The following is a 72,089-nucleotide window of genomic DNA, read 5'->3' on the forward strand; positions in this document are numbered from 1 at the left end:
GCTATCTAGCTCAGAATGTAGCTTGTTTACATTAAAAATATTCAGCTCAATAGTCATATTACCAAAAGATAGATTCATAATACCATTTCGACAGTTTATGATCGCATTAGACGTAGCTAAGAATGGGCGACCTAAAATCACAGGTATTTGGTTCTCTGGGTCGGGGACAGGTTGGGTATCTAGGACCACGAAATCCACTGGATAAATAAACTTGTCGACCTCAATAAGAACATCCTCGATCACACCACGAGGGATTTTAACGGACCTATCAGCTAACTGGAGTGTTATCTGGGTAGGTTTCATCTCACCAAGTCCTAGCTTAAGGTACACATGGTATGGCAGTAAGTTCACACTGGCTCCTAAGTCAAGCAACGCTTTCTCAACACGGTACTTACCTATTGTACAAGAAATGGTAGGGGACCCTGGGTCTTTATACTTAGGAGTAGTGGTATTCTGAATAATAGAACTCACATGACTAGCTATGAAGGCTTTCTTCTGGACACTGAGCTTACGCTTTCGCGTACACAAGTCCTTAAGGAACTTGGCATAAGAGGGAATCTGCCTAATTGCATCTAATAATGGAAGGTTGATATTAACCTGCTTAAAAACCTCCAATATATCATTAAAGTTGGACTCCCTCTTAGTCGGAACTAGCAGCTGGGGAAACGGGGCTCTGGGAACAAAGTGAGGCTCAACAGGACCCTCATTGGTCTCTTTGGAGACTCTATCAGTCTCCTCATTTTCTGGCTCAGCAGGGTGAACTACAGCATGTTCACTATCAGGCATGGCGACCTTGTTGTCAACTTTCTTTCCACTTCTTAGGGTTGTGACAGCATTCACATGATTGTACGATTTCTCTCCTTTGGGTTAGGATCAGTATGACTAGGGAACCTTCCATCTCTCTCACTTATAAACTTAGCTATTTGTCCTACTTGAAGTTCTAATTTGGCAAGACTCTGGGAATTATTCTTCAATTCTTGCCTAGTTTCTTGTTGAAAGCTCATGTGGTTCTTTGATAGCATGTCATGGTTACTTACTAACATAGTGATAGCTTCCTCTAAGGTAGAGATCTTTTTCTCGGAAGTGTTCTGAAACTGGGTTTGACCTGAAGAGTTCTTAAAACCAAAACCTGGGGGAGGCTGAGAATTGCTAGACTGGCCTTGACTCTGGCCCTTAGACCAAGAGAAATTAGGATGGTTTCTCCAACCAGGGTTGTAGGTTTCTGAGTATGGGTCAAACTTCTGACGGTTCTCAAACCTAGATTGTTATAGACAGCATGGGCTTGTTCTTCACTAACCTGACCTTCCCAAAATGAATTATCGGGCTCTATTCCACAACTAGAGACTTGAGAGGCTCTATTAGGTTCAACAAGGGACCTATTTTTAGACTGACCCATTTCTAAAGCTTCTAACCTTCTGGACAAAGCAGCAAACTTAGCATCTGACGCAAAACTCGTATCTACCATATTGGTGCTACTTCTATTGACCAAGAGTCTTTTAGGGGGTTCAACACAAGATTCCCACTGTTGGGATTTTTCAGCGATAGCTCCTAAGAAGGTAAAAGCATCATCAGCATTTTTACTAGTGAACTCACCAGCGCACATAGACTCAACCATGGCTTTGGTCGAATAGTCTAAACCATCATAAATAATCTGTACAAGTTTCATATTATCAAATCCATGGTGAGGACACTGAGATAGGAGATCATTGAATCGCTCTAAAAACCTATAAAGAGACTCTCCCTCTTGTTGCACACTAGCACTAATTTTCTGCCTAACAGCTGCAGTTTTATGCTTAGGGTAGAATTTCATATAGAAGGCAGCGATAAGTTCCTGCCATGTTTCAATGGATTCAGACGGTAGGTTGTTCAGCCAGGTCTTGGCTTGTCTCTCAAAGAAAAGGGAAACATCTTAAGTTTCAAGACTTCATCGGTAAGGTCCTTTATCCTAATTGTCCCACAGATTTCCTCAAAGTCCCTAATATGAAAATAAGGGTTCTCATCATCTTTTCCTAAGAATATAGGGATCATTTGAAGAATACTAGGTTTTATCTCGAAATTAGCCGTAGTGGCTGGCAATTTAATGCATGAAGCTCGGTTGGTCCTAGTTGGGAACATGTAATCTTTCAAAGTTGCCATCGCTGGCACAACAGAAGTACTAGGGGTACTATCCTCACAAAGAGACAGATTCTCAAAACAGAAGTTTCCAAAAACAGGGCTCTCCAAAGAAAAGTCTTCGAGCTCCCTGCTTAAATCAGAAGAACTACTAGGTTTTTCGCTAATCAATCGACCTAGAGTATCTCTTTTCCAAGCCCTAACAAAATCGGGCATACACTAAAAAAATTCAAAAAGAAATAAAAATCCTAACAGAAGGTTCTAGCAATCACACAGCAGGCTGACTCGACTTTACCACAGCAAACCTAAAGATTTCTAGCAAACAACAAGCATGATGGCTCCACTTAGATTGTTTCTAGACCAGCTTCTAATCCTTCGAAAGGGAATTCGTTACAATTTGAGCAAACCCCTCTGGAATCAATCCGAGTTAAAGCAAGTTGAATCGAGGCGAGGGAAGCTCAGTGGAGCTTTGATACCCAAAACCTCACCGATCCAATGCGGCGCAGTCACGCATTCAACTCGCAGAAACCGTCAAGAACTTCGAGGTGTGCTTAAAAGAGTAACCAATATTTTTCGAATGATTGTCCTGTTAAGCTCGATACCCTATAGGTCTCTTTCTAGTCCAAATTTTAGGCTTAGGTTCGCTTTAGGTTTCGTTTTCCTAAGGCGGGCAAGAAGGGAGCGGTGATGAAATCCGAACCCTTATCTTATATGGTCCAGTCCTTGCCCTTTACTAGGAATTTAAAAACAGTCCATATTCAAGTCCTCAGCATATATTCACCTTAAGGAGTCCAGTAACCCGCTTGCAGGAGATTCGCGGGTGTTTAGAATTTTACCTCCCGTACCAGACGGGCGAAGAACCGCTGAAGTCGACTCGGGCCACGACTCCTATGCCGTGTGCGAACCCGAGGGGCCGAGACGATATCGTAATCGTCGTCCTTCCCTGCAAACAGTTTATATTTAAGGGTACCCTTCCGTAGGGTTTAAAAATAAAAATAAAAATGTCCCAAAATTAATGTCCAAAGTCCATAAAAAAAATACAAAAGAAAAGAAAGTCTAAAAAAAAATTACAAAAAAAAATGTCTCTCTTTTTTTTTCTCTCTTTTTATAAAAATAAAAAAATTCTTCTTCTTTCGCTCCTTTAGCTTTTTTTCGCTCCCAAACTTTAAGTAAATCACCACAAGCTTTGGCAAAATTGTCTTTCGCTCCAATCTTCAAAAATCTGCAAGGAAACAAAAAAAAACCAAAAACGTAAAGAAGAACAAAAATAATAAAAAAAAAAATCTAAAAAAAAATGCTAACTAAACACAGGTCCGCGTCGGCGGCGCCAAAAATTTGATTGTTTCAAAAGTGATTGTAGTAGTAAAAACTGGGTCTTTTCAGACTTGTGAAGAAAACAATTTTTATAGATTTAAATTAAACAGGCAACTAAATAAAATAATTCAAAGTTTTAGAGAAAAACACCAAGACTAGGATTCCACCATGACCATTAATAGTAAACTCTAAATATTCTTATGCAATTTATCTTTAAAATAATTCTAATATTTGCCTCAAATAGTTTTTGAAGTAATAATTGTAATAAAAAGTATAAAACATCAAAAGTTACTAAAACCCAGCATGCTTCATCAAGTCAATTCACAATTACTCAATAAAAACTATTAATTCAATTAATTCGTGCAAATAATCAAATAATAATATTGCAAATAAATATAAAAATTAGAATTATACCAATAAATTACCAATGGCTTCCTCCGTCGTCTCGGCTAATGGGTTTAGCTCCTCATCCCAAAAACACACTCACAAGATAAATTCATGGCTAAAATAGTGTTTTTATTGATGATTATATGATGAAATAGGAATTAGCAACGCTGTGTGGTGTTACAGCGCCACTGTTACAAAGAGTATGGTAATTTAAGACTGCTGTAAACGATAACTATCTACTGCTGTGAAACAACGACAGTGGTATGAAAATAAGTCTGCTGAAGAACGACTGACTCTGCGAGTCTGTTCTTCGTGTTCTTCAGAAGCTTTAATGGCAGCAGCAGCAGCAGCGTTGTCTCCTCTATAATTGCTTCTCCTAGGCTCTCATCGACTCTAAACTCTCTCCTAAGGTTTCTAACCCTTCTATGACTTGAACCAACTCTTATATAGTCTTTTAATCCCCAAAAATCTCTACTGAATCCGACTTTTTCTTTTCTTTTTTCTTCTCTGCGCTGTTGAGAGAATATCTCTCTCTGATCTCCCTGTACGCGTTTATGATCTATTCTGTTGCCCCAAAACTCTCCCAAGACTTTAACATGACCAAGTAGAGTTTTCTTTAGCGTAAAACTCTCCCAGAATCTCCTCAAAAAATCTTTGAAACGTAAACAGAACCATGCGTGTCCTATTTGGACTCTGATTTCTTCTCCCGGCTATTCCAGCCCAATCTGATCGATAAAACACATGTACCATCTCTGTTTAGTCCATTCACATCCAGCCCAACTGATTTTAGGGGTTGAATCTCTTTAGAAACCGTCCATTAATCGAATCCAACTCTGCCAGTAAACATGCATGAAGTTTCCCGCCAAAACATTAATTTGAAAACGTGAAGAAATGTGATCTCCCCCTATCCAGTTCTGGTGTCCCTTTAGCAGCTGCCTGGAAATGGGTCACCCCTTATTAATTAGGTTACCCCTTATCCAAAATCAAGGGTCCGTATAGCAAGTGTCCTCTGGGGCATTTTCCGCACTTTTTTCGGGGTTCCTCCGGGGTATTTCTGGGATACTTCCGGTACACTTCTGAGGCTCTTCCGGTACGTTATCAACGGAGGTCCAAATGCCACATTTTTAGCCAAATTCGCCGCAAGAGATTATTTTCCAAAAACACCTACAAATACATAAAATAACCAAATAAGTACAATATCGAGTACTAACAATATATACAAATGAGCTATATTAGACACATAAATGCGTCTATCAAAGAGTTTGGACCCAATATGAGCAATTGAGCAAATTAGGTCAAAATTATAAAGATGTGTGGGACCGGCTCCTTGCAAGCCTTATGGATGGCCTTGGTCGATCAAGAAAGCATGTCCGTGTCACCATAATGTCCGTGTCTCAGTCCTGAGAGGTTTGGTATTTTCTAGTGTGCATTTGAACAATATTTTGGATTTTCAGAAGAGTTTGATCTATGACTGGAATTCTTGATTTTGCTCGAATGAGCAAGTATAACTTTGCCCATTTGATCAATAATTTGAGAATATTAAAATAATAATATTTTAATATTTTTCGTGAGTAGCCTAGTCGGTGTGACCATTTGACTTTTTGACTTTTTTTACCGTTTGAGCAATATTCGAGAAAATATGGAAAAACCAAGGTTTTGCTCAAACGGAGAAGTTTCATGAAATGAGGGAAATAATAATTATGAAAATAAGGGATTGCAAGGTGTGGGACCGGCCATGGCTAGGTCATGGATGGCCGGCTAGGTAGCCCGATCCCGTGACACCTTCCCCTACTTTTATTACTTTTCATTTTTGAAGGAAAATATGGAGAAACCGTGAGTTTTGCTCAAACAAGGAAAGTTGCTCAAATGAAGAGTCTTCATGAGATCATGAAAATAATAAAATAAAAAAAAATTAAAGGAAGAGGCGCAGGGGACCGGCCGGCCGGTGGGCCCGGTCCCTAGGCGCCTCTTTTATTTTTTATTATTATTTTCTCTCTCCTATTTGTGTGGGTTTCCTCGTTTGTCCTTATTTGTGAATGCTCGTTCGTTCATTTGGGTGCTCGTTTGTGTATCATCGTTGAGTACACTACACTATTTTCTTGGGGCTTACTCGGTGATAGTCCAGAGCCCGATTGTTGGATATTTATTACTAATTCATGAAATTCAGTGGGAAATGATATATGAAACGGAGTAATAAAAATGAATTGAGTCTCTATTACTAATCCATGGAATCCAGTCGGGGGAATTCAAGGAACGGAGTAATGAGATGAAATGGTTATCTATTACTGATCCGTGAAATCCAGTCGGGGAATTCAGGGAACGGAGTAATGAGATATAATAGATTATTTTCTAGGAATTCAGTTGGCGAATGACACTAGAACTAATTTATTTGCAGAATCGAGATGCGAGATAGTTGAAGCATCATATTCGTTCTGAGGGGTGTATAGTCAGGGAACAACGAACGACATGATGTCCTGAAGGCATTCATCTCTCTAACAAACAATTATGTCTAGAGAACCGCACAATCATCAAGATTCTATACACGGTCTCTCTACATAGTCAGGGAACAACATGAAGCGTGACGTCCTGAAGGCGTTCAGCTCTCTAACAAACAATTATGTCTAGAGAACCGCCCAATCATTAAGATTCTATGTAGACGTGGGTCTCTCTATGAAGTCAGGGAACAACAAACGGCGTGACGTCCTGAAGGCATTCAGATCTCTAACAAACAATTATGTTTAGAGAACCGCCCAATCATTAAGATTCTATATAGATATGATGATGAAATGTGTGAAGCATCGAACGCTCATCTGGGGAGGCCTTTCAAGAAACATATTCATCATAGCTCTCTGAGAGGAACGCTCACTCATTCAAAGATCGTGAAACGGTTCACGAATCGTAAAATATGAATCGTCACGTGCGTTCCTGAAGCCGGGTCAGAAACATGCAGTATCCTGATTTTACGATTTTGTCCTTTGTCGAAAATCCACCATCAACATTAAGTCCCCTGCTTAGTGAGGGTCATGTTCCGCAGTAAGCATTAGATGGTGATTTTCCAGTTGACGAGACAAGTAGTTGAACTCAGTCGTACAAAGGTATTTTCAGAATCCTCGATTTTCTCCAATGGTGTCATGTACGAGCAAATGCCCAGGTAAGGACCCTACCAGTACGAGAGCACGGTGAGATGAAGCATTGCTGATTTGGGCGGTCGGACGTCCAGTTTTGGTCGGTTTAGCGTTTACGGGCCCGACCCAAAAAAGGAAATCCTTGTTTTATTAGGTGTTTGGAAATAAAATTGATATAAAAGGGAAGAAGCCCTAAAAAAAATTACTTCTCTTCGATTGACCGACCAGATCTCTTCATCACTTCCACACCCGAGCAGAAGGAGGAGAAGAATTTCGCTGGAAACAGCCGTCGCCGGTGACACCGACCATCGTCCGACCAAGTTCCATCCAGCGGTGACTAGGTAAGTTCAAAACTTTTTTTTTTTGCTGTGTGTTATTCATGTGTTGTTCATAATACAAAACTTCCTATGTGTATATGCATGCATAAGTTTTATGAAAATTTGTTTTAGAAAACACACGCCCATATGTTTGTTAGTTTAAGAACGAGCAATCCTAATATGAAAGAGATATATAAATTCTTAAATAAACATGGTCTAATTGCAGTAGAGAAAATTTTGTCTATGAGGTTTTATGAAAACAAAATTTTATTTCCAATACGAAGATTTTCACAAAAGTAGAAAAGGTCGTCGTTTCGTTGATAAATGCTCATATGAACAAAATGAATCTTTTTTTTTTACAACTCACGTAATCTTTTTTTTTTTTTGTAAATTTACATGAGTTAGCATTTTGTAAAAATTAAATTTTGAGTTTGAGTAATTGTTGAAAGCAAACAATGTTTCCATGAATTCGTGATTTTATAGTGTGTACATACAGTAGAAAATCAGTGATTGTTCGCACGGTGAGATTATGTAAATTGCTCACGCGATGAAAATTATTCAAAATTTGGTGAAAAGCCAAGTGCTGACTTTAAATAATGGATTTTGCTCGTCTTTGCAGGTTTGAAGGAGCGAGCAAGATTTTCGAAGTTTTATGTTATTACCATCACAGCTCGTGAAACCGTAAATAGGTAAGAGTTGAGGATTACCATTTTGTTGCGAATTTGATATTATCATATCCATGACTCTTATGTTTCTGGCTCCAGATAATGGTAATTTCCAGCAGTGACCATTCTTCTAGCTCTTCTGAGGAGGACTCCAAGATTCCTGGGCCAAAGATGAAGATTTCTGCAGCATAGGCACGTGCCAAAATGGATCGGTCACTGAAGAATGCTAAGGAGATAATAAATGGTATGCCTCTCGATCGTATGAAAGTTGTTCGTGATGGATTTCTGAAGAGAGAAGTCGAGGATGAGAAGTTAGCCACTTATCAACAAAAGAGGCGTCGACTTCAGCAGAAAAGGCTAGAAGCTGGGGATGCAATTTGATCTCGTGCCGATGGTGTAGCTTCGAATTCAGATGCGGAGGAAATTGAATCTGCTTGGGAGCTTGTCGAACGCAAAGTTAAGCCACACCCGCCTAGTATAAGGGTTGAACGGTTGGCTAGAGCTGATTTCAAAGACGAATGTGAAGAAGACGATTACTTGGATGCAATGTACAACGACCTTGAAGATCATCTATAAAAAGTTCTTGATTCTGAAAATAGCTCTGAAGGGGAGTCCGATGAAGACTCCACAGAAGATGGTGATTGCAGAGAAGGTGACGAGTCTGACGAATCTGAATCTGAATCTGATGATTAAGTTTGCTTGAAAATCCTCTTGAGATCATTTATTTTCTGTTGAAGTAGATACTATTCTGATCATTTGAGTAACTTGACTATAGAGACGTTGCATTAGGATTTACTTTTGAATAATAATCCCTTATTATGTCTTATGTTCAATTTTTCCCATGCTTTCAATTGAATGAGATGGACCTACGTCCATGCGTGTGAAAGTTAATCACAATCTTCAGAAGTATGATTGCACGAGAAAATTAAGAAAGCACGATTTGCACAGATGATCAATTCCTAGTCAAAATATTGACCGCACCTGGTTGAATTGTCAGTCCCAGTATTGTCGCTTTTCTTCCACATCACCAATACAATCTAGTTTGAGATCTAAAGTCTCAGTAGAAATCGCAACTGATTTGACCATTCGTGGAAGATAAGTATTCACCATCTTGTGTTTTGACCTTCAAAACTTAGGGTTTTCTATTTATATAACTCATCTTCTCCTGCTCCTATATATTATCAGAAGAAATTTTTATCACGATAATACCTCTCATCGTCATGCTTGGTAGCAGTGCTTCTTCTCAAAATGAATCCCTGACAAAGCATGGCTTTGGAGCATCCATCTCGGTAAGTTGTACGTTTTTTTTTTGCGTGTAATCAGAATTAACCAAAGAAAGTGATTTGTTACAGGGAAATCATGGTATTCGACTTTCTTCTTCCTCGTACAGTTTAAGGCCTAAGCGGACTGTTGAAGCTGGAATATCCGTGAGTTCTTGACTGAATATCTCCGTCGATCAAACATTTGTCCAATTTTACTAAAATTGAATATTTTGTCATAGCAGGTTGACGTTCATGTTGTTGTCGACGCTAGAAAGAGGAAGAATGAAAATTTTGTAGTTGTGGCTGATGGTGACGGTGGCAACGGTGTTGACGAAAACTCAACCAACTCTGTAGGTGCTGATTCCAGGGTTTATGTTTGTGAGTTCCCAGTGGCTGGACTCCCATTCGATACTCCCATGGCCAACGCTTTCCCAGACAATCAACTAGTCGGTGGTTTCATCGTCCCCAAGTGTTATGCATCCCTTTACACCAAGATCTGGAAGAGGTACGGGCACGTTTCTACTACTGAAGTATGGAGAGGTTTTATGCCAACTTTATTGACTACAGTCGCTGGATTATTGCCCATCACTGATTAAATGAATAAGATAAACCTGCGAGACGTCAAAAGCGAAGAGTTGCATAGGTGGGATGATATGATCTCGAACTGTGAGACCCTGCGGTTCAATATAAGCTGGCTCCGTCGTCGATTCGATATTATCAAGATTGATAGGGCGGGTGCTGCTGCAGATATGATTTCTGCTACAACTTCCATCATATAAGAGGAAAAGGCACTCGTTCTGGAATCGAAAAGGGTTGAGAAAGCTATCCAGGCTTGCGAGTGAAGAATGAACACTTTCAAAAGAGGATTGGTATGGCCTTCAATAAGAACTATTTGTTGTTGGATGGTTTGCTCTGAGTGAGCGTTTGAGGGAGAATTTTTTTGTGTGTAGGTTTGAGACCTATTTTTGAATAAAGTTGGATGATTGGAAGAATTTTGTGAGATTCATGAAATATATTTTGAATTCCGATCGAATGAGCATATTGTATACTCTTTGGAGGAATAGAAATTACATTTTGAAATTTAACATATAATTGTTTATTGACCGTTCAAGCATAATATGGCTTGAGCCACTGGTCATTGATGATGTTTCCTTCCATCCCTCCATTAATAGCTAAGATTTTGTAATATCCGCTGGATACTGCCTTGATGATTACATAAGGCCCTTCCCATTTCGGAGAGAACTTGGGAGCGGACATGTCTTGTTGAATATGCTTTGTTTTTTTAAAAACCAAATCTCCTACTTGAAATGTTCGAGGTCTTACCATTTTGTTGTATGCCCTGGAAATCCTTTGTTTGTAAGTTTCCACGTATTTTTCTACTTTGGCCCTTCTTGACTCGAGCATGTCCAATTCAGCAATCCTTGAATTAGACACTTCAGCTTCATCCCACTGCACTCCACTGGCTGCTGCAATTCTTGCAAAAGGAATCTTGATCTCAGCTGGGAGAACAGCATCAGCGCCATAGACGATAGAATACGGTGAAGTACTAATTGAGCTTCTTGGTGCGGTGCGGTAGGCCCATAAATCCATGGGCAGTTCTTCATGCCATGTTCGTGGATTGTCATGAACTATTCGACTGAGAATCCAGATCAAGGTTTTGTTGGTGCTCTCCGCTTGTCCGTTTCCTTGGGGATAGTATGGTGTGGAGAAAACATGTTTGATACCTTACTCCTCGAGCAATTCTTCAACATGTTTGTTGGCGAAAGGATTTCCATTATCTGTGATGATATGTTTAGGAACGCCGAATCTACATATGATGTATTCCTTGATGAAGGCTGCAATCGTGACTCCAGTGGTGCTTCAAAGAGGAATAGCTTCAACCCATTTGGTGAAATACTCAGTTGTTGTGATGATGTATTCATGATGCTTCGAAGACGCTGGATTAATTTTTCCGATGGTATCCAGTCCCCAGTTGTAGAAGGTCTATGGACTGCTCACAGAATGTAATGGGAGACAAGGAGTATGAACGAGGTTACCATGACTTTGACACTAATGACATCTCTGAACATAGGTAGCTGCATCGTCTTTCATGGTCGGCCAATAATATTTCTCATGGATCTGGAGAAATAATTTCTTTTTCCTTGGTGTTCACCTCCGTGCATCTCTTTCAAGATTGTGGGAATTTCATGCCAAGCCAAGCATCTCAGCAGGCTTCCACCAAAGCTTTTGCGAAACAAAATCCCTTCCAAGTAGACAAACCGTTTGGCCCTCTGGGTTAGTTTGATTGCCTCTTTCTTCTCTGATGGTAAATTGTTGTCACGAAAGTATTTGACGTAAGGTTCTCTCCAGTCCCCAGTATGGTAGATTGTTAGAAATTCCAGATGATGAGGTGGTGTCTGACAATTGGGACAGGACCCTTGTAACATTCTCGACTGAGCCTCCATGGAAGGCCAATAGTACCCGAGCCTTTGAAGCCTTCTGTAAAGCGTGACCACTAGGGTTTTTCCGCATATTTCCTCATGTATGCGTTTGAGTTGCTCGCTCGCTTCCTCGTCTCCAAGGCATCGTGACAAGGATCCATCAGGATTGCGATAATATAATGCTTCATGTAGCAGAAAAAAAAAATTCAACTCCTTGAGTCTGATTTTCCCCTCCGTAAGAGAACTGCTCAATTCATGAATGATGGGCACTCGCCAGTCGTTTTATTGAGCGTCTTCAACTTGAGCAAGCCATGTAGATGATACAAAACATCTTTGGACAGTGATGGATTTCTCCGACCCCTCAAATTGTAGTTTGGATCCATAAGTCACTAGATAGTCAGCATGTTTATTGTTGGTACGACCGGTATGGATAATAATCACATCAGAAAAATGAGCCAATAGTCGTTATGCTTCGGCCATGAATGGAGCAAGTGTTACTTTTTAGAGAGAGTACACTCCATTCATTTGATTGACCATCAACTTTGAGTCTCATCTTATCTCCAGGTGCATTGCTCCCGCTTGCTTGTCCAAGGATGACCCTAGGAGGAAGACTTCATATTCTGCTGAATTGTTGGTGCAATGAAAGTCCAACTTGAATGAATGTGAGAAGACTTCACCGGACGGAAATACTACTACAATGCCCGCTCCACCCATATCATTTCTAGGAGTGGTGGATCCATCAAAGTACAATAGCCATGTTTCCTCTTGAATGATTGAGATCTCTGGAAACTCAGCGGGCACTTCTTCATGCAGCATTGTGATGTCTTCTCCAGGAAATGCAGCAAGTAAGTCTACAACTTCTTAACCTTTGATTGCTTTAGGCGGGACATTTGTTATGTCAAACTCTGACATCTGAAGTAACTATTCTGCCGGTCTTCTAATCAGAGCAGGTTTCGACAGTAAGAACTTTATGGGATCAGGCTTAGACACCGTCAAAACTCTGTTTGATAGTAGATAGTGCTTGAATTTATGGATCGCGTGAACCAATGATAGACACGCTCTTTTGGCTTTTGGGTATCGGAGCTGAGCATCCCTCATCGTACGACTGAAGTAATAGATTGGACGTTTGATGCCTTCTTCATCTTCTTGAGCGAGAAGTGCTCCGATAGCGACATCACTGGAAGCCGTGTAAAGTATTAATGGTCGTCCTTGCACTGGAGATTTCATGACAGCAGGTGATAGTAATATCTTCTCTATCTTATGGAATGCTTCTTGTTGGACAGTCATCCATGTAAAAGTTGCCCCTTTCTTCAATAGAGGAGTGAACGAAGTAATGAGTTGAGCCAACCCGGGAATAAAACACCGAATATAATTTACCTTGCCCATAAATCTCTGAAGCTCTTTCACAGTACGTGGAGGAGGCATGGTAGTGATGGCTTTCATCTTGTCTGGGTGAACCTTGATTCCTTCTGCGGTGACTAGGAATCCCAGAAATTTTCCAGAAGAAACACCAAAAGCGCATTTCAAAGGATCCATCTTTAACTTGTATTCCCTGCATCTTTCGAAGACTTGTCTCAGAATGTCTAAGTGGGATGCTCGAGTCTTCGATTTCACCACTACATCATCAACGTAGTCTTTTACTTTCTTGTGCATCATGTCATGGAATATCACAGTCATGGCTCGTTGATAAGTGGCTCCTGCATTCTTCAGGCCGAAAGGCATCACCGTGTAATGAAAATTTCCAATGAAAGTTCGGAATGCGGTCTTATTAGCATAATGTTCGTACATCTTGATTTGGTTGTATCCACTGTAACCATCCATGAATGAGAACATGTCGTGACCACTGGTTGCATCGACGAGCATATCAATGTTGGGCAAGGGAAAATCATCCTTCGGGCAACATTTGTTCAGGTTCCTGAAGTCCACACAGCATCGGATTTGACCATTTTTATTTTTGACCGGGACAATGTTCGCCAGCCATGTTGGATGTTGAATGGGTCTGATGAATCCTGTTGTTAGTAGTTTCTGGATCTCGACTTTGATTTGTTCCTCAACATCATGTCTGAACTGCCTGGGAGGTTGCTTGACAGGTTTAGAGCCGGGAGTAATCTGCAGATGATGAGTGACTAATTTGTCATCTAAACCGAGCATCTCTTCATATGTCCAAGAAAATATATCTTGATACTCTTTAAATAGACCTATCAATCCTTCTCGTTCTTCTGATGATAGAGCATAACTGATTAAGATTGGTCTCGGGTTCTCATATGTTCCATTGTTGATAGTCAAGATCATCAGTGGTGGAATCCGTGCCATATTGCAGCTGTCGTGGTGCATATTAAATTTCTTCATCAGGCGATTTCTCATTCTGAAATGATTCTTCAGGGAGGGGAGACTTTTCATCGACCTCCCCTGTTAATTAGTAATCTTTATGTCAGAGATAAGTGACCCTTCCTTCTGCATCATAACTAGTAATAAAGTTTGATTTCTTATGAGTCGTACCTTGACCCTGACGACGCTTGAGTGGTGTAGCAGATGGTTTGATCGATTTAGCATCTGACATTGATGGTTTGTCGGTTTTCTCAACAGATTTCCAACCTGGGAGTAGAGTACTGTAGATCTTGCTTGGAGGTTTGGGGATGCTTTTTGGTGGTTCCAGGAACTCAGCATCATAAACCGAAGCATAAGAAGGCATTGAATCTGCAATGCGGACAATTTTGTTGTTGAGAAAAGCATTCATACATTGATGGTATGTCGAAGGGACAACCATATTGTCATGGAGCCATGGTCGTCCGAGTATCATGTGATAATCAGGGTTTTTCTCGATCACATGAAACTTGACAGTGGATTGAATTGGCCCTACTTTCAGATCCACATGGACGTATTCGTATGTGTGACTCTGGCTTCCTTCAAAACCCGTCATTAATATGGGATGATGAACAATTTTTATTTGTGGAACTTTGGATTCTTTGAGAGTCTTCATAGTGATGATATTTGTAGAAGCGCATGTATCGACAAGAGCTCTCTTGGATTCAGAGTCTTTGATAAAATCGGTTACATACAAGGCCCGGTTATGTCCCTCTTCTACCATTCTATCTTCTTCGGTTAAGGTGATGTTGTTGATCGAATTTTCAGATGCCATGGACACTTCCTCAACTACTAGGGATGATGGAACTATCCGCACATCGGAAGATGTCTGGTTGAGTGCAGCAAATGTGTTTGTACGCTTCTCCTTGGAGAAGTGAAAGAGTTCCCACAAATTTTCGACCAGATGTGCAACTTCTTGATCCACCGGATTCTCATAAGTAGTGAAACTGTTGGCTTGGGGATGATCATCATTTGAAGAGTTATCCCTTAGTGTCAGATTTTCTCGAGAAGGAGCGTTGTTCAAATCTGATGTCAACCTCATGAGAAAATTAAGTATGTTGTTTATTGTTACTTTCATTAGGTCCATGTTTCTCATGTGGATCTCATGTACCCGTGCTAACTCGATCAAGGTTGGGATTTCTCCATCGACCGTGCCATTAGATAGAGTGTTGGAAGGAGGAACATTACCATTTGAAAGATTCTGGTTGGAATTTGAAGTAGTTGAGTTAGATCTAATACCAACCATCTTTGTGAAAATGTGATATTGCAACCGAGAGATTAATCTCCCATTGTGGTCGCCAATCTGTAGATGGGGAAAAACGATTTGCTGGTTTTTTAGGAAAGTGAAGAGACGGGCGTTTGGACGAGACTCCTCAACCGAGCAAACTGCTTAACCTCACACAGATGCACTTACGGGAGTGATTTGAGTTTGAGAGATCAATCTGTAGGACTCCGGCCTAAACCAAGTCAATGGATGTTCCATAGTCAATTCGATCACAAAGAGGGAGATAGGTTGATATGTAGGAGGGAAGCTGAGAATTGTGGGATCAATGATGATCAAGGATTGTGGATGTGTTAAATGTTTCTGCAAATATATGAACTGTAGAGTTCTGCAAATAAGTCTTGATCTAGAGAATTGTGTGTTTCAGTCATCGATTTTGGACTTATTTATATTGTCAAAATAGTAAACACGTTGATCCCATTAAGTGTGACGGTTTCTTGAGTGAAAGAATGGGAAAGTGGGAAATCGTGGTAAAACCAGTTCCGTGTCGTGTGGAGACTTGGTTGATCGTCCACCCATTACTTTGCTAACTCCCTCAACCGCGTGCACAACTTACTCACGTTTCTCATTGTGGATGAACACACGTGTTGTAGGCCGTCAGAGCAAAAGCCTAATTGATATCCCCCATGTGACGTGATTGATGTCTCACTAACGTGGAGTCTGCAAAGCAGACGGGTATTTGATTAGTCAGTCGTTGACTTGATTAGACAGTGAGTCTAAGTTTTGTTGAATCGATCATGATAGACGAATGCTCAGTGATTCATGGATTGAACATGTCTGTTGAGACGTATAGTTCTTGAATCAACATGATGATAGTTTGAGAAAACATTGCTCGTCTGAACAAATATTGCTTGTATGATAAATCGTTGAATATTGATGGTTGAATCAATATTACCACTCTGAGCACCGTTGCTCGCGTCTGAGTAAAATTATTGAATATTGATGGTCAAATCAATATTCCTTGTTTGAGCAAATATTGCTCGTCTGAGCGAATATTGCTCGTTTGATGAATTATTGGCAGCATGGCCAAATAAAATATTAATTAAATAATTGGTAACTATACCGAATATTACATAATTAATTAAGATGTTGATTTATGAAGCAAAATAAAATTATTAGTGTTTAAACTTGCTCAAAATTATGTTTTGTAGAGCATTCAGTTCGAAACCCTAATTTTGATCGATTGCTGATCAGTTGGTCATTTATTGAAGATCAATCAGTAAAAGAGAGACAGTCTACATGGGATGATGGACGACCATGTAGTGCCCAGGTGCTCGTGTGAGCATACACCAAAGTCTTTCGTTGACCGGTTGGTGAAAGGATGATTAAATGCTGGTCTAATCATTTATTAAAATAGTACTCGTATGAGCATTAGGTAATACAACCTAATTATAGAGAAGTGAGGGACCGAACAAGAGAGCATAGAACCTTCCCTTGGTGGTGTGGGACCAGCTGACGGTCGATTGAGAAAATTCCAAGTTGGTTGGAAAGAGTTTGGACCCAATATGACCAATTGAGCAAATTAGGTCAAAATTATGAAGATGTGTGGGACCGGAGCCTTGCAAGCCTTAGGGCCGGCCTTGGTTGATCAAGGAAGCATGACCTTGTCATCATAATGTCTCTGTCCTAAGAGTTTTGGTATTTTCTGGTGTGCGTTTTAGCAATATTTTGAATTTTCAGAAAAATTTGATCTTTGACTGAAAATCTTGATTTTGCTCGAATGGGCAAGTATAACTTTGCTCACTTGATCAATACTTTGAGAATATTAAAATAATAATATTTTAATATTTTTCGAGAGTATCCTAGTCGGTCATGTGACCATTTGAGTTTTTGACTTTTTTACCGTTTGAGTAATATTCGAGAAAATATGGAAAAACCAAGGTTTTGCTCAAAATGGAGGAGTTTCATGAGATGAGGGAAATAATAATTATGAAAACAAGGGATTGCAAGGTGTGGGAACAGCCATGGATAGGGCATGGCTAGGTATCCCGGTCCCGTGATACCTTCCCTTATTTTTATTATTTTTCATCTTTGAAGGAAAATATGGAGAAACCGTGAGTTTTTCTCAAACAAGGAAAGTTGCTCGAACGAAGATTCTTCATGAGATCATGAAAATAATAAAATAAAATAAAGGAAGAGGAGTGGGGGACCGGCCGGCCAGTGGGCGCGGTCCCTAGGCGCCTGTTTTATTTATTTTTTATTTTCTCTCTCTTATTTTGCGTGGCTTTCCTCGTTTGTCCATATTTTAGAATACTCGTTCGTGCATTTGGGTGCTCGTTCGTGCATCATCGTTGAGTACACTGCACTATTTTCTTGAGGCTTACTCGGTGATAGTCCAGACGTCCGATTGTTGGATATTTATTACTAATTCATGAAATTCAGCGGAGAATGATTCATGAAACAGAGTAATAAAAATGAATTGAGTCTCTATTACTAATCCATGGAATCCAGTCGGGGAATTCAAGGAACGGAGTAATGAGATGAAATGGTTATATATTATTGATCCGTGAAATCTAGTCGGGAAATTCAGGGAACGGAGTAATGAAATATAATATATTGTTTTCTAGGAATTCAGTTGGCGAATGAAACTAGAACTAATCTATTTGCAGAATCAAGATACGAGATAGTTGAAGCATCATATTCATTCTGAGGGGTGTATAGTCAAGGAACAATGAACGGCTTGACGTCCTGAAGGCGTTCAGCTCTCTAACAAACTATTATGTCTAGAGAACCACCCAATCATCAAGATTCTATACACGGTCTCTCTACATAGTCAGGAAAAAACATGCAACGTGACGTCATGAAGGCGTTCATCTCTCTAACAAACAATTATGTCTAGAGAACCGCCCAATCATTAAGATTCTATGTAGAGGTCTCTATGTAGTCAGGGAACAACGAATGACGTGACGTCTTGAAGGCGTTCAGCTCTCTAACAAACAATTATGTCTAGAGAACCGCCCAATCATTAAGATTCTACATAGAGGTGATGATGAAATGTGTGAAGAATCGAAAGACGGGGATGCCTTTCGAGAAACATATTTATCATAGATCTCTGAGAAGAACGCTCACCCAGTCAGAGATCGTGAAACGGTTCACGGATCGTAAAATATGAATCGTCACATGCGTTCCTGAAGCCGGGTCAGAAACATGCAGTATCATGATTTTACGATTTTCTCCTTTGTCGAAAATCCACCATCAACAACCGGTCATACCATGCTCCCCGAGATATGTTGTGACCGGTTACACCATGCCTCCCAATGTAGCTTGTGATCGGTTACACCTTAGTTCCTAAAGTAGCTTGTGATTGGTTCCACCTTGCTTCCCAACATAGCTTGTGACCGATTACACCTTACTTCACGATGTAGCTTGTGACCGATTACATTTTTCTTTCCGAATTAGCTTGTGACCGATTACAACTTGCTACACACTATAGGATATGACCGGTTATACCTTGATTCTCAACATAAGTCAAGATAGATTCTACCTTGTCATCTTGTATTGGTCATCCAAATGATATTCAATAAAGAATCCGACCAACACACTAATGATTTCCCCTTCGATTATGAAACAAGTTCATACATATACTATCTTAAACCAATGTAATAATACATTTATAGTTTCCTAGGATGAAATTACACATATATCCTACACATAATCAAGTAACTAAATACATAGATTATGTTGATGTCGTATTTACCAAATCCAAAAGATAAATACTACCTCCGTACCACTATTAGTTTACCTACTTTATAACTAAATTTAGTTATAAAGTAGGACAAATGATAGTGGGATGGAGGGAGTATTGTACTTCGTAATATAATTTCTTGATACTTTGATCATGATGCTATGACCAAGTCTAATCACTAGAGTGTTATATATACAGCTTCGCATGTTATGTTTTCAATATAAAGCTACTTGAAAGATATGTTAGGAATGGAAACAAGATCAAGTCAATATTACTAACCTCAACAGGAAGGATGATGTCTTCGTTGCAGTCGTTACTTCTTCACATTCTTCAGGTCTTCATAGTAATACTTGTACGTGTCAACATTCCTAGACTTTCTAGTCTATCCAAAACGAAGTTGACTCTAGTAAATAATCAAGCGACACTAGATGAGTTTTGGTACTAAAATATGACAACCAAACTTGACATACCAACGCTTGATGGGTTCAACCGAGCTATGCTCTAACACTTTCACCATTCCTTGATGTCCTTGATGTCGACCTCTCTCCATTATTGAGGTATTTTCTTTCTTACGGATCCAAATTTTCCACATAAGGATGGGAACGCTCTTGATACCATTCCATGTAACTCACATCAGCATCGGAAGTGCCATGAGAAGCTTCAAGCCCTCTTGTACTCATTTCGGAGCGAGCATTCCAACGATCGATCAACGGTGCTGGTTCTTAGGCCAATTTGACATCCTTCTCAGTAAAATAGGAGTTTCGTGCGCTCAGTTTAAAATGAGAGGTTTCAGGTACACTTTTCTGGATAATACCAATTTGACGGAACGCTCTACGAGGATCTAAAATAAAGAACCCGGTTAGATGAAACAAAGGTCCAAGATAGGCCGCCACATCAGAAAATACTCTATCACCAACTTCTCCATCTTCATCAAGTCTCAAATATAGATCAAAAACCACATCATCGATTGTCAAAGCATCTAATTTTTTTCTCATTTCGACTATATTTATGTCTCTTTAGCCTTATGTTGGTTCCCTCCAAAGGGAAATCTTCCTCTTCTAGGTTTCTCTAGAGACCATTTCTTATTATGAGAAAGCCTCGAGCATTTAAAATGGTCGTAAGCCCATGACTACGGGAAAAAAAATTATAAATAAGATATTACACACAAACTAGTGGAAAAGTAAACAAACATTTGTATATGGATACAAAAAGATACCTGGATAAGAGAAACACATCCAATAATTTGTGTTTTATTCCACCTAGAAGCTTTGCAAAGACTGTCCATCACACTATAAAGGAGGGCGGTCCCCCACGAGTACCTAGGTACCATGTTTGTTTCCGAATCGAGACTGGGAGACTTCAACCACTGGAAATATCAAACATGCACCTTATTTCCCGAGAAATCGGGGGAAAAAACGGTGCCAAGATAATGCAACAAGTAAGTTATAGTTGTATGTTTATCTCTTGCTTCGTCCATCACAACCTTTCCACTATCAGTCTCGGGCTAAGAATCCTCAAACTTTTCATAAGAAGAACCAAGTTAATTTTCCTTGCAATACGCACTGATTCATGATGTTCACCCGCTACTTTGTATTCCCTTTTAGCTCTAGGAAAGGCTCCACCACCTATCTCAAACTCTTGTTCCACTTCATCTTTGCCCCACCGAAGATAGTCTTTCTCCAAGACATAAAGATCTTCAAAAGAAATAGAATTTTTGAAACCCTCAAATACCGTTTTTTCTTCCAAAGCAAGACCGGTAATTTGCCTTGCATCATCCGGAATGATAGTCATCTCGCCGAACCGGAGTAGAAAAGTTATGGTTTCAGGTCAGAATGTTTTTCTAAACCCACAAAAAAGTGCAACATCATAGGTCTTCTGCAAAGCCTCGATTCCATACCATAACCCTGAAGATTTTATGAAAGCTACCACATCTGGATACTCTCTATCCAACGGCCAAAATTTTCCTTGTTGGTGCTTTAATTTAGGGGCCGTTTTTTCGGGAAACTACAAACAATAAAAAAAATTCCGTTGTTTTAATTAACAATCTATAATAAAATTAGAATAACATATATTAAATTTGATTTATTACCTTTACGGCACAAACCCTAGTAACCCATGAAGACTGGTAACCAAACAAGACGGATCTATCTCTTGGCTCACCCCACGGTCTCCCGTTCTTCTTGGAAAATAAAAACTCCATAGCATCAATGATTTGTATTGCTGTATCTTTTGGTGGATACTTATTCTTCTCCTCCTCCACTACGGTTTTACCCTTATCAATAGCAATAACACTTTTTTCGGACAAGTTTTCTTCCTGGATCTCTAGATTTGCTTTTTCAACAACCACAATTGCACTTCCTCCACCAGTGCCAACTCCACTTTCACTTCCTCCACCAGTGGCAACTCCACCTTCATTTCCTATACCAGTGGCAACTCCACCTTCACTTCCTCACCCTTTATTTCCTCCACCAGGGACAACTCCACTTGCATTTGCACACAATGATTTTGTGTGACGAGGTTACGGATTTGGGACATTAGAAGGTGTTACTTTTTCTGATTTATTCTTCCTCCTTTCTCCTCTGGTCAAAGAAAAAAGGAAAATACGGTTAAGAAACTGGACACAATCAAGTCATAACACGAATAAACGTCCAGGAAAAGTTGACATTGCCAGCTACAACAAGTTTACGGATGGGACCTTGGGCAATCGACCAAGCCGTAACACAAAAAATGACCAAGAAAAGTTGACATTCCCAGAGGTAGCAAGTTTACGGATGGGACATTGATCAATTGACCAAGCCGTAACACATATAGCGGCTAGGAAATAAAATATACGGCTTGGTTATTCAAATTACGGATAGGAACAACCTAGCATACACAATATCGTTGGATTATATTTCAAACACACAAGAAGATACGGCTATGAATAACCTAGCCTTATACAACTTATTGCATTTAGGATTTATCAGTTCCCATCTGTGTCGACTACATTATGGCTCGCAGTTCTTAGTATTCCCGACCGTAAACAGTATTTACGGCTGGGAAAACAAGAACTCAAAGCCGTAAACAATTTTAAAAATTGTTTTTCCACACCTAATTTTTTTCGAAATCAACTGAATAATCATTCAAATGCTTAAATAAAGAATGGGTTTTTCAATTCATACCTTATTGCAGTCATATCAGGAGGCTTATCTCCTTCATTCGTTTCTTCTTGATCTTCAGTTTCATCTTCACTTGATGAATTTGATTTCTTTTGTTCAGGAGGTTGTTTCGGATTCAACGATTTCCCTGGATTTTCTTTTGTCCTCACCATGGTTTTATACAATAAATTTAATCGACGATAAAAAAAAATGAATCGTTGATTAATCGTTTCAAAACGAAGAAAAGAAGAAGAAGATGAAAAGAAAGAAAGAAAGAAAGAAAGGAGAAGAGGAGAAAAAGTGCAACTGACTATTCGTGTTTTTTTTTCTAATTAAGTTTTAATTATTTCTAATTAAGTTTTAATTAGTTAATGGAAGGTCAATAGGGGAATTAGTAAAATGTTTTGGGGGAATTTTTGAACTTTTACTTAGAAGAGGTCCCTCCATATCCACATTTTGGTTATCATTATCATATTAATCCTCCAAAAACCAAGCCCAGTGTATCCCCAATAATAGGATTCTTCAGCTAAGGAAATCAAGTGTGTAGAACCTTGCGAGGTTCAAGAGACGGAAGGAGCGCGGCTGTAACTGAATCACTTGGAGGGTGGATTCGGTCTCAACTACATTCCATTCCGAAGTCTGATAGTAGGATAGTGTATATACAGTATGGTGTTCAATCTAGACGAGGTCCCTGGGTTTTTCCGCTATTTTGGTTTCCTCGTTAACAAAATTTCTTGTATCTTGTGTTTTCCCTTTTTCGCATTATATTGTTTATCGTTATAATTGGATTTACACAGGTTTGTACGTATTTAATCTAAGTAGATACGTCCGCTTAATTGTAATCGATTAAGAGACTTGTTTCTTGTAGAATTCGTATCTTGAAAGATAGATAACAATTTTAATCAATTGCAGAAATCTGATTAGATTATTTGGATACGACTAGATTGATTTTGGATATTGATTTTTGAGATCGTCTAGGTAATCTGCTTAACAATCAGGTTCACGGACCTTGTGTCTATATACATACTGATTGAGTAGAGGTTGAGATATAAACTCTATATACATATGCTCAAGGATCATTTAGTTGGTTAAATTTCAGTTTTATCAAGTTTTGTCTATACAAGTTGTCGAACGAAAAGTTAGGTGTATTTGGTATCCCGCGCATTTTCAGATTCTCTTTTGTAAGTACTCCAAAGATTCTTTGGCCTCATCACCTTCAAGATATGGATTATCCTCGTAAACAAGGTTTTTAAAGCGTGAAGCAGAACGTGACTCGTTTTTCATTTTTAAGAATTGACGTGATCGTAAATCAGATTCATGATTGATGATTGAATAGGATATTTTCCTATTTTCCTATAAATAACATTACTTGTTATTAGTGAGTTATAAAATTTAAATGTAACTAAGAAGGTAATATTTATATAAATTTAATATCAGTCCAATTATTATCGAACACAACGTTGTGGCACAGTGGTTTGAGCTACTCTAGCTGAGTGGGGGTGGGAGGTTCAAAGCGAATTGACTTAGTCGAGAATCGCATGATTAAGGGAATCTAGTCTAAAAACCATGCTCATAGGGATGAGCAACAAGATTCAGTACTTATGCATTTGATGATGCTGATGTACAAAGGCGAATATAATTTCATTGTCAGATTGTTCATTTGCCAAATTGCTCTCATGGTACTTTTCTATGATAGAAACCCTGTTTTCGGTGTTTACCAGAATTTGTGAACATACTGAAAGTGAGTACACCACAGTACTGAATTTAAATTCATACATTTAGTATATGATCTTTTTTTTTTTTTGTGATGCAAAAGCATAAAACCATATTTAAAAAAATATATATACTCAATGGAGATAGATGAATTATGATATTTACCTTTATGGTGCCAAAGACCTCGTTGAAGCTCGACTTTGATAGGGTTGATGCACCGAGTGTTAAGTAGAGCTCCGTTGAACTTGTGGACCCGATCATAATATTGGGCGATGTGCATATCTTGTAACTCTTCAAGCCAACCAATCTTTGAAGCTTTTCTTGTATTGGGAAAAAATAATTGAACGAGCATCCATAACATAAACACCTTTTCGAGTTCATTTTCTTCATCAGGATCTGTTGATTCCTTCTTGCGATGTAAGAACTCCTCTAACAGAAAATATCGTAATCCACTGGAGTGCAATTGTAGATATTTTAGTCGCACGACTTATGTTTCCATAAACACTGGAAAAGTCGTTTACATTTGTCATTTGACGCCCATTTAATTTGGTTAAAAGATGACACATGGTTGACGCCCATTCAATTTGGTTGAAAGATGACACGTCTCCCAAGACCATTCAGTTGGAAGAACTATAACAATAAGTATGAATTTATACGGAAGAAAATGGTAGTGGACAGTAGAAAGAGGTGATAAAATAGAATTGTGTGCGGTAAGAATGACCATTGAGTGTGAATTTAAATGTGTGATAAAATAGAATTGTTTGCAATATAGTCGTTGGCGACATGAGAATCGACGCGTGACAGTGCCTTTCTCGTGCGCCAATTATCCTACTGTTCCAAGTCTTTTTTTCAGGTTTCACCATAAAAATAACTAGGGGCAGAGTTAGCCCACGGCAGGGGCTCCAAGGCCCATTTTTGTAATATTTCCTACACTCTTTCTTTCTTTTTTTTGCCTCTTCGAAGCTAATTCCGAGCTTCGCCCTTGCCAATAATAAGTATCTGCACACCCCCTGGTTTGACAAAGAAAAAGTTGACGAGCTCCAAAAATGGTCCTAAATTTCAAAATTTACAAAGAGAAATACCAAGTTTCACAATTTATAAAAAGAGATACCAAGTTTTTGTACTAGATACCAATAACATGCAGGTTTCATATATATAAATTACACATGAAACCAGCCTATTATTTTAAACGGAAAAAATATTTTGTTTTACATGAATAATATCCACACCAAAAATTTGGTATCCCCACTTAAACTTAAACCTTAAGAAATTAAAATTCCAACGGTATTTAAATAATCTGCCCAATTAATTCCCTCCAAATCTTCCGTTTGGAGTTCCACTCCCCCCGTAAAGAGTACATTCCTTTAGGATTTGGATATGTAAGAAATAACACATGGTCCTAGAAATAATATATTAGAGTTAGTTTGGTCCAGTTGACCAAGTTAACTGGGTATTTCTCCCACTGTCTGTTTTGGTCCTTTTTCAAAATATATATTATTTTTTGGTCCTAAATATTATTGTTTGGTCGTAGATGACGTCATGGATGATGTAATTTTCTTTTTAGTAGTGACAGAAATACCTTTTTGGGTCCATATATATACAAAAAAGGAGTAGAAAATATCTTATTTTTAAATTCACTTTCTCTCTCTTCTTTATTTTCAGATTCACTTTCTCTGTTTTCTTTATTTTCAGATCTAGTTTTTTTTTTCTCTCCATTTTTTTCTCAGCTGATGATGAAGAAGATGAAGATGATGATGAACGACGAAGTTTTTGGTTTTCTTTTTCTCTGCTATTACTGTTGTTGATGATGATGATGATGAAGATGATGATGAACGACGAAGTTTTTGGTTTTCTTTTTCTCTACTATTACTGTTGTTGATGATGATGATGATGAAGAAGATGAAGACGATGATAATGATGAAGTTTTTGCGTTTCTTTTTCGTTTTTCTTTTGTTTGTTGCTGCTGTTGAAGATGATAAATACGATGAAAATGATGAATATGATGTTGCTGCCGAAGATGATGAAGATGATTTTGATTTTTTGTTGAAAACGATGATTTTGTTGTTGCAGTTTGAAGCTGATGATGAAGACGATGAAGATGATCAATATGATGATGATTTCTTCATCGTTGTTGTTGCTGCTATTGTTGAAGATGATTAAGACGATGAATTTGATTATAATGAATTCTGTTTTTCTTCTTCTCTGTTGTTGATCATTGATTATAATGAACTTTATTTTCTTGTGTTTTTGACTAGGTGTTCATTGGATAAATGAACTCTGTTTTGAAGTATTTTGATTAGGTGTTCATTTCGATAGATGAACTTTTTTTTTGTGTGTGTGTTTTTTGATTAGTTGTTCATTTGAGATAATGAACTTTGTTTTGCATATAGATTTCGAATGAACTCGGTTTTCATATAGGTTTTTATAAGGAGTTCATTTGAAGAAGGAACTCGGTTTTCATATAAGTTTTTATTAGGTCTGAAAGAATGAACTCGTATTTTCATTCATAATAGTGAAATTTTTGTTGTGTGTTCATTTGAAAAAATGAAATCTGATTTTGGTTAGGAGTTTATCAAAAAAGGATAATATGTTACAAAAAAAAAAATAGTAATTAACACGGAAGGGTATTTTGGTCTATTTTAATATTTTTAAATAATTGTGAACCAAATAGTAAGTGTGTTTTCCCACTGAACCAAATAGTTTTGAGACCACTTAAAAAAGGACCAAAGTATTATTTCTCCATTGGATATTTCATGGACTTAAGTCTTTCCTTCCTTCATTTAAATAGGCCTGAGCTAGGACAGTCCAGGACTAAGGACTCTGCTAAATGACTCGTTAAAGCTTCCCCTAGATGCTACAAGATCCATTAATCGTGGTCGTACCTTCAAAGACTATCACAGAAGTTGAGAAAGATTAACGATTCACTGACCAGGAGGATATACAAACTTATCTGCCTGAGGTGTACAACACTACAACTTATACCACTCTTCATTTCTCATTTCTCATTTCAACCCGTGTTCTCTCGGTCTCTCTCTCTCTCTTCTCAATAGAGAATCGCTGAGCACTTCGTTCTCGTCGAATAGGAAAAAAAGGTAAAAAAGAATTCATAAAGAAACCACACTTGAGTCTCAGATGTCTGGAGTTGAAAATGTTGTATTAGAAGGTGATAAAAACCAGTTGCTTAAATAACTGGGATTATATACGGAATTAGGTCTATTCTAGACCCTCACTTTCATTTCTAAGCCTTTTTTTTTTATTTCTTACAAAACTAGGTAAATTAAATGGATTTCATTCAAATATGTTATCCCAATCAATATTTCGCATTGATTGGTCAATATCTCGCCAAAATCTCGTATAAAGAGATCTCGTGTAATGGATAAAAGGGAAATACTACCATGCGTGCAGTCTTTTGGAGCATTAATCTAAGATCTGAACATCTCAATGATATCGAACGGCTACAATTTTCATGGGACAGTCAAAAATCTGAGATTTAAGTATCTCGGTGAAGTGTGAAGATTTGGATTGCGGGGAAAATTATGGTTCCTTCTTCACTAAAATTCCTTTCCCTCCTCCGGAACCCTAGCCGCATCTTTGCTTATAGTGTTTCTTCTTTGTTTTTTCGACTTAAGCTTGTAACTGAACCCACACACAGAACTTCATTCCCGTTCACCAGATAATTAAAAAAAAAGATAATTTTCTCTCATCAAAATCAAAAACCCAAAACTTCTCTTAGTTTTTGATCTACCTTAACCGAAACCCAACTTCGAATCTGAATGATTTTTGTTCGACAAAAAAAATTCATCATCAAAAACAACAATGCAATAAGTTTCTTCCCATTAAAAACCCATAAAATAATTTCATTTCCCAGTCAAATTTTTAACCCGGTTCGTATTCAAATCATTTACAAATTAAAATATTCAATTTGATAGAGGAAATCAGAGTTTATCGAAGGAAAGAAATTGATTTGTTAATTGGGTTTTTATTTTATTCGAATTAGGCGTGGGTTTTTCTTTGTTTGAAGGATTCGGATGTTTGGGTATCCTTCTGCATCATAGTTTGTATTGATTGTTCTTCTAATGAAAGGTTAGTGGAGATTTGAGTAATTGCTGCTATGGGAGGTGGGTGTGACAGATGTATGTTACAGAGGAGATTGATGAAAGGTTAACAAAGGTATTGAAGCTAAGAAAATCTATTGTAGAAGGGGTCTGTTATAAGAATTAAAATCTATTGCAGAGGTGGAATTTATGTTGTTTCTTTGAGGGATAGATGAATGCTCAGGATTGCAATGGAAGAATGAAGCTGTTGATGTTGGCTTACAAAGAATTGCTGGTGCTGATACTGGATTGGACTGAAATTGAAGCAATTGTTGGTATGGATGTGATAGTGGGTGACTAAACTGGTTCGTTGAATTTGTCTGACATAAGAGAATGAGATTGAAACTGGCAGTCAAGTTGAAGCTATGAGTCTGGTTTTGGTATTAGAATAGAAGATAGTGGTGTTGTGATGCTTTTGGTTTTGGAGGTATTGAAGCTGCAAGAGAAGTTACAGATGGGAAGTTATGCTTTGCAGTGTGCAGGGAAGGAGATCAGACGGGTTAGAAGAACATATCAATTCATATTTGCTAATATCAAGTCGTGCTCAAAACATGTTTGAGGAAATGCATGAGTGCTAGTTGAAGCTGTTGTTGATGTGAAACTTGGGTTTGTGTTATTGTTGTGAATAAGGGATTGAAATGCATACATGATGGTACTAGCAGCAGAGTATTGGTTTCCCGATATATGTTCTTGTACAGCTTGGTGCAAAACTCAGTGTTGTAGCATCGATCGTTGGGTAGTCCAAAATGAGTGTCTGACAAGTTGGTGATTGGAAAAAATTTCAGTGTTGCTGCAGTAGACGACCACCAACAGTACCCCATACACCTCCATCCTGGACTCCATTTGCTGCATACACATCAGTTCCCGAAAAGATTTGTACTGCTTCAGAAAGAGATATTGATTAAACGGACTACAAGCACTGAATGCCCCTCAAACCCTCTATGTGAGAGCAAATGCAAGGAAATAAACCTTTTTGTTGTAAGGTCAAAGTTCTTGGGGAGCAAGTAGAGATGGCAAAGAAACTGCATATAATTGGTATGAGCAGTGTTGATGTGGAGCTGCGTCCCCAGCTCCATCCCCATCACCACCTCCACTCTACCACATATTCCACGCATGCAGAGCCACGTATGCGGTGTGTGTTGACGTATACAGAGTCCCCCGTCTAGTTGGGTCACAATTACCGATTCAAAGGACTAACAAGTTTTTTTAAGTACACTTAACGGTGCTAACATCTCATCCATTGTTTTTGGTCAAATAAGGTTTAGTTTTGTAAGAAATAAAAAAATAGGCTTAGTTTTGTAGACCATTAAAAGAACAGGCCTATCATGGTTTTGTAAATAACCCACATAACTAATACGATTAATATCATGGTCAAGAGCAATGTAAAATCTCTCCCTCTTTGTAGTCTTTCGATTGATCGCTGTTTTGAGTTATAGCCGTGTGTCCTTCAAAAAAGAAATTGATTTTTTTCAAACGAGTGTACTTATTTAATTGTAGGTTGATCAAACTGAAGTCTGATGAGTAAGCTCATGAATGCTTACGGTGAAGCTAAACAACTTGATATGCAGACGATCCGTTTCTTATATGATAGTACTCGGATTAAACCAGAGCATACCCCTGATGAAGTAATTTCTCGTTAACTCGTTATCATCACAAGTGGTGTCTTCCTTTTTTTTGTTTAGTTTTTTCGTTTTTTAATGCTGAGATGTTTATTTTGGTATACATGAGCGGCTGCAGCTTGGAATAGAAGATGGGGCTGAAATTGATGCCTTTCTGTACCAGTTTGGCGCTGGCTATGGAAGAAACCACCAGATGTGAACATGCAAGGAACCGTATATATAAATGTGGGACTGATTTTAGGTGTTTCGAGTGCAGTCATAAGCCAAGGAAAAATAGGTGGAGTTTAGATCTACTTGAACTGTAGAACATATCTTGTCTGCTAGTAGTTTGTTTGTTATTCCATCTCCTATGAAGAACTTTGGTGCTCTGAAAACTTGTATTTGATTTCTAAATCGGATACTGATCTACTAATGCGTTTGTGTTAATGCTGAATAGACCTAATTACTCTGTTGTTGTTTTTTTTCTCTTTTGAAGAAATAAGTACTCTTGTTCACCATGGAATTCTTTATAGCTTGGGGATGTCCACCAACAAGAAATAGGTTCTCAGCCAAGATGTGTAGCTCTTGCTGCGGGCCAAACCTTTTAGCTCAGTCTTCCAGTATATTTTCGGAAATCATAACTATATTTAAGGTCCAAATATGTTGCAGGAAACGTATGCTACGCAATATACGGTTAGGCAACACGATTAGTTTCAAGGTCCAAAAATGTTGCAGGAAAATGTTATGCAATGCATGGCTGTGCAAACAATATTGGTCTCATTACGATATTTCCTAAAACTAAGCATATTATGGTATCAAAATGCTTAAAACATCAGAATTTCCAACACAATGAACACGGAAAGAAAAGAAAAAAAAAAGGAAGTACTACAAAATTTTGCTTGCTCAAAAACACTGAATCCACCGAATAACTTGCCTATAACTAGCTTCAGTCCGACAATCACCAACAGCTCACTAAAAAAAGTGCAGCTGAATTGGATTTCAATACCAAGTGCCTAAGAGACAAAATCACCACCTACTTGGGTGATATACATACAGCTAGCAAAACCATGGCTCAAGATTCTATAAACTCAGGACAATCACAGAAAAAATATCACTAACAAGCAATTCAAGTATTACCAAAAGGTTTTCCATGATGAAAAAAAGCCTTAAAAAGTGGCATTCACATTACAGTTCATTGTAAGTATGTGTGTACAGCCATGATAAATGGCTGATTCCATGTCTACTGTGTAACTCACCCAACTTCATCCGGACAGTTTCCAGCGAGCAGACTACGATAAAGGGCAACTAGCTATGTCCTCGACCAATGAAGTTCGCAAAACTTTGGGCAAGTTGTTTCTGCAGGCTTTATCTTTTAACTACAGATTCTAGGATTGATACAGCTTTAACTTGATGCTGCATGAGAGGTCCAAACATATAGGAAGTTTTACTTGATAGTTGTTGCTTTGATTAATGCATTAGGAACTCCACGTAATCAGGATAAGGCCAGAAGGACATGAGGATTGGGTGATTTCCCTAACAAAGTAATTTGAATATCAGTTAAGGATGCTCATTTAGTAGTGGGATTTCTTACTAGAAATGCAGAGCAGCAACTATACTCCAAAATCATCGGTGTGGTTTCAGCTCTAGTTTGTAAGCTTGTATCTCCATGGGAGAAATGGACACATGTCCCTCCTGATCAGCATCCGCCAACTGCTCAGCATACCCAAGCATCTCTGTGTCATCATGTAAGAGATTCAAGGAAGTTGCTCTGGCATTCACAACATCGAGATCTTTGAATATGTTGAATAAGTTAACAGGCTCCTCGGCTAGCTTTGAGCACTGTGTCCCTCCTTTCCGACAATAAGCAGAATCCCACTGCCTCCTCTGGAACATCAAAACAAATCTGGGATCTACAGGAGGCTGCTGGAAATATCTCAGAGGATGTGGTACCTTGAAATTCACTATATGCAAGTCACATGGTAAAGAAGCTGCTAAAGGGGAAAAGAATCTTGGTGGTTGCCGTTTCGATGTTTCCTGTGATTTCTTGGATATAAATGTGTGCATTGGGTAGTTCAAGTGGGCGCCTATGCGATGTGAGAGAAGAGAAGGGTTGAGGGGCAGTGGAGTGGAAACAGGATCTGACATGGAGATGTTTGACTCTGCAAGGATGTGGAAAATTATGTTCAATGGACGGTTATCCATTACACCTTGTCCAAGACCTCGATCATCATCTCTAACCAAACGGCGGTCCAACATAATCTCTAGCCAACCATTTTTAAGGCTTGCCACACCCAGCGACTGCCGAGAATGGACAGAAAACCGGTGACCATTTGAACCCTGCAAAAAGGCAAGAGAGGGAATTGGATAGTAATTTCCTTGCAGAGGGATCTTGTCGTATGTCTCTCTTCGGCTCATCTGGAAACCATTCAAATCAGTATAAAAGATCTGTTTGCTGTCTGTATCCGTCTTGAACCTAGTTATCAGTTCCTTGTCATTGAAGTCCTGGCCAATTAGCTCAACATGGTATTCCTTCTCAATGAGAAGCTCCTGAACAGTGTTCTCTCCATTATAAATGCGAGTGCTATGAGAGATGGGAGATTGGGTCCACTCTGTTTTCGGATAAGAGTGAAATTCCTGCATCAAAGGGCCCTCTGATATAACCATCTGCCCACCAGCACGTATTAAAGGCTGAGCCTCACCAGTTGGTTTAAAAAGGTAAGCACCACTACCCACACTAGAGTACATGCCGATCTCTTCTCCTACAACGGTGACGGTTCCAGTGCTGCTTACCTTATGCAACAACCCAAGCTTAGCATCAAATGTGAGTGTCTGCCGCTGGTTCCTGATCTCTGCTGTTTCTCCTTCCAGTCTTGAGCAAGCATATGGAGCTGGACATGGCAACGGGTTAGAGTCGGTAATAAACTTGAGTTTCACTTGTTTGGCCTTTTCACATCCAACAAATTTGTTAGCAATGTAATAAGTCTGCAAGCCCAAAGCGGGAACAGAAGCTCGCCAATAGAGACGATGTCTCCCAGAAAAGATGTTGCCACTGTCATGCTGCCACTCAGGAGCAACCTGACTTTCTACACAAGACCAGTTCGAATCTAGAACTGTTACTCCTGGTTTGTCAACAATAACCATCACAATTTCATCTCTTGTTTGCTCCAAAGGATTAAAGAAAACAACTGAATGAGCACCTCCATCAAGAGCATTGATAGCTCTATGCACAGGTTGGACATCATATCTTGATCTCACCTGCTCTGGCTCAAACATGGAGGGATTCTGTTCCAGTTTATCATAGCGAATCCCCAGCAGAAATTCAACAGCTTTGGACATAAAAACTTGCAGATCCTGAAGCGAAGCGTGCATCCGGGTTCCATAGTCCTCAACCACATGATCCTTAGCAGTACCAGTTACACCATCATGATGCTGAAAAAGGGCTAGATTCCTCTTCGCGGCAGTAAACTTGTAGGAGAAACTAGTAGGGAATTTTTCACACGATGCCCTTTGGCAGTTTCCTAGCACAAAAGCAAGCATTATCTCTGATGCACGAAGCGTCTGCTCCAATACTCGATCAACTGCTTTAAAGAATGGCCTAGATACATAGTAGCCACTCCAGTAGTCCTGCTGTCGATCTGCATAGGTAAAGAAATCACCTGATAGAGAAGGGAAACCCCCTATCTGAGCAGAACCTATCTCACCAGGAAGAGAATAGTTTATTCTTTCAGACTCTTCACGTAGAGTTCCAAAGTAATCTTCAAGAGTACCAAACTTTGCTTCAGCATTCAAATCAGGGTTTGAATTGATATAATCAAATAGCATTTGGTAATTTCTAAATTGGGCTTCTGCTTCATCAATGCTAATGTAACGAAAATCATCTCCTAGAGGAATGAGAAGAGTGTTTGTTCTGTATAGAGTTGACTTCTTCTTGTATTGATCTAATAGTGTCAGTGCACGCTCCTTCACATTGTCTTGATCTGTCTCAACTGGATGCTGCCCCCAAGGACAGAGCTCATACATAAAGCCCCGCATTCGAGCAAAGTCAAACTGACAACAAACTGCAGGCTCAGGGCCACATGTATGTGGAACATCATAAGAATAGAAAGGCATCATGTGTACAAAGATGTCAGTGGTTTCCTCGGCATCCCAGTTCTGCCGCCATATAAACTCCAAATTTTTATGCAGAGCGAGCTCTTTCTTCAGCTCATAGTGGGTTCTCTGAATAAGCATGTTCTCAAAACCCATGCGCCGGAGCAGATATGCCATGGTAGGTGAGTAACCAAATGGATCTATTGCCCAAGCATTTTTCGGGACAACCCCAATTGTTTCATTCAACCACATATTTCCCTCTGTCATCTGATGCAAGAAATGTGCAAAGATCAGTGTGCATCACTAAATAAATAAGGAGTTTTACAGTAGCTTAATGAGCAGCTTGATACAAATGAAAAAGAATACTGTCCTACTTGTCAACGAAGGATTTTGCAAAGCATATTACTGGAACGATATAAAAGTAAGATATAATATCTGATTTCAAAACACTACACAAAATTGGCCATAATCCTAAAATTCGAAAATTGATGCTGAATAGAGACTAAAATGAATTAAAACCAAACCAAGACACAAGGTTCGCATAAGGCAATAGAAGTTACAAGCAAAGTTTTTTCATTACCTGCTCTATGATGGCAAAAAAATGTGAATTTGCCTGCAAAACAGAAGAGGGCAAGCTGATTAATAACATCAAGCTTAATATGCAAAAAAGATATATCCATGTAAACTTAAAAGTTTAACCTACAACACTCAGCCTGAAACCTCGCACTCTGTTAGAATAAACTGTATGAGGTACCCATGATCCAGCTACCCAATACTCTTCTAGAGTTTGACAGGCCATCATATGATTATGCCGTAGAGTTTCTACAAGTAATGATGATATATATTCTGCGGTTGTTGGAAAATTCTACTTCATTGGGGATTTTATGTTCAAGAAATAGAGTGGATCAGAGATTTTATCACCAATCGCAACAGTAATATTATTGAAACTACTAAAACAATCAACTAACAAGCATAATTTGGAATGAGACCGCTACTAACATTTCTTGGAGAACAATACAAATGTGAAACGCGAGACCTAGTTTTCTTTGATGTCAATCCTAAAATGTTCAGTACTACAAAAGCACAACTAGATGTGCAAATAATGCATAATACACAGTTACATACCTCATCGTTCATCACCCAACCACCTCCAACAATTTCCAATTGCCCATTCTTCACCAAACTAGTGAATGATTCCTTTTTCGCTTGTGATGAATCTCTCCACCATCTCTCCAAATACGACATCTCTTCCCATATAAACTTCCGCCGAGCATCCTAAAATTTCAACATAAGTTCAAAGTAAAACTTAGCTCTAGCAATAACAGTTCCAACAACAATTAAGGGTTTTGCTAAGGTGCATGTATCCACTGGGATGAATGCCTGGTATCTAGAGCATTCTAATATTTTCAAACACTTAACCACTCATTTTCAGTAAGAACACCCCAACTTAACCAGATCGGTTTGCAGTTGAGCATAATATATCATTTGTAAGACCCATAGGACTGACTCTCACACTTAGAGTTCAAGTCCAACCATATCCAAATTCATTTCCAAGACATTCATCACAAGACCTGTATAAAAATAAAATGAAAAATACAAGAAAGACTGAAATTAACAAGAAATTTCACCTTAGAAAGAGAATCAACAATGGTATCAAGAATATGTCTTGATTGTTGATCATAATATTGTTCAACAGTTAATTTCCAACCAGGATCATTATGTGAATGAGGAACAACAATAATTTTCAATTTCTCGTTATCCCACTCATTTCCTTTATAACCAACTCTCCATCCTTGTTTCCATGGTCCACCGTCAACATCAAGAAACTCAATCCTATCATATAAACCCTTGGTAGTTATATCAACAACAGCACCATCTGAGGGAGCAAAACTAGTACTGTTTATGGGTTTTCTGTAATTGATAGGTTTTCTAGACCTGGAACTGGTATGAAATTTTGTAGATGATAATGGATTTGGAATACCGTAACGAAAAATAACAGCTAAGAAGAATAAGAAAGAGATTGAAATACCTATACAGAAGAAATTAGAGGAGAAGAAATCTAAAAGTGATGTGCGTCTACGAGATTTGGCGTTACGGGGGAGTTTTGGTTTTGTGATTGATGTTGGGAGTATAGAGTTACTCCATCCACTTCCTCGGCGATTGTTTCCTGTGTAGGAAGACAAGAACGCCATTTTGAGAGAAGACGAAATCTACACAGACTCTGTGTGTGTGTGTTTTCGAGTGTGTTATTGATTTCGATCTGTTTCTGGTAATCGGTTATTTTGAATGCGGTCCTCTATATTTTACTACTTTGGTGTTGGTCACTGATTTACCTACTCTTTTTACTTAACTCCTTTCACCACCATGGCTGCTTTAAGGGGGTACGTGAGGGGACATGATCGGTTGATGCACCATGTTCTTAGAATCTCAGAGCAATTCCTATGGAATGAACAAACCTGGAGTTTCTTTATTTTGCTCCCATTATGGAATGAATAAACATGAAAAATGGATGGTCAAATCATTAGATTTGTTAGTTTGAACATCGAGTCGGAACAACCAGCACGCGTCTGTGGGAATGACGGGCGTCATTCCTACCAACGCTGGCGTAAGAAAAGAAAACGCCAGTGTTTAAATGTTGAACGCGCATAAACAGGTATAGCGACCGCGTCCTTATTAAAAAACGCCAGCGTCAGACCCAAAAACGCCAACTGTTCCATCTAAACTGCTGAAAACTCTTGTGATCCAACGACTACAATTTTTGAATTCTATAAATACTCCTCATTTCAACTCCAAATTCACACATTCTTCACTCTCAAAGCATCTACAAAAAGGCCTCCCAGAGTTCGTTCTGTTAGATTCACTCAACAAGAGGATTTAGCTATTTGTAGCGCCTTCGTTTTTCACACACAAGATGTTGTCTTTCGTAATGTAGTCGTATCGATGTTGACTTTCTGGGAGAAAGTTTTCAGAATGTTCACTGCTGAAACAGGGAACATTTATGGGCGTGATTCTCACGGATTGTCGCATCGTTTTAGTTCAATTAGTATCCATGTATTGGAGTTCATGGCTTTACTAATGAGAATCACAAAAATAAGCTCAACAGTGAAGCCGAACATGAAGTGGAACCCAGAACTCTAGCGATGTGTCCAGTATCTCACAGAGGTCGTCCTTTCGACTTCCATGCTTGTTTCAACATTCTTAGGGTGCTCGACAGATACGATCCCCTACTTTAGGAATTCCACCACCCACCGAGAATTAGGACGCCTATGTAGTAGTTGTTTTAATCTAATGTATTTCTTTTATTTTCATGTATGATGTGGTTGTTCAATGCAGTACGTTTTTATTTATGACGTTAATATTGATGGTGCAATTTTTAATCCAGGAAAAATTCAAATTACTGAAATGCAAATGTGAAGATAATCCTAATAACATAATACCATAGTGAATCGATTTTTCCTACAACTTCAATCAGCCCACTCCACCAAAAAACACCTGGGACATTCCCAGAAATGCCTTCCATATGTGTCTTCTTCAGAAGAAGTCCTCAAATGCATAAAAGTCTGCAACCGGGCTTTGAGCATGAACTGATTCTTTGTGGACAGTGTTTGTATTCGTGATCTCCATATCCACAATGCTTGCAGTGTAATAACTCCTTCTTTAATTTGGCTTTAAGTTTGAAGTTTTTGCAGAGTGTTGCAATCTTTTCTTCTTCTTCTTTTTTAATCTTCATAGCATCATCTAGCATATGTGGTTCCTCTGGACAATTGGGATCTTGGCATTGCAAATACCTGAGCTTTTCCGGTTGTGATTCAATCACCATTCTGATGCGTGAACAACCTTCCCGCGGACACTTTGAATACATCCAAGGACATTGCATAAGACTGTGGTTATCCATGAAACATAATGGGCAAACCTCTTTTGCTTCGACACATAATATTTGCTTTGCTTTGCCTTTAGAAAACATGGTGGATGATGATAAAGAAATCGGTTGGTTTGGTTTAGAATAAGACCTAGTGATGTATTTATAATAGAAAATAGGCGTTGGTAATTCAAACGGGTATTCAAAGGAAAGTCATGGGCAATTTTACTTTGAACGCCAACGGCTAAATTTCCATTTCCAACGGCAAACTTTTCTTTCTCAACCTATAAATTTCATTCCTCTATCTCCAAAATCACATCTTCTTCTTCTTCTTTTTTCCTACATCTCTCTTCCTTTGCAGAAATGTCTGTTAGAAATCGTGGTCCCAAGTTTACTCAAGAAGAGAATATAACTCTATGCAAAGCATATTTATTTCATAGGGTAATCACTGGTATTGTTATTTCTCATGACATTTATTTTTGGGAGAACGTTTTTTAAATGTTCGTCTCATTGAAGGAAAACCCAGGAAACAGATGCTCGTCGATTGTGTGCTTGTTTTCAATCTATTAGGCTTGCAGTCCAACCATTTCTTGCTCTGGTAATAGAAATTGATCGAGAAAAGTTCAACAGTGTAACTGAAGATGAAGTGATCCAAACAGCTCTTGATAATTGGGAGGAAGCTCACCGTAAGCCTTTTCGTTACGAAGCGTGTTTCAGAATTCTAAAAGATGGTCCATCTCAAGCACATCGTTACTGCACTCGAATGTCGCTGCCAGAATTTACAATGGAAGAAGATATTGCTCTTGTTCGATGTTGGTTACATCATATGGCGAGACCAATGAACAATGACAATTTTTGGGAAAGAGTATTGGAACACTTTGTAGCATCGCGGAACGAAGCCATAAGAAACAGTAAGAGCCTAAAACTAAGAATTGCATTCATCACTAATGAAGTCAAACATTATACGGAAGTATTGTGGATGGTTCATCGTAGCAATTCTGGATTATCAAACGAAGAATTGGAAACCATCGCTCATACCAAGTTTACCAAAGAAAGCGGGAGAGAGTTTAGGCATTTTGAATGTTATGAACTTTACAGAGAGAATGTCTTTGGATTTGATGTAGTTTGATGTTATTGTTGTGGTTTATTAAAATGTGGTTTGATGTTATTTGCAAGTTTAATAAATTATAATAAATTTCACTTAATCTGAAGTGGAAATCTATTTTAAAATATAAACATTTTCATTCATTGATATTACTGCCAATTCTTTTACAAGATATAAACTTATTAGACAATAATAAATACTTCAATAAAAATCAAGTACAAGTTTTGGCCTCCTGTTTATCTTCATTTGACGTATTTTCCTTTCAACGCGCTCTTTGACAGTTTCACCTTTGTTTTTGAATTTTTTGTTGTTAACTTTCAAAACTGGAGCTCTTCTTTGCCTTTTAGCTGAACATTTTCTTGGAGCAACTTCAAAAACTTTCACTTCCCTCTTACAATTTTCAATCTTTTTAAAACTCCCACATATCTTAGAAACAACAGCTTCAAGTTTTGCATCGGAAAAAAGTGTGATCGCCTTTTTAGCCATTGAGAAATAGATTTTAGAAGAGAAAATTCAAGAGAAGTGAATTTTGGTGTGAGTGAATTGTTTGAATTCGATGGTAATTTATAGAGGTAAAAAGTAAATTTTGAATTTAAAAAAAAAAACCGTTGGCGTTTTTGCTACAAACGCCAGCGTCATATGTTAAAACGCCGCGTCGAAGTTTTGATTTCCGGCGCTTGGCCTACCAACGCTGGCGCTTTTCTCGCAGACTCCATAGTTTTTCCCTCGGTCGCGCGCTTAGTTATCTAACTCTCAGTGCTTTACCATAGTGGAAAAACCAGTTTGGCCTTCCACCTGGCTCAACAAAATTTTGCATCTGACATTGCCATAGGAATTTCCCGTAGTTTTATACAGCTGCTATCACCTTTTCAGTTTGGCATATTTTTAGGCTTAAATGAAAAAGTGAAAGTACATCTTTTCCATATACACAGGTAGTATATGATATATATACTTTACTAAAGAAGGCTATTATTGGGGAGTCACATTCCATTAGAGGGGCGTCACCTAATAGGACAAAAACGGGTCACCCATAAGTAATTTCAAAAATCCATTATCTCAACTAATTTTTTAATGACCAAACAACCCTTATTTAGTTAATTTTAATTTAATTAGAAAATAATTAAATTAATGAATTTTGTTATATACTTAAATTCTGGGACAAAGTTTTTGTGTGAAGAAAAACTAGAGAGAAGAAAAAATTTAGATTTTTCCACTTACTGCTCATGTTACGGTTGGGTTGAAGCTTCGTTCCCAACCGTAATCTGTACTTACGGTTAGGTCTGGATAAACCTGGACGTAACTCGATACGGTTGGAAAAATTAGTCAATAAACAGGCCGTAAAATCAACTTCTATGGTTGGAATTAATCCAAACCTGGACGTAAAACTACATGCAAATCAAAATTTACGGTTGGAATTAATCCAAACCTGGCCGTAAGTTCTTCATAAACTAAAGTTACGGCTAGAAAAGCAGTACCGAACCTAGACGTAACACTAGAAGAAACGTACTGGAACCCTAATTTTACTTCAATTTCATTCAATCTAACCTATTCTAAGCACAAAAACGAGTAAACAAAGATGGGTTTGTTCGATTATTACCTAACATGCACCATGGATTGTTGTTGAGGAGTTTGAAATTCTGATTCTTCAGTTGCTTGAATCGGTTGTTGTTGAATTAGAATAGAAAAGATTAGGTTTTTAAGTTTTTATTTTAGTTAAAAGGTAATCTAGACATTTTGTATTTGTGTTAGATATCCCATAACCATTTTTTGGACATCAAGAATTCAAGTGAAACCCCTCTATTGGAGTGTGACACCCCAATAATAGCCTTCTTACTAAAATGTGGTTAGGATGTGACAATGGCTAGTGTGACAAGCTTCGTGCATGACAGGGATGGTCAGGGCGCACTTTACATTATCCCAAAGAGTTTCGAGTCATTGGTTTCAAGACTTTGGATTTAGATAGGCGGTTGAGTAAGATTTATCGATCAAATCAATCATGGTGTAACATTTATAAATCAAGATTAATCTGACGGTGGTGTAATCACAAACTCTAGGATCATGCCTTTTTTCAGAAAAGAGTGGACGCGATCTAATGGTTTAGATTGCATATATTAAAAAATGTGTCATTTGGCAAGCAATGGTAATTCTAAACTGTATTTTCAGGAGGAAAAAAAAGGCTGAACTTTAACATAACGCCGTCTTATCTATTGGGTTTAACACCAAAAAGATTTATAATTCATCAACAACCTAACACCCAATCACATCTCTCACACCACATCGAGAGTTGCGCTAACCTTCTCTTTTATTGGCCGGTGAGAAAAATCCTCGCTTCTGATTGGCTGAAAAACAAGTTAGCCCCCTTATATTTCGTGGCCGTTAATTTTAGATCTAGTTTATTCGATCTAATTCTCAAAATTGAGTTGTAGCGTTAGATATCATTACACGGCGTTTACTAGCTTTTCATAAAATCTAAACCCTAAGATTAACAACAAGAATTACTAAAAATAAATTCTCTAAGACGGATATTTGTAAAAAAAAAAAGAAAAATAGTCCGCCAGGTACAACGCCAAGGGTGTCATTATCCATGTACAAAAACTCCAACAAAACAAATTGTCCACAAAAACCTCATTTAACATAAATTGTTTATATTACCCCTCTAGCTTAAATCACCCGAACTAAAATAAATCAACCCCAAATTTAATTTTTATTATATTATCACCGCCAACAACAACACACCATCAGCAGCACCACTACAGTGCCACTACCACTGACCACCACCGTCGTCAACCACCACCACCACCTCCGACCACCACCACCACAAACCGTCGCCGACCACCAGCACCATAACCGCCGTCGACTACCACCACCGCCCACGACCATCGCCCCACCACCACCACCGCCACTGATCACCACCGCCGTCAACCACCACCACTGCCGATCGCTACCACCACCACCGTGCCACTATCGTCATTGCGCCACTACCACCACCGCCACTGACCACCACCGTCAACCGCCACCACCACCTCTGCAGCACCACCACCGCGCGCTACCACCACCACCGCCGTCAACCACCACCACCTCCGCGCCACCACCGACCACCAGCACCGCTGCCGCGTGATAGGCACATTTTTGTGTCTTATATAATCTCAATTGTATATATTATTAGTGCTCGATTTTATATTTATTATGGCTTTTTATGTCCCTGTAGGTATTTTTGGAGAAATAAGCTTTTGCGGCGAAATTGGCTAAAAAAGTGGTTTTTGCGCTCGTGGGAGAAAATTACTATACGGACTCTCACTTTGGATAAGGGGTAACCTAATTACTAAGGGGTGACCCGTTTCCAGGCATCTGCTAAAGGGAGACCGGGACTGGCTAGGGGGCGTCCTTCTTCACATTTCAAATTAACGTTTTGGCGGGAAAAGAAATGTTTCACGAACAGTTTTTAGGATTCGATTGTTGGACGATTTCTAAAGAGACTCAATCTCCAAACTCGACTGGGATGGACTCTAATAGACTAAACAGGTCTGTTACAAGTGATTTAACCCAACCAATTGGGCTGTATAAGTCGGAGGAAGCGATCAAAGTCCAAACAGGACACGTACTCTCTGTTTAACTTTCAAAGCTATTTTTAAGAGATTATGGGAGAGTTTTACGCTGAAGTAAACTATACTTGGTCCTGTTCAAGTCTTGATAAGAGTTTGGTGGCAATTTTATATCTAAAAAACGCGTACAGGGAGTGACAGGAGAGATTTTCTCAACTGCACGCAGAGAAGAAGAAAAAAAGAATAGTCGCCGATAGAAGAGATTTTCTCGGGATTTTTGGAGCTGATTGGGTATATAAAAAGGCTGGTGCGAAGTGAGAGAAGATTATAAAGAGTTTGGGGAAGGTTTTGGACGCAGAGGAGCGAAGAAGAAGGATTGGCAGCAATTCCCACCTGCTGCTGCTGCTTCCATTAGAGGACCTTGAAGAACATGAAGAACAGACTGCACAGAGCAGTCTTATTTTCCGCAGCATCAACAGCAGCAGAGGAGTGTCGTTATTTTACTGCAGTTCTCTGGTATCGTTCTTTTCTGGACGCTTAAAGAGGGTCTTAGTTTCACTGTTTTATATTTTTCACTCTTTTAATCATATTTTGAGCATCAAGTATGTATTTTGAGAACATGATTATTATGAGTAGCTACCCCAATACTGGGATGATGGAGGAAGCTGTTTTTCAGCCATGTGGTTATTTAAATAATTCTTAATTCACTTTTGCACCGATTTTAATTGATTTATGATTTCAATTAATTACTTGTGATTTTGTTTGATGGAACATGCTTAGTCCTAGGGATGCTTGATGTGCCATGCTTATAATATACGAGTAATATTTTATGGAATCTAATTTGGCAAAGATAGAGTTAATATTTGTTTTATTTTGAGCTATAATCGCCTAGGATTATTTTCTGAGCTACTTGAATATGAAACACATTGGAATCCTGAGTCCTGATTCCTCTTGATCTTGTGACATATTTTCTGTATATATCTTTATTTTTAAATCTTTACAAGTCCGAGCAACGAACTTTTATTTACCGCATTGAAATTACTACAACATCATTTGAAAATCCATCAAATTTTTGGCGCCGCCGACGCGGACTTGTATATAGATTTGTTTTTAGGTTTAATTTTTTTATTTATTATTATTTGTTCCTTTTTACGTTTCTTTTTGTCTCTTTGATTTACAGGTTCGAAGTGGAATACTAAGGACTTGGGAACAAAAAGCTTAAAGCTTAAAGCTAAAAGCTAAAAGAGAAGAAGAAAAAAAAAGACATAATTTTTTTTTAGGATTTAATTTTTATTATTATTATTTTTTTGTATATAGATTTTATTTATTTATTTTTAGAATTTGTAAATAGGCTTTATTTTTCATAATTTTTGTAATTTTTGGACTTTTTATTTGGACTTTATTCTGGACTTTTGGACATTTTATTTTATTTTTATTTTTTAACCCTACGGAAGGGTCTTATTATTAATAAAAAAAAATTAAATTGTTTGCAGGGAAGGACGACGATTACGATATCGTCTCGGCCCCTCGGATTCGTATATGACATAGGAGTCGTGGCCCGAGTCGACTTTAACGGTTCATCCCCCGTCTGGTACGGGAGGTAAGTCCATCGAAACACTCGCGAATCTCCTGTTAGCGGGTTTACTGTATTCCTTAAGGTGATTCATTGATTGAGGACGAATTTGGACTGTTTTTAAATTCCTAGTAAAGGGCAAGGCCTGGCCAATACAAGATAAGGGTTTGGATTTCATCACCGCTCCCTTCTTTCCCGCCTTAGGAAAACGAAACATAACGCGAACCCAAGCTTAAAATTTGGAATAGAACGAGACCGATAGGGTAACGAGCTTAATAGGAAACTCGTTCGAAAAATATTGGTTGCTCTTTAAGCACACTCCAAAGTTCATGATGGTTTCTGTGAGTTGAATGCGTGACTGCGCCGCCTTGTGATAGCGGTGAGGCCTTGGGTATCAAAGCTCCACTGAGCTTCCCTCGCCTCAATTCAACTTACTTTGACTCGGATTGATTCCAGAGGGGTTTGCTTAAATTGTAACGAATTCCCTTTCGAAAGATAGAATCTGGTCTAGAAACAATCTAAGTGGAGCCATCATGCTTTTTGTTTGCTAGATTTTATAGGTTTGATTTGGTCGAGTCAGCCTTGTTTGTGATTGTGTAGAATTACCTTGCAATTAAGAATGTCGAGCTGGTATGATAGAAGCCAATACAATGAATATCGACCTGAACTTGAATATGGACATCATCAGTTTTATTACCATGGTGGGAATAGTGGTTGGGAACGCCAAACTTTTCAAGGTTATGGTTCATACCATGGTGAGCCCAATCGCTATCCTCACAACCATCAGTCATACGAGAAAAATTCTGCTAATTACTCTTTACTTGAGTCGACATGTAAGTTAGCTGAGACAACACGTAAGTTCGCTGAAATGAATAACTTAGTTATGGATGAAAATAATGCAATGAGTGAACTTTCTTTACCTGATTTCCTAGATTACGTCAGGAATTCATGTGAGTCGGCCCAAAAGCTTTTGTTAGAGACCCAAAATAGAACTTCTCTAAAAGATCTAAATTTCCAAAATAGTGTTTCCAATTTTACCCTTGATGTAAATAGTGAATATTTGCCTAATCTAGAGGACGAGGTTAGAATAAAAGACACTACTTATTTAGATGAGGTTCAATCATCTTCGTACTATGATGATGAGGATAGCAGTAATGAAGAATCTGAAATATGTAGGCATAGTGATCAGGAGTCTAGTAATCCAATTGAGCTGTATAGTGATTATATTATTTCTAGTTCAAATCCAAATAATTTTTATGATTATTCACCTATTCAAAAGGACAAGGATTTGATTAAAGATACCACCGTTTTAGACGATGTAGTTTTTTCTTTTGATTACGAAGCCGATAGTGGTTTAGAGGAACGGGTTCATTTCGAAAATACTGTTTTAGAGTCTAGCGACTTAGAAACAATAGTCTTGGAAGAAGAAGATAGACCCGTAGAGATGAGTAAAGATGCACTACTTGATAATAACTTAGAAGAATCTCTTGAATATTTTAAGGACTCTGAAGATACGGAAATTCAAGAAATAATTAGAGGTCTATCTAGAGACACTGAAAACTCTAAGTTTGGGGGTGATTATCACTTTCCTAGTGCCTTACCTTTAACTCTCAGAAAGTCCACACACTTAGGACTTGATATCTCTGCCTCGACCATTTTGCAAGATTACCTTCATACTTGTTTTCCCGAACATAATGATGTCCTGAAAAAAGTTCAGTCGTTAGAAACCCATCCTCTGGTTGATGTGGTTTTCCCAGGCTATGATATCCAGATTGACTTTGTTTTCCCACCAAATAGTTTTCTTCCAATTGTGGGAACGTATAGATTTCAAATGTGTCACTTATTAAGTTCTGAGACTAAGCCTAAGTACTTTAGGAAATTAGAATCGACACATTTGCTTCAGAATGACCACTACTCTGACTGTGGTCAACTATGTAAGTCATACCTAATTGACTTAGAGGGTCCTAAATTATTTAGGTTATTTTGTGATTCCAGGTTCTTATCTGAGTTTTTCCAGACTCTAGGACCTAATAATTTGGATCCTACCTATGAGGAAATGCATCCGAGGAAAATAGTCTATTTAGACCCCTTCATAGAACCTGAACATGAACTTCAATTAGCTATGGTTATCCAGAAACTAGGTAAGGGCATGCTAGTCTTGTACATTTTCTTGGTTCACTGCAGTTTCCTTTTGTCAGCTCTTTTTGGTTTTAAAGACCCACAGTTATTCCGGCTACTGTTATATGGTTCGAGTTGACTAAACGTTTTCTATGTCTGGCTGAAGACTTTAAACTTAGCACTTCTTGGGAGGTAACCCAATCTCATGCAACACGGTAATATCTTTCCTTATCTCTTTTGCTTCAAATGGTAACAGTTTGTCCTTGTTCATGCTTTTAATTTCATCTTTAGAACATTGAGGACAATGTTACATTTAAGTTTGGGGGTATGGGAGAAACTTTTTAGTTGCAGTATGAATAAATAAACTCCAGAGCCTAGAGATTTATGCGTATTTAGGATGGCACTAACCAATCTAAGTGGATGGAAGCATTTTGGTTGTAGGAGTTGAGGAACCAATCTGAATAAATGGAAACATCTAAAGAGTCTATTCATAAAAGCACAGACTCAGGTGTTAGAAATAACATGAAAGTTTCACCATATCTCGTTGAGTCCTTTTCACTTCTATTTTTATTTTATTTTGTTGTTAAACCATGTTTCTTTAAGTGATAGGTGGGGCCCACGATTCAAGTTGTTACCAATGCTAGGATGAATTAGAGTGATTGAGTTACAAAAAACAAAAACAAAAAAAAAGACAGTTGAAAAAAAAAAGTTGAGAAAAAAAAAAAGAGAAAAAAATTTGAGACCAGACCATTCGACCAAAAGGAAAATTCAATAAAGTCGACCACTGGTACCCTTGTATATGCCAGTTGTGTTGACCTAGAGTTAGGTTATCGACCACTGGTTCCCTTGTATATGCCAGTGTGTTGATATTAGTCAGACTAGTATCTCAATCCATTAGGATAGGTTCATTTTGGCGGAGGCCTTCAGACAGATATGGGAAACGCCGTTCACTTTGTAAACATCAAAACCATCTATGTTTTTCTATATCCATCTCTTAATCTTTCCATGTGATTAGTTTGACTCCGAATATGATGTCCATAGTGCAACTATCTGAGTAGAGCTCTGTCACTTATATATGAATTTTAGTATGCTTGAGTGCAAACTCGTGTACATCAATTGGAATTTCGCATCAGGGTACTTCCTCTTGTAGTCAATAAGTATGCCAACCAAGGAGATTCTTTAGTGCCTTCCAAGGTTCGTTGTAGATAGTTAGGGTCTGGAGTATTAAGGTTTTGTGGGTATATCTCTTGTAAGCCCTCCCGAGACTATAACTCGGCCACTAGGTCCACCTAGGGGTTTAAAGGCTTGTTGCATACGCTAAGTGCAATCGAAGATGCCTGCGACACACCTAGGGGTTTAAAGGCTTGTTGCATACGCTAAGTGCAATCGAAGATGCCTGCGACAGTGAGTTAGGATTTTATTTTCTATTTGATTTGCTCGAGGACTAGCAAATAATAAGTTTGGGGGTATTTGATAGGCACATTTTTGTGTCTTATATAATCTCAATTGTATATATTATTAGTGCTCGATTTTATATTTATTATGGCTTTTTATGTCCCTATAGGTATTTTTGGAGAAATAAGCTTTTGCGGCGAAATTGGCTAAAAAAGTGGTTTTTGCGCTCGTGGGAGAAAATTACTATACGGACTCTCACTTTGGATAAGGGGTAACCTAATTACTAAGGGGTGACCCATTTCCAGGCATCTGCTAAAGGGAGACCGGGACTGGCTAGGGGGCATCCTTCTTCACATTTCAAATTAACGTTTTGTGGCGGGAAAAGAAATGTTTCACGAACAGTTTTTAGGATTCGATTGTTGGACGATTTCTAAAGAGACTCAATCGCCAAACTCGACTGGGATGGACTCTAATAGACTAAACAGGCCTGTTACAAGTGATTTAACCCAACCAATTGGGCTGTATAAGTCGGTGGAAGCGATCAAAGTCCAAACAGGACACGTACTCTCTGTTTAACTTTCAAAGCTATTTTTAAGAGATTCTGGGAGAGTTTTACGCTGAAGTAAACTATACTTGGTCCTGTTCAAGTCTTGATAAGAGTTTGGTGGCAATTTTATATCTAAAAAACGCGTACAAGGAGTGACATGAGAGATTTTCTCAACTGCACGCAGAGAAGAAGAAAAAAAGAATAGTCGCCGATAGAAGAGATTTTCTCGGGATTTTTGGAGCTGATTGGGTATATAAAAAGGCTGGTGCGAAGTGAGAGAAGATTATCAAGAGTTTGGGGAAGGTTTGGGACGCAGAGGAGCGAAGACGAAGGATTGGCAGCAATTCCCACCTGCTGCTGCTGCTGCCATTAGAGGACCTTGAAGAACACGAAGAACAGACTGCACAGAGCAGTCTTATTTTCCACAGCATCAACAGCAGCAGAGGAGTGTCGTTATTTTACTGCAGTTCTCTGGTATCGTTCTTTTCTGGACGCTTAAAGAGGGTCGTAGTTTCACTGTTTTATATTTTTCACTCTTTTAATCATATTTTGAACATCAAGTATTATTTTGAGAACATGATTATTATGAGTAGCTAAACCCTAATACTGGGATGATGGAGGAAGCTGTTTTTCAGCCATGTGGTTATTTAAATAATTCTTAATTCGCTTTTTGCACCGATTTTAATTGATTTATGATTTCAATTAATTACTTGTGATTTTGTTTGATGGAACATGCTTAGTCCTAGGGATGCTTGATGTGCCATGCTTATAATATACAAGTAATATTTTATGGAATCTAATTTGGCAAAGATAGAGTTAATATTTGTTTTATTTTGAGCTATAATCGCCTAGGATTATTTTCTGAGCCACTTGAATATGAAACACATTGGAATCCTGAGTCCTGGTTCCTCTTGATCTTGTGACATATTTTCTGTACATATCTTTATTTTTAAATATTTACAAGTCCGAGCAACGAACTTTTATTTACCGCATTGAAATTACTACAACATCATTTGAAAATCCATCACCGCGCCACCACCACCGACCGCCACAACCACCGCGTCACCACCGACATTCCACCACCATCACCGCCATTCCACCGCCGCCACCACCACCAGCCAGCACCACCGCCAACACCTGCCACACCACCATAAACACCACTAATGCCCACCACCACCGACCACCAGCACCACCGTCACTGCCGACACCTTCCACTGCTGCCACCAACCACCTCCATCTTCTACCACCACCGGCACCAGCGCCACCACAGTAGCACCACAAAACACCACTACCATCATCTTCATGGCTAAAATTTGATGAAACCAAAACTGGTTTCATCGACAAAATGAAAAAATATGATGAAATCAAAACTGGTTTCATAGACAAAATGAAAAAATATGATGAATTCAAAACTGGTTTCACCACCAAAATGAAAAAATATGATGAAACCAAAATTGGTTCCAACAATAAACTACAATTTGGTTTTGTCGACAAATATGAAACGTGAACAATTTGTTGATGGTGCCAATTTAAATTCCAAAGGGTCATCGTGGGTCTGAGAAGTCTGAGAAGGAATCAAAGGAGCAATCTGCGAGGGATGAATCTTGCGGTCTGGAACAACTCCCAAGCTTCTGCAATCTGACAGACGTGCAACACTTTCACATACACGTCTGTTTACAACCACAGGTTGCTGAAGCATTGTATCTTGCAAAGGAAGGTGGAAGCCATTTTCTAGATGTATGTCAGGTTGTGAAGCTGAGTTATTTATGGGTTCCGGACATGGAGGCTCGGAGGAAGGTGGAAGAACTGGTTGACAGCTATGATGGATTCCAATTCTTGCTGAACAGATATTTTAACAGACTCACCCATACTAGCTGCAGGTACATTAGAGATCTTATTGGTTTTGTCGACAAAAAGTAAAAAAAAATAATTGAAACAAAATTAGAACCAACCAAAACTCGTTTCAGCATAAATTACCGTATCATCAACAAAAATTGGTTTCGTCGACATAAAATCTGTAAAAAAACACATATTAGATGAAACCAAAACTGGTTTCGACAAAAAAAAATATTATCATATTACCAACAAATTGGTTTCGTCAACAAAAATTAGTAGATGAAACCAATTTTGGTTTCATCATAAATACGAAATCATAAATAAGATGACACCATAATTGGATTCGTGCAGATGTCTGTTCAATTGCAAAAAAAAATACAAGAGATATTATACATGTCCATTGATAGAAAGACGCCATTGAGATATCATGATTGACATGGCATGCCTAAATGTTATTTCACAAAGCTTTGAGAACAAAACGGATGAAACGTAGCTAAACAAAATGCTAGGTACTCAAGTTTTTTCCCTTGATTAACTGTAGGAAACAAGAAACTAATGAAAGCAGCTATCTAGAGCTTATGACAATAAGAGAGTCTTAATGGTTGCATACGTACATGATTTTGTCTTACTACCAAAGTCTGTCTTAGCTAGGGTGGGGCTTGATCTAATGATGATTGTTTTAATATCCATGTAGCTAGCTACCATTGGTACTTCTATCCAAAAAAAATCTACACGGTATGAGATTACAGCAGGAATGGGTTATGTTTTTTCTCTTCTCTAGTAGTTATCCTTACATGCAACTATATAGTATTTCGCAGGTTATAAAATTTTCATTTTTCTCTTAGTAGAAACTCACCTGGTGGGAAAAGATGCAATCCTGGAGCTCGGCAACTCTGGAAATCTAGTGCTTACCGACGGGAATATCATTGTCTGGTCATCAAACACGTCAGATTCCTGTGTGCATACTGCAGAAATGTCAGATACCGGTAACTTTGTTCTGTACAACACATATCTTAGTCCTGTTTGGCAAAGCTTCTCACATCCGACCGATACACTTCTTCTAGGCCAGAACTTAACAGTCTCGTTAGAACTCGCTTCTTCGAATTCTTCGCCTTCTTACATTGGTTTCTACACACTTACAATGCTTCAAGAAAGAACTTCGTTAAGCCTCGCTCTGACGTATAACTTACCGGAGTATTTAATTATAAATACTAGTAATCTTAAGGCGTCTTCCAGAATACATCTCCAACTCCGGCCAGAAACAGTGAACTCCAACTGCATTTCCATTTAACCACGTCAACCCCAACTCAACACCAGCAACACCTAATTATTTCCCTTGTATTTCGATTCACATCAACCATTTAATCAAATATCACCGGCGTGAGTACTGAAGCCAATTGATTCTCCTCTCAGCTACAGCACCTAAATCCATCGACTGCACACCATCCATCTCTCATGCAGCTGTACGAATCAACGACCACTTCCTTCTTGAACCCATTGTTCTCAGCCATCATGAGAACTGAGCACCTTCCTGCATTGCCGAGTCTTGCAATATAAACACCAGTGTGTCAATCCTCCATTTTCACTGCCAACCTCTTTGCTGCTGCCAAGTACTGTTGAGCTTATTAAACTTGTTGCTCTTACATCCGGCTACAGAATCAATTCCCATACTCTTCCATCATCAGCACCAGTACTCTCTTATCCCGCCTTCAACAATAGTTTCCGTTGCAACCAGCTCACCCCATTCCTGCTGTAATCTCTCAGGCATCTCATAGCCAACTATTCTACGCGGTAATATTTATTATGCAACGGAACTTGGATCAACATATCATTCTACACACATTGAATAGATAAAGCTCAAATATGAGTTAAAAGTCCAATTACTAGTCAACTATTACTATAGAAATCAATTTCTCAAGTGTCACACACACTAGCAAGTACCAAAAAAAAAAATTAAAGGTACTTTTACTGGTAATGAAGTTGAATTCAGTGAAACCCACCATTAACAACAACATGGATTGACAAATTAGAGAATATGGGTTCGTAATCATATAAAAATCATTTCATTTCTAAAAATTTAATTCAAAACCCTATAACAGTAACAACAAAAACTGTAATTCAAAACCGTAGAACAGTAACTATGAAATTTCATTTCATCAAAATCAAAATCAATTTAACTTCTTAGTATAAGAGAACCCGAATTCAACAATAAACTCGTAGATCCAAAAATGAATCAAAACCCTTATCTCACAAATCACGAATCAATTTAGAAAGAAAAAAAAAAAGATAATGGAAACACAAAAAACCATAGACATGTCTGGTGAATTAACCTTAGGAAATTGTGATTCAAGCAGATCGTCATCCAATATCCCTTTTCTTCTTCTATTTCAAGCGATTTAAAACCCTAGGTTCTACATAACTATAAAAATGAAGAGAGGAACTGGTGGTGGTAGAGGAAGAGGAAGAAGAAGAAGAGAAGGGGCGGTGCTGCTGTTGGTGGTAGCGGAAGAAGAGAAGGAAAAATTGTTGGTGAAGGATCGAGATATGATTTGGGTTTTGGTGGTGGTAGAGGAAGAAGAGAAGGGAAGGTGTTGTGGTGATGTGAGAGAGATACAGAGAAAGGATAAAAATAAAAAACACGGGAGGGCTGTTATGGAATTATTAAAAAATTTGAATGATGTGATTTAAATTTTATAAAAAATTGGAATTTTTGTATCACTTTTGGAGATAATAGAGTTCGTGTAACTCTTAACATATGGGTGGAGTTTTTGTACTCCAAATATGATCACCTTGGTTTTTTTCTCCTTATTATAAAAAAAAAAGTAAAAAACAATTTTATACGGAAATATTTTTCCGTATTTTGTGGGCTAATACTCTCATAAATAAAAAAGAATCCAAATTTTTAACTTCTTTTGGTTGTTTTACTTATTTAAAAGAAAAAAAAAACTAATTTTCGCGTGAATATTTCCCTAGATAAAAATGTCAACATTTTCTTATCTTATTTATTATTTCCCTTGATAAACACTTAATATTGAAGAATTTATTTCATTTAATTCTAAACCTTTGTAACATCGTACTTAGTTGGCATCCGAGCAACAAGCTGGGCGCCAACCCCTTTTTGAATAGCAACACCCAATCTATGGAAAATAAAACTACCTAGACCACTACCAGCATCATGACTGACTAAACAGTTCTTCAAACGCTTGAAAAAGCAAACAATGTCTTCACTGAGTTCCCCTAAGGTGGTGAACGCCAAAACTCCCAAACCATAACCATGCGAATCACATTCACTCAAATATTTAGACCGTTTGCGCGCAATTGCTTTAGAAATAGCCTGCCCCGGAATGAATCAGCAGGTTTGCAAAGCACACTGTCAAGGCAAGCCTTCAAGGTGCGAGAAAAGCTTAGTCTACACTGGTGGGGTATGCTAGAAACCGTGGTAAAATGGCGTTGGAAAACAACGTTAAGTAAATCAGTCGAAAGAAAGAACGACTCATCTGGTTCAGTATCAACAGGCACACTCTCTGTAGAGTCCACAAAGGCAGGAAAAACAGCAACATCAGACCTGTCCATGTCTTCTGCGAAAGGAGAAACTTCACTGGTGACAGCAGCAGGCCTATCAATCCCATAGATAAGAAAATCAGTTGCTCCCCCATTGAAAGGACCAGCAACAACACTGTGAAGGACTCCGTCTTTGCCTTTGCAGGGAGTTTTCCAGCCGTGTATGATCATACAATGACCGCAAAGCCACATACGCGACTGTTGGAGAAATTTTTCCCAGGCACAATATATCTGCAACTCACTAGAGATAATCGCTCTGCAACTGGACCTACTCCCCTCAGTTAGTAAATGCTTGTATTGAAGATGATGTACAATGGAGCCCCTAGCATAGCCTCTGCCATTCACACCATTGCGACAACCGTCGAAATCTTTGAATGGACAATGGTTGTAGCCCCTCTGTGAAGCAGCATCTTCTATTGGAGTTTGGCTCAATTGACAGGATGAAGAAAGTAGCTGAGATGTACGCATATAGGTCTGAGAGCGGCTCGAACCAGAATTTAAAGAAGATGCAGACATGATAGAAAGTAAAACTCAAACCCTAAGAACAACATGAAAAACCCTAAACCATGAAAGAAAGAAAAACACGAACAAAAATCGTGGAAAGCAAACACAAAAAGGAAAACAAGGGAAAAGGTTGTAAAAATCAAAAAGAAAAAACCATTGGCATGAGACCAATCCATTGGAAAATCCAGGCTTTCAATCGCCGGAGTTTTCCACTGGAGCTCATCGCCGGAGTTTTCCCCTGAGTTTAAATATTTTAAATAAACGAATCAAAAAGATTATATATTTTAAATAAACGAATCAAAAAAAATAAAATAATAATAATATTTTCTTTACGAATGTTTTCTTCTACATAGAGTTCTTGAAGAATTGAGTATTAAAATCGAGATACAAATATTTTCTTCTACATTTACGAATGTTTTTACCTTAATTATAGATTTAACCATCCTTATCTTATTTTTCCTAATAAACACTAAAAATATTCTATACACGCGTGTATGCTTACCATGTATTTTTTGAGTGTTGTTAACTTAAGACTAAATATATTTTTGTTAACAAATCTAGAACTGCCATAAAAAATAACAGAAATTTCTTAGAAACCAAGTTACGGAGCGATATATAACACGGTACAGGGATGCTTGGTTTGCACATTCAGTTGTAGTCGCATAGAAGCTATTGAACTCAAACTTTCAAAGGTTGCGGAGGAAAAGCAGAGAGCAATGGAGAACCGTAAGCAAGGTTTGTAAGCCTAGCCAAATTACCAACATATATTACAATTGCTTTTGATCATTCACGGTCGGATTTTGAATTAACGTCTAATTTCTTCTTTTAACTGAAGCGAATATGCAACTGTGTTTGGTTATTGATCTGTTTTTGATCATTCACTGTCGGATTTTGAATTAACGTCTAATTTCTTCTTTGAACTGAATATGCAACTGTGTTTGGTTATTGATCGCTTGGCACATCTGCAGGGACAGTTTACACACCATTTGTCAATCTCAAACCGGACACGACAGCTCAGAAAGTTGTGAAAGCAAGTTAACCTCAGAGCTTAAATCGTGTACATATTCGTAAGTAGTCAGCCGTGTAGCCTGATTACTGCACCACAAGGTTAGTTATCTTTAAAATTTTATCTTCCAGTATTAATTTGATTTAATCATAAACATATTTTCTTTTTAGTTTTGTGTTGATGTATACATGCACTGTCGATTGAACTAGAGGTACGGCGGAAAATCAATATTTGAGAAACCTTTTGAGTTATATTTCACGCAGCAACCACTACTCAGACATAGAGCCATATCTTGTCGACTGAGAATGAGTTTCTCAACGCAGTAATAGGGTTTTGGGAGACTATATCTGTAGATGTTGTGAAGATACCTGCAGAATTCCAAGGATATTGTTGTTATTAAATCCGCTCAATTTAAAAATGCAGTTATTCTTCTTCACAGTTACCTCCATCAAAACCTACCAACGAATGCTTAAAGCTGTTGGGTATATTCTAATCTTAATAAGTATCTTTTGTTCATGTTTATTTCTTGCATACGGTAAATTTTGAGGACTTATTTTTAGTTTATTTAAAAATAGATAATCCCTTAGAGCAACCACAGTCACGACCAAATTTGGGTACTAAACCCAAATTTGGTCCCCGAAAGTGCCGCAGTGGTGAGGAGTAAACCCAAATTTGGTCGCCAAATTTAGGGTTTGAGACCAAATGTGGTCGTCGACCCAGACTAAAAAAGATATAGTGGGACGGAAGTATTAGGAGCGTATGATACCAGGCGTAAGTTTAATCACCGTATACAATCAGGCGTAAGTTTAATCACCGTATGAGTCATGCGCATGTATAAACTCCGCCCTCTTCAAACGCGTCAGACGCTGTTAATACTTACGCCTGAAATGGGACGCATGTATAGAAAGCGTATGAATGAGGCGCAGTTATAAAAAACGCCTGGGCTGGGCGCATGTATTTTGAGCGTCTCTGTCTAGGCGTATCTTTAATGTGCGTTTAGGTGAGGCGCATTTATAAAGAGCGTCTGTTAGCAACATCCACTATAAGAGAAGATCAACTTGCAAGCATGTCAAAGGTGCTTCCCTCGACCTACCACAAAGAACCTTCTTTCCCCTTAGTCACTCACCCAAAGACTGGTCCAGTTAGCTGTCATCATCCGTTGCCCCTATGTATGTGAGTTCTGCTCTTCTAACTCTAACTGATCCTCTTAGCAAGCTACACGCCTTGAGATTGTTTAGAGATGATGGTGGTGATTGCTCAGCAGTACCACTAGGTAAAAGACCAGCAGCAACTACCACGCAGCTGCTGCTGCTGTTGTAATTACTACTACTGCTACTATTGGACAAGATGAGACCGCTGTTTGCTGGCAAGAAAAGATGTGTGGCATGTAAGGAGGGAGAACTGGCATTGCAGACTGAATGGGACGCACTTTATATCTCCGTATGAATGGGACGCACTTTTAATCCCCGTCCCTGTAGACGCACTTACCATCCCCGTCCCATATCCGGCGTTAATTATACCTACGCCTCAATCAAACGCGCATTATACCTACGTTTCACTCAAACGCATAATATAAAGCCGCCTAATCAACAAACGTGAATATAATTTCCGTCTGACATCGGGCGTGTGTATAAGTTACGCTTCACCAAATTTGGTGTTCTACCACTGCGCTTGAACACCCAGAATACCAAATTTTTTTGGTTTTTAGTCTTACTTTTGGTATTTGGTCCGTCTCATGGCTGTGGTTGCTCTTAGAGCAACTGCAATGGACGAGTAAATCCAAATATTTGGTCCAGTAGGCTGGCACAGTGGGATGGACTATCAATCAAAATTTGATCAAAGAGTAAAAACCAGACCAAATTTGGTCGGCGACCAAGACCAAACCAAAATATAGTCAGGCGTTTATATAATCTCCGCCTACACCACGGACGTTGATATAGTCTACGCCACTCATCAGGCACTCGTATAGTTAACGCCCAACGAACAGGCGTTGGTAAAATGTACGCCTGGATGGGGCGTTGGTTAAATGTACGCCCCGTCGGGCATACGTAAAGTTAACGCGGGCAACAGGCGTTTATATTCTTAACGCCTGAAGAGAGGCGTTTATATAGTCAACGCCTAAAGTTTTAAAACTTTAGGAAATTTGTTTGGGGCGTTGTCTTTATCAACGCCCCATTTTTTTTTTTTTTTTTTTTTTTTTTTGAACCCGGGCGAACGTATAATCTCCGTCCCACACAGGCGTTGCTATAGTTCACGCCCCATACCAGGCGTTATCTTTATCAACGCCCCATACCAGGCGTTATCTTTATCAACGTCCCATGCCAGGCGTAATCTTTATCTACGCTGGACGATGAAGCGGACTTTATATCAACGCGCGACCAAATTTACTCGTCACCCGCTATGCCACAGGACGGACTAAACCCAAATTTGGTCTTTTTTTTTAGTCTTTGGTCTTTAGTTATACTCGCACCATTGTGGACGCTCTTAGTGTGTAGAGGGGATACCATTTTTACTAAGTGTTGATTCATATAAGACAAAAAGATCCCACCGATCCTGGCCATTAGATCGAAAAAATGGTATCAACACTTAGTAGGACTGGTATCCACTTTATAAATCTTGAGAATAAGCCCATTCTGTTTTATCATCAATTCATTGTACGCAGGATTCCTAATGCCAGCATTTTTCGTTAACAGTGTTAGGCAGACGGCAATAAAGAGGGTATCTACCGCTAAAACTTTAACATGTTTTCTTCGTAATGTTGGTTCTCCGATTGAGACCAAGGGTATCCTAAATATGGAGGTCTGCTTAACAAATCTTAAGCACTATGAAGAATCCATTGGTCAGCATGCATGTTAACAAAATGTCGAAACAAAAGAGATGGGGTATGAGGGTAGATCCCTTTAGTGAGTTATATTGAGTAAGGATTTCATAGACCATTTCTTGACCCAATTGGCTTTGGAATCTTCCATTACATTTTATATGAATTGTACCTTTTTCTGAAAGTACAATTTATTGCTTTTTATCTTTTGAATTTAATTACTTTTGATGATTCTTCTCTTCTTTTCTTTGAGGTCGGGTCTTACGTCGTCTTCTATTAATAAAATCGCTTTTATGGTTTTGTCTAAAAAAAGATTCAGCTAAGAGTGAGTACTGTAATGTGGCATGTGGTAGGCTTGCATTGTCGGATCTAAGGATCAGAAGGCAGGCGCACCTAGCTTTGTAATTTCTTGACATGCCCCAGATGATAACTAATAAGCTGAACTTGGTAAAAAAAAAATTGACACGCTTTGTAGTGGAAAACCAGGAGAAGCTTCATTTGATTTGCCAAGTGGAAATTTAATTACCTTTTTTGTAAGCAAGGAACTCCTTGAATCTGTCATTTTTGATTTGCAAGTTTCGATTCAAGTACAAGTCTGCAATGAGGTTAGATTGGAATCGACTCACTTGGGAAGGGATGTTGTCAGCACAGCGAATAGAGGTCCACATACAAGTCTGCAATCACCTGAACATAAGCAAACTTACTTTTCTGCGAGAGCTCCTTCCCTGTTCACCTCTTTTGCACGCATTTTAAATGTCTAGACTTTCACCGTTGTAAGCCTTTTATTTTTGTATGTTGTCAGTAAAGCATTGGTACTTGGCTTCTACATTAGCATGAAAAGGTTCTCCAAGGATTATCTAACCAATTTTATTATAGGGATTTTGAAGTATTTATAATTGCATACTGAAATAACTAAAGCATTTTACTATGGTGTTTCAAAATTTCTTGCTTAGTTACAGATATTTGTTTGACTTTGTTTGATTTCGATAGTCATAATTAAAGATTAATATAAAAAAAAAGTGATTAAGCGGATAAATTTTGTTTTAAGCAATCGAATTATAAGAAAATGCATACTACTCACACACACCGCAACTCATACTAATTTTCTGAGAGGTTATGCTTCTAATTGAGGAAGGATCAGTTAGTATGCACCCCTGCTTCTAATCGAATTTTGTTTTGAGATGAGTGGGAAGGATCGTGTGCAGTTGATCCAGGAAAAAAATGAGGAAGGACATGTGTATTCTATTCGGAAATTTAGTGTTGCAAAACATTAGGTGACATTAGTGCTTAAAATGACAGTGGCAAGACCAAAATCATGGAAATGAATCCCAAAGAGAAAAGAATTTAACCATGGATAAATGCAGTTGGCGAGAGATAAATACTTCAATCTAATAATGTGGACACCATCTCTCAAGAACTTTTTACCGGCTCATGTCCTTGACTAAGTCTTTGATAATTTGGAAAATAGAAACTTCCGTGCGAGTTTTCATACACATCAAGACACCGGAAGAAACTGTCATCCTGGGACTAAGTCATTGATAATTTGGAAAATAGAAACTTCCGTTCAAGTTTTCATACACATCAAGACGCCGGAAGAAACTGTCATACAATAACATGTCAGCCGTTAACCTTAGATCTTAACATATAATTAGAAACAAGTCAAATCCCCATACGTGCATATGAGATGGCAATTAATAAATTACAATGGCAATTACTGAAGTACGTGGGTAAGGAAGGATTAAGGATTTATGAACTCCAGTATTTATCCACAATCAGCGGTACGTGATGTTCTATGTGTAGTATTGTTGTAATGAGAATAACTATAATGTTGCCGGATGAAACAAATGTATGTTCAGATATGGCAACAAAAAAAGCCATCGGTCCAAGAGAATAACTATATCTGGGTAATAGTATAAAGTTGTTTAACAATTTCTTGGACAACACTAATAGTTGAATCTTTTAGATTAACTGGGTAAAATAGAAATATGTGAATATATTGTTAGTTTTAGGGGGTTGTGTGTGTAATTTAAATAAAATATTTCTTTGTGTTTTATATTCAGTTGATTGTATCCCTAAAGCTTTCATGGACATCAAAAAGATAAGTTGTTGGAGTTGGAGGCGTACGTGAATACTTGGTTTTACTATGAGTTTAATGAATAGTTTCTCACTCCAATTTTTTGCATCAAACTTAAGAATATCTAACTAAAAAATTCTATTGAACTCATGTCTTTGTATTTTATGGGTGTGTTTTATTTTGGAATAGAGGGGAGTTACGCTCATATGGAAAAGATCGTGCTCTCTAGACCCCACTGCTAGACTTATGATCATATGGGTGTGTAGTTGTATTCCAAGTCTCCAAGTACCATAGGCTTTTTTTTTTTTTTGATCGATAAGTACTAAGTACCAGAGTTAAGTTAGTCTCTAAGCAGGTGTATTCATACACTTGCAATACATGGCGATCTACCCTACCACTACTTTATGTAAGATGAAAGATTTATAAAATTCCGTAGACTTCGAAGGTAATCATGGTAGCCGTAAAACTAGCTAGTTTGTTGTTCTTGGGGGGATAATCGGAGCGATGCAGGTAAGCGTCTTGGCATAAAAATTGTCTTGATGGTATTAAAAAATGTGTATACAGGGAAAAATTGATTTTACAGGAAAATTTACCACAGAGTAGGATGTTTTGTCGAGGAAAAATATATCACGAAGTAGGAATATTGCACGGAATATCTAATCGTATTCCCAAATGATGATATGGTATGGTTCCACTGAATCACTTTGGAGGCGCGATACCATACTACAACTGATGCAACTATCCAAGCTTCAAATTTTATTTTTGCTTGAAATTTTTAAGTACAAACCAACTTGATTCCCCTGTTAAAAAAATAGTAGAACAAATAACGGAAAGATACAAAGGATATATGAAGATCTGTAGATATATCTTTCCTATTGGGCTAATTATTCTTGGACTCTTTTATGGAAAATGTACGGGTGTAAGACTTTAAGTTCTACTTCTTTGGATTTATGGAAAATGTGCGGGTATAAGACTTTAAGTTCTACTTCTTTGGATAAATATGGGAACCCTTATTGCTACGAAAATTTAAAGAAAATATACATGTAAAATGATAAATCTGAGATCGATTAAGTAAAACAAAATACGGACGATTCAACGGAAAAGAATGCTGCTAGAGGTGGTGGCAGAGGTATATATCATTTGTTAGGTCACATTCGTATTGTTAATCGAGATATTATTGGTAAAACAGGATGAGATGTGGACAAAATCAATGCTACTGATAATGTCTCTTTTACCGGAAAACCAACATACATATGGGGATTCAAATGTTAAAGAACCGAACCTAAATCGACATACAACAACAATTTTGTTTAATCAATATTCAGTTTTATGGATGGACGAACGTAGATTTACCTCATGGTTGCAAAACTAAACTTGCAAAACAATAGTTTTTAAACGGATACTTCAAAGGAATCTGATGAAGGTTTTGTAGCAACTACAAACTAGGTTGGTATTTAGGGCTTTAGACAAACGAAAAAAAACATAAATTTCTTTGATAATGACTTCATATCTGACGTTTCTGGTTTCTTATCTAAAGAAATCTTACCCTCATCTAGCCACAGCTAAAGCAGACCATGAGACCACACATTTGGACGATAACTGGAAAAGAGATGAGTAAGCAAAACCAAAAAATGAAGAACGGAAAAAAGATTATTGTATTTTTGGGAGATGCAGAGATGTTGTATCAAGAACGAGCAGGGGTTGTTGTTCTTTCACAGCTAAAGCAGACCATGAGACCATACATTTGGACGATAGTTGGAAAAGAGATGAGTAAGCAAAACCAAAAAAGGAAGAACAGAAAAAATATTATTGTATTTTTGGGAGATGCAGAGATGTTGTATCAAGAACGAGCAGGTGTTGTTGTTCTTTCACAGCTAAAGCAGACCATGAGACCATACATTTGGACGATAGTTGGAAAAGAGATGAGTAAGCAAAACCAAAAAAGGAAGAACAGAAAAAAGATTATTGTATTTTTGGGAGATGCAGAGATGTTGTATCAAGAACGAGCAGGTGTTGTTGTTCTTTCACAGCTAAAGCAGACCATGAGACCATACATTTGGACGATAGTTGGAAAAGAGATGAGTAAGCAAAACCAAAAAAGGAAGAACAGAAAAAAGATTATTGTATTTTTGGGAGATGCAGAGATGTTGTATCAAGAACGAGCAGGTGTTGTTGTTCTTTCACAGCTAAAGCAGACCATGAGACCATACATTTGGACAATAGCTGGAAAAGAGATGAGTAAGCAAAACCAAAAAAGAAAGAACAGAAAAAAGATTATTGTATTTTTGGGAGATGAAGAGATGTTGTATCAAGAAAGAGCAGGTTTTGTTGTTCTCCCACAGGGTGGGACTCAACAAGAAATTTACAAGTGCGCGTTATCACTCTATGTAAAGGATTTAGAATCAGTACACGTGCACAGGCTATAAGACATCATAAAACATCCAGGATAAATTTACGGAGTAAATGTGAAAAAAATCTGGACTCTGCGGAGCAATGGAAGTGGAATTCCCAGAGAGGGGATATTCAAAGTCGTTAACGGGTCAAAATCTACACATCCAGTTTTGGAGGTGATAATAATATAATCCTTGGTAAAATTATAACGGGAAGGTTCGAACTCATGACCTATTGTGTCATAAGAGTGGCCTCTAACCAGTGTTCCACCTTGGTTTGAATTAATAGAAAAGATAAATCAACGGTGGTGGTTTGTTCAACTTAAATATCATAATTGCTTTATTAATTAGTGTTTTACTAATTGCACATAATAAATAATCTATTCATTATAAAGTGTTTTACTAATATGTGTTTCACTAATTGCTCATACTAAATGACTAATCATTTTTTAATTATAAATATTTTCTTAATTAATTATAATATGTATTTCTATTAATAAGTAATTTTGATAAATAATATCAATAGACATTTTTGGCGACAATGAGTAGTAGAAGAGGTGGAGGACGAAAGACTAGTGGTGGTTAAGGGTGGCGTCAAGCACAATTATATTTATTCTTGTTCTTTTATCATAAAATGGGATAGGAAGTCCATTTTTCATATGTATCCAACTTGCCAAGAGTTTTTTCTCCCTCTTTCCTCAAAATCCTGGCTTCGCCCCTGGTTTGTGGTGGAAGAAGTAGTGACGGTGAGTGCTGGTGAGTAGTGATGGACAATATTAATCTTATGTTGTCGTTACAACATCGATAACATCGTAGTGTGGAAGATGTGGTTGGTTGTTTTTAACACTTTTGATAAAGGAAGGTACCATATATTTCCGGGATGATATCATACAAGATAATATTTTCATGATCATAGTTGGATCACCCAAATGGTACCCCTGTTATCGTTGGTACTATATCGTATAAATCATGATTTTTTAATGTTAAAATAAAATTGATTGCAATACAAAAAAGAATATATATACACGGAAAATAATAATGAAACCAATCAATTGACGACATTTTGTTCAATCTAGACCTCATACATGGCATTTGTGATTGAAAATTAGAATTGCGTCCAACAACCTACTTGGGGTGGGTGGCAGTGCTGGAGTCAAAAATTGACATTGAGGAGGCCTATTTTTTTTTTTTTTTTAAAAAGAAACATGTAAACTTTGGTGGACTAAACCATAAATATATATGGACAAAGTACTATTTATAAAATAAACTAAAAAATTCATGTAGTTATTAAAAATTTAAGGGGTTAGATCCAGGTTAGTCAACTCTTGGATCTGCCACTAGGTGGTGGTGGAAAAAAATGGATTCATATGGTTTTATGGTGGTGGCGGGTATTGGCGAACAAAAACATATTATGCTAATTTTATAATGCCACAAAATATGTAACGTTATATTATAAAATATAAAACTTGGTTGATCATTCTAATGTTAAAATAAACTCGATAAAACACATGTCTATTTTAAAAAATTGGTGCAATCAATTTCCATGTTATGTAATAACTAAAAGAACGACACGAATCAAGATCAGAACATATGAAATTATTTATTATCGATTTGTCTATGTAAAGAGTCGTCGGGATTTGTCCTTGGTAAAGATAAATTTATCGACGGGGTTTGTTTAACTTAACCATTTTTTAAATATTCTATTAATTAGTGTCTCAGTGATTGTTCATAATGATTAATTAAATTTCTATTATAAATGTCCCTTTAATAATCTAACATAAATACATAATTTTATTAATAAATAATTGTACTAAAAGTTATATTAATTCTAATGGTGTTAGTGGAAGTAGGGTTAGTATAAACGGTGAAGGGTGTTTGTGAATGGTGGAGGCGGTAACATTACTATTGTGGGAAGAAATAGTGGCAGTGGATGGTTTTTACGGTGGTGGGTGTTGGTAATAGTAGTGGATAATAATAGTTTTTGCTTTTTAGTGAGTTTTATTGACCGAGTAAAAAAAAATCTTCACAAAACATGCAACATTGTATTGTGAAAGATGTAATTGGTTGTTTTTAGCACCATTGATAAGGAAAAAAATCAAATATTTCGAGGATGATACCGGAACGTATAAGACAATATGATCATGACTGTTGGATCACCGAAACGGTATCCGTATTATATGAAGGCAATTGGTGTGCCCGCATAAGAGAACATTATCGCTCTCTCAAGTACTATTACATTTTTTTTTCCTGAAAGACCATCAATGTCGAGTTGTTTCACGACAACTACCTACAAAGACAATAACTGTTTAAAAATATTTGTTTGTTCATCAAAATCTTCATAAAAAACTCTAAATCATAAATCTAAATTTCGCCTCTGATGTTTATAGAATATTTTTTATATTTTACATTCTCAAATCATGCGACCTCTTGATTACAAATCAACAATATCAAATTACGGATTAATATGTATAGGTTTCATTCACTGGGTTAGAAGGTAGAGTAGATACAGATGGGTAGATCACTCAAAGCAGAACATGAGTGAGAATACTTCAATAATTTGGTCAAGAAATAAGGTCAAAATTTTAAGATTAACTTTCTATAGGACTAATTAGATCGGCTTTGATAGGAGCCGACTAAAATATGGATTAATAATAATTTCCACGTAAGACAATTTCAAAACATAGTTTGGCTAACTCTGCCAATGTAAAGAGTGGTCAAGATTTGTCCTTCCTAAATTACTATGTTATGTGAGAAGAAGGTGATATCTAAGATTAAGGTACAATTCAAATCCATTAGATTCATACCATTTACAACTGGACACCTTGAAAAAAATTGACGTGTTGTTATTATTATTACAGGTAAGGGATACATTGACCACACTTGCGCAAATAGCTCACTTTGCAAATTATTGGCGTTGCATGTACTGTCTAGAATGCAACGATGAATTTGAGGAAACAAGGCACCAGAAGCAGTGTCCGGAGTATTTTGGATATAGTAATTTAGACCCGATGAAATACTTATGTTCTTTTTTTTTTAGTTTTTCCACAATCTATTTATTTAAGAAAAATGAACATTGCAAATACATAACATCAACAAAAATTAGACAGATTGTGTTTGATAATAATGGCTACCGATGGTCCGGAAACGGCAAAATAGAGGAATTGTTGTAGAAGAATTGTTGGGATATACGATGGATTACTTGATACGAATGAAAGAGGTATAACTATTTCGATTCTGAAATCGCATAAAGTTCACAGTAGAAGATGACATCAAGTTTAAAGTTAGTAACAAACATAATATGGCTAACTAAAATGTTAAAAAAAAAAAAACAGGATATATAAACTTAGAAAGCTGTGGGACTCGAAGAGACCAATTTTGAAAACTACTATCTTATAAAGCAACGATCCACAATACCATAATTTTTTTTATAAATATTCAATGTAGAAGATGTCAACTTTTGGTAAAGGATCTATTGACAACCTATAAATTTGAAATAGGATCAGGGAGTACAATATGTGTTCAAGGTTCTTTATGAGGTAATGTGTCGCCAGATTGTATTCCAAGTGAAGGTAGGAACATATGGAAGTGACAAATGTCCAAGACTTTTGAAGTTACCAAATCCTTCGTTAAGACGAACTGTTTGGCACAATACTTTGTAGAAGATTTAATGGCAGAGGTTTGCATATATACAATCCCTTCGAAAAGGTAATTGGTACACATTTTAAACATTGTCATCTGATGGGTGTTGAAAAATTACAGGAAAATAATGTCACATTGGAGAGTTTGTATCATCCGTTCGATGCAAAAATATTATTTTCTGCCTATTTGGAGGATCGACAACATGACCATGATAAATGAGTCAGCTGGAGCGAAATGGAAGCATGGGGAGACTTTTATGGACGATATTGATTAGTTGATTTCACTGAGATGAGCGCTGCTGACGACATATTTCCAAAAAATATTTAAAATTCCATGTTCATGTAGAGCATTATCTCATTATAAGTAATGAACCTAAATAAAAAATTGTCTGGAAGTTAAGATTATATTTCTTTCGTTTGAGCAAATCTCCGGCGGTACAATATTAAAGGAAAAAAACAAGAAAAAAGAGAGGAAAATCCCGACTATTTTTATGACAAACCCATATTAAATCATAAGGAGTTGATAAGTATTGGGGACACAAATTATACGCTATATTAAAAATGAACCAGCATCATGGCCCGTTCCATTACGGCACGAGTTAAGGGCTAGTTAATCTACATGATAGATTGATAATTAGCCTCTTTTTCAAATGGAACAATTTTGTTCATTAATCCTGAAGCATGTTGTTATTTCTGGTTTTGGAAGAGATATGTGGGTCTAAATTCAATGCTACAAGGTTATTATGCGATTTTAAAGATGCGAAGAATCATCCATCTTCAATTGATATGTTTGGATCCAACCCATTTTTGAGTAACATTTCTTCTCTGAGTCGCTTCATCAACACAGCCCATAAGGCTTTCAGACCGTAATGTTAGAGAATGCAACTACTAAATTAATCAATAAAAACAAATCAAATACTAAGCAGGGTGTATAATGCTAAGTAAAATAATTCGTATGATTAGATAAATCATTGACAATTCACTTTTTTTTATCAGACAGCTCGGGAATCGAACTCCTAACCTATAACCAGGAAGTTCGAACCCCGGCCAACTGGGATAATCCATGTTGGTTCACATTGACAATTCTTAACACTCAAATAAATCATTGGCAAGACTGGGCCTGTAATTTTAATTTTTTGTACTGCTCATTAAGTGAGTTGCATGGTGCATATCATGGGATTTGCAGCGATAACTTGGTATATCTATTATATGGCCATTAACTAATTGTTGAGCTCCAATAATGATCAAACCATACCCAATTGAAAAACTATGTTATCCAAATGAATTTCAAGTCATTGTGGTCAACCCTGATCAGCTGACCCGTTGCCTTTTCCAATAACGAATCATTTCATTGGTTTATCTTAATATCTGCCTGTAAAACTAATACATGCGAATTTAGGTTTATCATACCAAGTGTAAATTCATTAGATACCAAAAGAGTATCAAAGTTTCCCGTCCCTTTAAAAAATAAAACTAATCAAAGATTGTTTAGAAAAGATCTAATGCATTTTACCACGGGTGCGGGGCGAAGCCCCGCCACACTAAATTGTTTTTTTCCATCATCCCCGATGCGTAGCACGGGTTACATACTAGTAAGTTATTAAAACAAAATATATATTCATTATAGTTCGATGTTATATCATTTTGTTTGTTATTTCGAAATTATTCAAGTGCTAAAATACCATTAAACGGTATTATTAGATCTCTTGAGACATACATCAACAAAGTTTGCACCGACTATATGGTGTTTGATATCTTGAACAAGAGGAGTCTTCGCCTAAATAAATTTTTTAATTTTATATCTTTTATGTTTCTATGTTTGTTGTTTTTCTTTTTCTTTTTTGTTTTTGAGAAATTAGGTTTAAATTAACTTGTTTTGACATTGTCTGGAATAAAGCTTTTATTGTTAGCTAAAAGCGATCTTGGTGTTCATATTATGCAGAGTGATACTTTAACACTCTCAAATGTAATATTATCTCATGTGGTTTTACGTTCTATGTAAATAAAGACGATCCATATTTATCAGATTTTTACTAATTTCATATGAACATATCGGGTCAACATACAATCTAGTTTGTTTTGCATGTTTTTCAACTCATCGAATATGATTCCCTTATCGCTCTCATAAATTCATGCAAAAACTAAGGTTAATAAAATGAAGGACTAGTTTCGATTAGAAATTACTTTAGCTGTATTAATCTTAGTTATTGTTGTGTGCAATAGAAAACAAACGATGATGAATTTCTAAACCAATTTGCAATTCCTAACTATGATTCCCAAGGGTTTGCTATTGTCATTCTTGATTTGTAGATATTTCAGCGCGTTCACTTACCAAAATTCTACCAACATCTCGATTACAATCTTTAATTTGTAAGTTGTTATTCAAATAGATCTTAATTTGTAAGTTGTTATTCAAATATCTTAAAAATCATTCAAAGGGAAGTTGATAAACAATTTAGTTTCAGGGTCGGCATATTTCATCCAATTGAAATTGATTTAATTTTATGAAATCTATACCATCGATGTTTCATGTTGGATCGTAAATACCATGTAATAGTGTGAGATTTGGAGATTGCGAATGAATCCTCTTAAACTCCACATATATCTTGTAATGATAATAATACCATAATAATATTGGTGCTAATATTCATTCTAACCCTTTCATCCAAAGGAGTCAGAATTGCATCTCTGTCCCATGTCCCTTTCACGTGTTGTAGCATACCAACAATGGGTATTAGTTTTCACATCTAACACTTTTTTCTTTGGGGATTTTCCCAGTTTTATCCTTCCATAGTTATCTTTAGTAAATTTCTTTCTCCTGGGAGGTCTAGCGTTGTTGTTCAAGAGAAATCCATTGAGCATCTCAACCACTTATTATTGATTGAATTTTTTGGGGTCATTTTGTTTTTGGTACTCAAGTTTTGTCCAACTTTTGAGTTTGGTCTAACATTTGTCCAGCTTGGTGTTTGGTACTTGGAAAAGACGTTGACCCTCGTTGACTCGGTTAGATGCTGACTTCCGTTTAATAATTATTAAAAATTTAAATGAAATCTAATTATTAATAAAAGTTACTATTATACCCATTCACTTTACCAAACAAATCTCTAAAGACCTAAATTATTTCTACTTCATCTTCTTACGCCTCCATAAAAATCACAACTGATAACCCCATGAACCATCTTTATATCCTGATTCTGAAATCGAGGGATGATGAGCGACGAAATCCAAATGAGTTTTATGAAATTGGATCGAGAAATAGAAGATTCAGATGAACTGAAGTCTATAAAGGGGGTAGATCTGTGCAGAACATATTGGATCTAAAAGTTGTTGAGATGGGAATTAGTTGGAGATGAAGCTGTTACTGATGAAATTGACAGATGGAATTGGTTAGGGTTTTGTTTCTAATGAGAAATCAGTGTAAAAACTGAAGTTGTTGAAGGTCGATGTCGTGGATTTGTGATGGGATTTAAGCACTGGAACGTTGAGGAGAAGAATTAGGATTCGAAACTACAAGAGCTTGGTTCTGTTGGCAGTAGAGATCGATGATACGGAAGAATAATGATACCGTTACAGAGAAGAAAGAGAATTGAAGATGGGTTTTCCTCAGATTTGAATTCTAAGTGTTCGTAGTGGGTTTTACTGTTGATGTTCATCTGGTAGCTGGAGTGGCTGACGCAGGTTTATTGAGATTTGGTCTTGATCGAGATGCAATTGGCATTTGTTGATATGGAATTTGGTATCAATTTTGGGGATTTCTAGAAGTGGATTAAAATTAGTGTTTACATCAATGGAAGATGAATTTGGAGGTTTTGTGAATAGATTCTGATATGAATTTGGGGGTTTTGTGAATGGATTCTGATTTGACAACAAGTGGATATTCTCTTTCAATTTTAAGGTTTTCGATGTATGAATGATCTTATGGTTGAATGACAGAAGAATTGATGTTCGTTTAGTTTGAAAACGGGTGGGATAATTCTGAATTTGGTGAAATTGATTCAACAAATCAATTTGGAGAAGGTTTCCCTGGATTATATTCTCAGAGACTTGAGTTGATGTCAATGGTGGTTGGATCTGTAACCGTTGAAGACTGACTTCATGTGTAATATTTCATGGGTTTATGCCTAATTGATGTGTGGGGTTTGTTTAAAAAATGGGTATTAACCGAGTCACAGAGATTTCGTTTCGTGAAATGCTAGTAGCATAACAGAAATGATGAAATTTGGAAGGTTGAGAAGATGGTGAAGAGAAGTTAAGTTCTGTAATCGGAGATAGAGAAAATGGTGAAGGGAAGTTATATAATTGTGTAAATATTTGTGAAGTTAAGGGTGTAATAGTAACTTTGACTAGTAATTAGATTTTATTTAATGTTTTTTATAATTACTAAACAGAAGTCAATATTTAACGTGGTCAACCCAGGTCAACGTCTTTTCCAAGTACCAAGCAGCAAGCCGGACAAATGTTAGACCAAACTCAAAAGTTGGACAAAACTTGAGTACCAAAAACAAAATAACCCAATTTTTTGACGTCATACTTCAATCTATAACGTTTCATTAGTATCTTGAATGAAGTAGAATAATAGAAAGTATTTCTTAACTCATGTCACTTTTTGTGAGTTTTTTTCACTGATGTTGTAGATGTGAATTTGATTGCAGCATATCACTATTTAAAACACTAAGCCTTTTTTTATAGCATAACAAGTACATTTCATCTTAAAAGCTATGTGTTTGGTGGTGAGGGAAATATTGGCAGTTGAATATAGATGGATGAATACGACATCCACCAATAACAACTGGAAAGTTCTGGAGCTGAAAGTTGAGAAGGAACAAAAAGTATAGACGCTAATAACCTGATTCTGGAGGTGAGATCTTAGAATGAGCTCGAAGCTATTGGGATGTGAACCTGGAAGATGTTATCAGTATGAATGAAGAAGTCAACTCCAGGTCCATGTAATGCTAGGTGGGAACAAAAATTATAACCTTATGGGCTCGAGTAGGCACGTGAATACAATTACTCCTTTTTGACTTATTATCTTTTTAACAGTAACTCCAACTTATTATTCCTCGTATTGATTCAAGTATTCATCCTTAATGTGATTACACATAAAAGTATAATTGAGGTAGGTGAATATTTAGGACGGTGATTTAAATCGGTGAATTTGATTAGAGAATTGTTATCAAATCTTTTTGAAGGTACATAAATATATTATGGTATCTTGGGGAGAAAAAAGAAAAGAGTCATTCCTAAAGATTGTACATGATATCGAGTCTGATTTTGTGCACATTATCTCGCGAATGTTCACGTGGTATATCAATCTCATCCTTTAATTTAATTCTAAGAATTATTCGATAAGGGACGAGTTCCTTGTCACATATGGCAGTTGCTTATCTGTTAACTACTTAACCAGTCAAATAATCATGTCAAATTAACACTCTTTAAAGGAATGTGTACCAATACATATTTTAAATATGTAAGAAATGTGAATGATGGACGTCTCCGTCCACATCATATAACTAACAATTAGCTATTTTGCAAGCACGATTTGTGCAATGTGTGGTTTATTAGACATTTAAACCAATGTCCAGTATTGGACTTACAGGTTATTCATATTAAGTCTAACCTAGCTAAGTCGTTTGAATCTAACCTACTGCATCTGACTCGAAATTAACAAATGGTAATGTTATAAAAAAAGAAAGAATCTAGTTAGATATGTGCCTAAAAGGGCAGGGTTGCCAATGGGTACCTGATTACCTATAACCAAGAGCTGATTAATTCGTGTCTAGTTATTGGTTCTAAAATTGGACACACTAGCAATTCAGATACCCGACAAATTCTTATCGTGATAAATCAGGTATACCCATCGGGTACCCGGTTATTTCATTCTTATAATAATCTTTTAACAAAATGCAAAATATTTGTTTAGTTTTGACTTTGATTTTTTTTCTCATTCTCCATTTTTATCTTAATTGAATCTTTATTTAGAACATTAGCAAAGCAGTAATAATAATTTTTTATAAAATTAGCTTGGATTCAAAAAAAAAAAAAAGCTTCTTAATACTTAACGGGTACTCGGAACTGATGGGCAGTGGACATCCATGATTTTTATTAGGTCTGGTTCCTGGTCTTTATAATCGGGTCCGGTCCAGTGGTACAAGGGAAGAAACAAACCCATCAAAAATCTTAGAGTTAGGTTCATAGAAAAATACAAATAAAAATGGATTGTCATTTGGTATGGTTGAGTCAGACCCAAACAAACAAGTGTTTAGATCAAATTTTACCATTGTCACCTTACAATAGAACCCTCAAATAGGCAAATAGAATGAGAAAATGAGTAATTTGATCACTTGCGCATCCCATATCAAGTTAAACCAATCGGTTAAACATGAGCCGATCAAAACAGTCTTGGTCGATCGGCAAAGCCTCGGCCGAAAACAAGTCTAAGTTCATCATCTCTAAATTCATCATCTTACCCACATAATTCCCCAAAAAGAAAAAAAAATCGGTTTATTTTTTTGATAATCTCACTCTGATCATGAAAAATCGCTCCCATAGTTCATTGTCA

General features: G+C 37.5%; 1 protein-coding gene and 1 long non-coding RNA gene across 2 annotated transcripts; one reads left to right on the top strand and one right to left on the bottom strand.

Moving 5' to 3' along the window:
- Positions 1–27,320: 27,320 nt before the first annotated feature.
- On the top strand, positions 27,321–29,929 carry LOC113276376. Its single transcript, XR_003324349.1, has 3 exons — positions 27,321–29,009; positions 29,375–29,502; positions 29,615–29,929. It is a non-coding gene; the product is annotated as an uncharacterized LOC113276376 (long non-coding RNA).
- A 429-nt stretch (positions 29,930–30,358) lies between these two features.
- LOC113276377 (alpha-mannosidase 2-like) lies at positions 30,359–35,825 on the bottom strand. The gene is made up of 4 exons (XM_026525977.1): positions 35,193–35,825; positions 34,690–34,839; positions 34,145–34,177; positions 30,359–33,831 (listed from the first exon to the last, which is right to left on the bottom strand). The coding sequence occupies exons 1-4, from the start codon at positions 35,754–35,756 to the stop codon at positions 31,099–31,101; spliced, it is 3,480 nt and encodes a 1,159-aa protein (XP_026381762.1). The 5' UTR covers positions 35,757–35,825; the 3' UTR covers positions 30,359–31,098.
- Positions 35,826–72,089: the final 36,264 nt, after the last annotated feature.

The sequence above is a fragment of the Papaver somniferum genome, chromosome 4 (assembly GCF_003573695.1).
Source record: "Papaver somniferum cultivar HN1 chromosome 4, ASM357369v1, whole genome shotgun sequence".
NCBI lineage: Eukaryota > Viridiplantae > Streptophyta > Magnoliopsida > Ranunculales > Papaveraceae > Papaver > Papaver somniferum.

What these genes read in the sequence shown, in the direction of transcription:
- LOC113276377 (XM_026525977.1), bottom strand. Translation starts at nt 35,756, where the DNA reads ATGGCGTTCTTGTCTTCCTACACAGGAAACAATCGCCGAGGAAGTGGA. An exon ending in TTGTTGATTCTCTTTCTAAG is followed by an intron (nt 34,840 to 35,192) that starts GTGAAATTTCTT and finishes TTGAAATTTTAG; the next exon opens with GATGCTCGGCGGAAGTTTAT. An exon ending in GTTGGGTGATGAACGATGAG is followed by an intron (nt 34,178 to 34,689) that starts GTATGTAACTGT and finishes TCTGTTTTGCAG; the next exon opens with GCAAATTCACATTTTTTTGC.